This window comes from Centruroides vittatus, unplaced genomic scaffold (genome assembly GCF_030686945.1).
Source record: "Centruroides vittatus isolate TY-2023 unplaced genomic scaffold, ASM3068694v2 contig_120, whole genome shotgun sequence".
NCBI classification, from domain to species: Eukaryota; Metazoa; Arthropoda; class Arachnida; order Scorpiones; family Buthidae; genus Centruroides; species Centruroides vittatus.
The window spans coordinates 2,602,591-2,673,482 of record NW_027120768.1 but is presented as its reverse complement, the minus strand read 5'-3'; the positions used below and the strand labels follow the sequence as shown (position 1 = coordinate 2,673,482).

Here is a 70,892-nt window from a genome sequence, read left to right as displayed (position 1 = left end):
AATGTCAATCGAACCGACGGAATCTTCTATGACCAATCCGCAACGTCCAATTAAGTAACTGATTTGATAACCTCGTGCCTGCACTCCTGGCTCTAAGACTACGCAGATACAGGAGGTCCAATAAAATTAAGCTCTTGTGGGGCCTTTTAGGCATTTATGAATGGTCTTGAATAGAGCATTTATTACGTACGTACTGTACATAAACATAAATATACTTAATTTATGTACTGTTACATAAGTTACACATAAATCAGTTTTCCGGCCGTACCCGTTACCCTATGTAGTCTACTGTCGATGTCGTAACAATGCGTAACGTTCGTTTTTAATCGCCAACATTAACGCTTTCGGGAGACCACCATTCGATTTACCGGGGCACGATCGAATTGGAAGATGTTCCGGGCGAGTAACTTTATAGTAAAGTAAGAAATTTTCATAAATGCACTCAAACCTGTAAAGAACGGCCAATGACGCAAACACAAAAAACAGCCTTGTTTAGAGGTTAAATCGCCGCTGTTGGGAGGTGGCTGTTTTTGCAGGTTAGATTTTACAGATTTTACGTCGAGTCTTATTCGACAGAAAAAAACGTCCAAGAAAACTTCCCCTCTTTATAACAATCGATAATGCGTAATCTGTAGGAGAGGGGAGACGAATGAAAATAGGAAATTATAGGATTTATTCCATTTTTATTAACGAAAAAACGTTTTAAGATCGAAATTAATACAATTTTCGCGTTCTAAACAAATAAGAGTCGACTGTCCGTTAGAGACAGGTTAATTCTGTTTATTTAAAACGGTGCACTTCTATGGATGTTAGTGACGACTGTTCTCCTCTTTTCTTCTCTAAATAGAAAATATAAGTGTTTTACTTCAAAAAATAGACAATTTTGAAAATATCAGCACCTTTTGTTAGTTGACATCGGGGTCGATGGCCGACGACATGTCCATTCGATCGAGAAGATGGCGCCATCTAAAGCTGGAGTCGGGACACCGGCTGAAAAAGGTATCCGGCGTCGGATCCTGTGTTGAGTCCGCGGTCCCGCGCGTGGCGCCCCACTACCCCCCGAAATTCAGGATGGGAGCGACGGGGGAAGAAGAGCAACGGGAGGGAGTGGGGGTCCGATCGATACCTTCCGTACTCTCCGTTGACCGTTTCCGGAATCTTTTCGGGGGCTTCTTCCTCCTTCCATCAAAACTGCGCGGTATCGTATCAGCTTCGCCCACTTTCGGAGACGAAAAAGGCATATTTTTCTTCCCTTTGGATCTTCTTTTCCAATTACGTTGGTGCTTTCGTCATACGCGACCCCTTTCGATCCGAATCCCGCTTCGACACTATCTACCGGTGCGATTTCGAAGCTTTTTTTTGAGAAAATGGAATCGTCAAGTGTTGCCACTCTTTAGATCCGTGACGTAATTATCGAGTACTTTACGATTATGCCATATAGATGTACAGTTGGAATTTTACGGTACTTGTACAATTACAACTGTACTAGAACTATTGGAATTGTACAGTACTTGGAACACTTATGCTTAAGTACTGTACAGTACTTCCAGAGTCGATAGATATACTGGTCCTTGCACTGTACTCTTAAGTATAGTTGTAGGATGCGGATAGCTGGCGTGAGGGTCGCTGTTAGGCAAGAAGAAGTTTGTTTATCTATTTGGTTAGTACAGTAGACCCCCCTATAACACGGTAGATACATTCCGTGTTGTACGAGTCACTTAAATACATGAGCCAATCACAGCCCGTCACGTGTGTAGTTTAGGGGCTACAGCTGTTTGAGCTGTTTTCTTCCATAAAATTAATCGATTCTAGACTAATTTGACTCAATATTTCCAAAACACTTATAATTTTTTGGGAATAATCCATATAAACTATGCTATAAACAAAAACTTGTAAGATTACTTACCGAGTGTGCACCGTTCGATGACGCCATTGCTTAAGCTTGTTTTCGTCGCGGACCGGCTCGTCGAATGGCGGGCACGTGTTTCCTGATAAGTTATTTTTCTCCGAAAAATTCGCTGAACTTTAGAGACATCATTAATATAAATATAATTTTTATGGCCGTTAAATAATAAATGGTTTTTAGTAGGTCCAGTGCTCGTTTAAATTCAACGGTTTGTACAATGTCCGCTATTAGTCCAGATTCGACCAATCCTGTCGTGACAGAGTCGGCGATGACGTTTTACCGTGTTATACGAGTCTCTTTTAGCGTGTTATACGAACACGATCGCAATTTTTTCGCCGTGTTATACGAATCCGTGTTATATGAACCCGTGTTATAGGGGTCTACTGTAAATAGTTTATTTTGTTTTCAAGCATTTTTGTGACTTTTTCCTAGTGTTCTATCAAAAAACTGTTATTCGTAATTACATTTTTAAATTTTATATCATCCATAAAAAAGAAAAGTATATTTGATTTATAAAAAAAATTAACAACATGATTATTTTAAATTACAGATGAGAATGTGGATAATTCGAAAATACTTATACTTTCGATTCAATTTATCCAGGTTTTAAATAGTTTTAACAGTTTTAAAATCAGACTACTATAGTATTTGAGATTTTAGATGAGATAACAGAGACTTTTCACCCTGCTACTGGTAACATAAAAATGACGCTTCTAAAATTTCTTCCAAAAGCTTTAAATTTCCGGTACGAAACGAATATAGTCACTGAACTAACGTTTTCGATCTTTAACCAAGATCTTCATCAGGTTCGTTGCCGTTCCAAAAATGGAATGTTCAGAATGTAGAACGTTTTTGAATACAAAATTAATTTTCTCCAGTATGTAATAAAGGGCCAAGATTTTGAATTAATTTACTAGACAGAAGTCTTCCATAATAATGATGTGGTCTATCTTCTAAGGAATAATATATAATTACCAATGCGGATGCTCATCACAAGTATAGCGCCACGCATAAGATATTACATTACTATCTTTGAAATTTATACAATTCCCGGACTTGGTTGCTTTGTAAACCTCAAGGGTTTCCCAGGCCCTGATGTAGTCTGTTTTGAATGACTTTTTGTGAGACTGGTGTTATTTGGCTCTGTGGCGTATGTTGACAGGGCGGTGGTGTGTCTTTTTTTTGTCAATGTCATATTTATGTTCAGCAATCCTTTTTTGAACAGACCTTTTGGTGAATCCAATGTAGACAAGATCTCTTTGAAACCTGTGATCCCTTAACCGATGTGTCTTTCGCGTTTCTCAGAAGCGAGTAAATAGTTTGCGTTCTCGAGTAAGCCAATTTGGTGCCCTTCTTTTGTGTATTTCCTTGTATAGGGAATGCAGGTTTTTGTTGTATTGTATAACTGTGTGTTTCATATTTGGGTCCTGGTCGGAACTGAAATTGGACCCCCACTGTTCCGTGGAGGTGTGAAGTCCTGCGTTTATAGTATGGAAGTTACGAGCTAAACCATGGATTAAGTTCACTACGTTCTACAATGTCCCAAGACACATTGAGTAGTTTAAATTTATTATCTGTAGAAAATGATATTTTTAAAGAAACTGATTTTGAGGACGTTATAGATGAATTTGCAAATCTGAAGGCGAGAAAAGTTCATCTTGTTTAAGTGTATATTGTGATTGTTATTCAAAAGATATTACAGTAGAGAACCGAAAATCGGAATCAATTGGGGACTGGGGTTGTTCAGATTAGGGATTTGTTCCGATTACGGTCTATGTACGAAAAAATATATTAACCTGTCCGATGTTCAAATTTTTCTCCGTTGCGTGTCGCTTTGTGTTGAATTTTTCTCCGTCGCGTGTCGCTTCGTGTTAAATTTTCGTCGATTTTAAGCCTAACGAAAATTTTTATAATAATAATCGAGGCTATCGTATCGTTAAAAATTATTTCTGCATTTTGTACAAACAAAATAAATATATTGAAGAATATAAAAACATGAAAATTATACTTTAGAAGTAAATTTAGTATCAAAAACGTTCGATTCAGCACGACACAGTCCGACTGAAAATCGTGCCGATTACCGGCCATTCCGATTACCAGGGTGCCGATTTACGACTCTTTACTGTAGTTAATATTGTGAACGTTCATCAATCTGATATGTTAATTTTAAACTTTTATTTTTTTATGTTTATTACTAAGTAATTATTATTTTTGTTTTGTTACCAGTAACATACCAATAAAGGGTTAAATATTTATTTAATTTTGACATTTAAAAGTGATATTATTAACTCCATAACAATGTTGATAAGCAGCAGTATGTACTGTACAGTACGTTGGAGTCATTTGCCTGTGTAACAAAGTGAAATCGATGATAGTCAAAAAAAGGTTATTTATAAAGATATGTTTTAAACTAGCGGATGAGCCCGGTGTTGCTCGGGCAAAAAGTAACCATAGCCAAGATTAAGATTATTACATTATAGCCGATTTTACCCGTTTTTACCGAGTGCAAGAATTAGGTTACCCCTCTTCCCAAACGTTTTAGAGAATTTTTAGATGGGTCTAAAAATATGTTTCATTTCCCGCAAAAATCCACGTCTAAAATAGTACAGTAGAAGCCGAGTTCTTTAGGGTAATCCTTAAGCCTCTCCCTCTCCTCCGCCGGGGGATTTCCAAAAATCTCTTCTTAGTGTACACATTCTCGTGATGTACCGTAACTGCGTACCAAATTTTAACTTTCAACTCCTAACCGTTTGGGCTTTGCGCTTATTAATATTATTATTATCAACCCATCTCGATTATAAGATTATATCCCGGGCCGTCCAAGCCCAGATATATCGCATCTGGTCGAATACGCTACGTTCTTACGGGAAGACGTACCTGTACGCCAGTCGTAGCGGTTACACTGGCTAATTTCCACATGCGCAGACTCTGGCATCCAATCGGTTACGGCGTAAATAATAATACTCCGTATAAACGAATCTCTCGCTTTCGTAAAGAACGAGTTTCCGTACCTTTCCAGCCATTAGCTTGGACGTAGAGTCAACGTTTGAAAATTCGATGTTTGTTTCTAAATAAAAACGTTTCCCGTGGGTTTTCGTAAGCGATAATAAAGTTTATCTTTGTAACGATACATAAAATCGAAACATTCTTTTTGGATTCTCGAAGAAGAGACGAACAAAATGGAAATATAATACATAAAACTAATCACCTATAAAGAAAAAATCTTACGACGGCTGAAATATTAACCCAGATGTAGAGACCGGCTTCACACCGATTTAACTCATGGCATTTATACTAGATTATATTCAGTCACTGTATCACTTTGACTATTCACACTTCACTGTTTGTTTTTATTCACTCACTGCACTACTTTGGAATTTTCACTTCTTTTTCGGTTCTTCCCGTCGTCACTGACAAGAAACTGACGTTCGAACCCACGACGGATCTTGCTTTATATACCCCCACCAATGGGTAGTCCCACCCATACAAAAAAGGCTTCGAATGGTTCACGATATTCCAGAACATTCGAGAGTGTTCTGGAATGTTCCACAATGATCTGGGATGTTCCCGAACGTTCCGGAACATCCTGGAACATTCTGGAATGTTATGGAATGCTCTCGAATGTTCTGGACTGTTCTAGAAATTTCTAGAGGGCGAAACTTCCAGCCCTTATATCTTCAACAGCACGCCCTTCAGGTAAAAACGGGAACCTTCCTCATGGATGGGAGATAGAGGGCTACCACACCATATAACTCCCTTAATCGTACCGGGACTCGTTTTAGAGTTTTAGCGGCACGCACATTGTACACTTACTTTTATAATATATATTGATTATTTACCGTATATATAGTTGAAAAATATATTGAATGTCATTAGATAATTTTTTTAGAATAGCATTTAAGATTTGTTTTAGTTTTTCACATTATTTAGTTTTGTTTTATTTATTGTTTTATATTTTTTGTGCGCTCTATTTCTTGTGGGAGAGGAAGTGGGCCCGGTAAGAAGAAAATGTCTGGGGCCCCAAAGTGGGTTAATCCGGCCCTGGATGCCATTAGGGATTGCAATTGCTGGATCCCTCATCCAGAAATCCAGCTGGATCCAGCACTGCAGATTCCCAAATACTCAATTAACTTTCTAAATAATGGCGAAAAAGTCTACGTTGTCGGCGTTGCCGCTTTATGTGCGCTATTGCTCGGCGGCGAGAGTGACGTTGTCGTTCAGTGGGGCACATGCTACACCCTCTCTCTATACTGCACCGTCCGCCCTTTTACCTCTGCTGATCTAATTGCCAGTTGACTTTCCGCTCTCGTTAAATAAAATAAGTAACTCCTCTCCTAGTCCTGGTGCATAATTCTAATTTACGGTCGGTTGTGACGTCAATGAATCACGTGACGGAACGATTTATGATTATTTGATGACCCTGAAACCAACTAGCGTAGAGGCAGAAAGAGCCTTCTCCGCACCGGGATGTATGTGCAATTCATTAAGAAGTAGGATGGGAGACAACACCATCAATACCATTTGTTTCTTGAGATCCTACTTCCAGAAAAGTCAAAAAATAACAGAAGTGATTGATTTAATTTTATTTAATTCTTTAAAATACTTTATTCAAGACAAGACTAATACAGGGTGTCCCAAAAAGACGTACTCACTCTTTGATTGTCAAATATATAAATCTTTTTTGTAAATAGACGTGTCTTGACAAACACACAGTCCTAAGAATCAATGAACAAATAAACAAATACATTAATTTAAAACCTATTACTAAATTTAAAAAACATATTATTAAGCGTCTATCAAAGAGTGAGTACATCTTTTTGGGACACTCTGTATTTTATAACTTCTACTCTAATTCTATTAAGTAAGAGTTTTTAACTTTTATTCTATAAGTAGTTAGTGGGCTAGGCTAGGCAATTTTATTGTGAAAATTAGTGAGAAACTGAAACTACCTAGTTAGTTAAATAGTTAATTAAATTAATGATTATCAGTATCTTAGATATATGATGATATGAATGTATGTGATTCATGATTGTGATAACAACAACTAACTACTAGACTACTACTAATTACTATTCACTACTTTACTAACACTAATAATTAAATTACTTATAAATAAGTACAGACTGATATGTAGAGCCTATATAAGAAAACTGGTAAGACTGAAGATTACATTATACAGTAATTATAATCTAACTAAACATTTAAAGTTAATTATCTCTATTTCAAGTGTTAAACCGAATCAAAGTTAAGTTTACTACCTAAATGTGTAAGAAGTTTTACTGATTTATAGTGACCAGTCTAAATAATAAAAGTTTCTTAAGTATTTAAAAAATAGGTTTTATTTCTTTAAACATAAATTGCTGGATTGATAGATAGATGACACTTTATTGCACCAAAAATACATCTGTGCTGGATCCATGCTGGAATGATGTTGGTCCAGCAAAAATCCAGTTGGATTGAAAACACTACTGGAATGCAATCCCTAGATGCCACACGCAACAATCCAGCAAAACATCTTGCTGAGGTAGAATTGTACACATTTTTGTTTATCAGTATCCTTCATCAGTTTGTTTTTACGTATTACCAGTGAAAAGCAAATCAACTGATGAAGGGTATCGATGAACGCAAAGTGTACAATACACTGTACGTATTGGTTTAATGAAGAAATCTCAGTTTTCAAGTTAAATAATTGTAGATTCACAAGTCCTTTGGAATAGTAGCAAAGATGATTCTAATATAGCTTGAGAAACGAGTACAGATATTTGATGGGATGAAGGGACAGACTTTGAAATTTAATCCAGTTAATTAATCCTCGATTGTACAGACCCCGAGACCACGAAATTTTAGAATATTCAGAAGGAAAATGTTTCGTTTTTCGTATATAAATTAAGAGTAAGTCTCGACATATGTGTGAGGTTAACCGAGGGTAGGAGATGGAGGATGATTCCTATCTTCTCTACCTCTTAACGGCACAAGACCTTGAGGTCCGACCTCGGTTGTCGAAAGGATGATTAAGGCTCGAGCGGTCAATGATTAGTTACGGATTTGGGATCGTAAGATCCCGTTTACGTCAGGAACTGACACCAATCTATCAAACTTCTCGCGGATAGATACGCGTTATTTTCCGAATCGTGGGATGCCAGATGGTGGCAATGGAGGAAGAAACGCACACTCTTCTAATATTAAACAAAAATACCCGTTTATTTTGAGATTGATAGGGAATACATCAATTAACATATTTGGAAGTATTTATATCATCGAATCGAATTATTAAACCGCGTCTCGAGTGATTGGAGAGAGAGAGTTTAAAAAACATCGCGAGTAGGATAAATACCTTAGTGATCCTGAGATTTGCACAAAGTCCGAGGAACGAGAGTTCGCTTGAAAATAAAGTCAATGGACTGTAGATAGATGGGATGGACGGCTTCAACGGCGGGAGATGATAATCCACGGCACACACACACTTGACAGTTGTCGAAACTCTTTCTCCCTCTGCGTCATCGTTCGTTTTTCTTTTATTTCGGAATCTCGGGTTCGAGATTTTTGTGAAGTACGTCAAGGGTGGAAGTCCTTTTTGACCAATGGTGAATTACATGATATAATTATTTTTCAACAGTTAACTCATCTTCTACAAGGAAGTATTACCGTGGGAACGATGGTTTATGATTAATTTTTACGAGAAAATTTGTCGGGTGTTTTTCCGTTTTTTGTTTCTGTGTTTGATTTAACCCTAACTGTCGAAACTCGGTTGGTGAATAAAATAAAAAATTTAAATCGAATCTCGTTATTCTTATATTCGGGCCTTCACATATGTGTGCATTTTTAGTTTTGCGATCCTTATTTTTGGAACAATTACAGGCCCATAAATGGGCCAAAAATGCCTGTTCTGTGATTAAAATTATAACTGGAAAGGTACCAAGATGTGTTTTGTGATTTTATCATCAAATTTCATGTTACTTATAAAAAAAGAAGTGAATCTGTTTACTGAGTTGGCTACTTTTTAGAAAACGTTTAGCTACAAAAGCTAAAAACATCTGGCAACGTGTGTTTAAATCCTCGAGAGTTCGTACAAGACCCGGATAGAGTGGATGTAAAATCATTAATTTATAGAGGAACCACTGCAGGCTCTAAATTTTCTCCGGGCCCAAGGAAAAACACCCAGCTCTCCCTCTCCAGGGAGATCAAGTTTATTGTCCACTCGCATCAGCCACATATCTATTACGAGGTGTAACCTGTTTTTGCTAGACTGCGGCAGTGATGACAGGAACTTCCTGAGGACAGGACAAATGAGCTTGTTATAAAGTGAAAAAGTTTGTTTTGTTAAATTATGGCAATGCAACACTTGGGTGATCTGCCTAGGGGATGCCTTCCGGGAGGTCTTATTAAGAGTAACTGGCCCCTATTCAGGCATTACAGATGTGGAGAAAACCCAGAAAACTCTACATGGCCAACCCGTCCTGGTGAGGTGCGAACTTATGACCGAACTCCCAGTGTTCAGGGAACGGAATCGCAAGTTGTGTGCCTGCATTATTGACTATGTAAAGTTACTTTTTTATAGTCCCATGTACTGTACATCAACTAAACCAGTGGTACCAAATTCAGCAGTGAGTAAACATGGGGGGCAAAAAGAAGCGTGTGGGGGGCAGGGTATCAAACAGTAACCATAGGTGAGGGTTGGAGTCACCGACAAACTTTTTGTTTCCTCCATTAAAATGGGTAAGAAGAAACATTGTTTAATCGTTTCCAGATGTGGAGAACAATGTATGGTAAGGACACAAAGTGTTAGGTTAGTAGAAAAGTTTTTCTAAAGATATTTCCAAGCCTTTCTGACACCAGGGAAAATGGGTTGCGGGGTGTTGGTATAAGTTTATGGAACCGAAGGGGTGGTGGCTTAAAAAAGAGTGAGCGATCACTGAACTAAACCAAATCAATTCTAATATTTCACCATTCCTTCCACCCTTTGCTATTCTGTTGTCAGACATTATACATAAAAAATAATTTAGAGTCAATTCAGACATTATAATTTATAATGTTCTCCTATTGTATAAATATCCTATAAATACTCAAAAATGCTGCTTCTGTTTTTAGCTGTCCTTTAATTAATATCTTGGTTAACCAAATTCTGGATCACCCCATGTATTTGTTAGTTTATTAATTCTATGTCACCAAGCCCCTTCTATGTGCAGACGAACCGTATGAGCTCTCGTCTATTCTAGTTTTGTTCCCAAATCAAAATAACCAATAAATATTCAAAGAAGATTTATTTATTTACAATTAAATACAAAAAGTAGTAGAAATATGTTCTCTTTCACTCATCCCATATTCTTTCTGTTTCCACATCCGCGACGATGATCTGAAATACAGAAAATCTCAGTCAGTGAAAACTTATAACTTAGGAAGAAGCAAGGAATTTAATTGGAAATTCCTATCTGAAAGATTTCTTGCCAAATCTTGTATTCATGTAGGCATTGGCAGCAAAGTTAACAAGAAATGCCCAATAGAAAATTCATTAGGAAAATATTCGGAGGTGTACTTCACCCATAACAAATCAATTTTGTGACAGGCAATAAGAAAAACAAATACATAGTGGCCCTATGTATTTAATCATTACAGATACATTACACTAAAGACTCTTTATTATAATGAACATTTACAGGACCAAAAAGAATGTTATAAAGATGTTTTGTGAAAATAGCTTTTAAACAAAGCCTATGTTATTTTTATTTATGAATGTATAATACAAAATGCAAAAAGCAGTATTATTTTGTTATTTTGTTTTTTACAGTTGATTGTAGTAATTGTCTCCATGCATAATCAAATCTTGTGCTAGCTTTGTACCATTTGGGTCTCCTACTGGTGTAAAACTGCTCGAATTTGTACATGTAGACACAGGCCCACCAGCCAGTACCACTCAATTGATGACTCTGTGGCAGATGTCATTTTAGCCATTACGTCACTATTGTCGCTGTTCTCCCTTTCTTGAATCTCGGAAAGTGACTGATGGATTGTTTTTGTATCTTGCCATGTATACTTGATGGGAATATCAGAATCTATGTGACCTAATGGTTTGCAATGATGGTAAATCCTGCTGCATTCGCAAGGCTTTGTGTCATCTCCGTATTGTCCGCAATGACTACTGCAAAATTGCAAGCATTCTTGTTGCTGGAAGAAAATCTGGCTTTGGAAAACAACTGGCAATTGTTGACGACAAAACCCATTTCTGAGCACTCCAACTCCACGAAATTGCCTGGTAGACGTTGACTTGTTCCGTCAGCATTTTGTGCAATGCATCGCAGGACATACATTTGTGACTGTGTGCTTTGTAATCATTTGTCTGTACCCAACTTTGAAATTTTGGACTGTGCGTCAAACCAAGGATCAAAAGAGTGAAGTAACATTTGAGTGAGTTGAAGAATGGTGGTAGAAATATAACTGACATTTTAAAGCTGGATGACTGGATGTGGCACAGTATTGTCAGGAAACATAAGCACTTTGCTGTTTGGCTATTCCAACCACTCAGTCATAAATTTTCTTGTCATCCAGGCCAGTGTTTGATTTGTATTCCATTTCAAATTTTGTAATATCTATATTTGTGACACATCTTGGTTCGGAAGCTTTTCTAATTACTGGGGGTTTTTCATATTTGCCACTTGTACTTCCATATGACAGAACTGTTAATTGTCTGCCTCCCAAATATTGTCTGGAGAATAAACAATTGATAACAGAAGGTAGCTTAGCCTCACACTGTGCCACTGTATTATGATCAACTCCAGATGATTCTCCATAAACAGCTTCAAAGTTTTTCAAGCCATCCATCTGGGGCTTTGAAGTCTGTCGCCGCATTCGAACACAAACTGTAAAGATTTGGCTTATACAAGGATATAAAAATATTTGACTTCCAACTCTGCACAACCATTCTATGATCGCTTTGTCAACAAATTTGCTATTCTCCTCACAACTGCTTCTTGTTTGCTTCTTGTTATTATGATACCAATGGCCAAATAGATCTGGTTTCTCGATGACTTCTGCGGCTTGCATTTTCCCAATCTTTCCACACTTCTCTTAGTTGTGATAATCAATAATTTTCGCCTTGTCTTTTACACGAAGCCCACACACAGATTCTCTTTTCGACATGGAAAAATCATGTATTCTGTCTTCACCATAGATAAAGAATAGACTTGGACAATTGTCAACTTCTTTATGCAGTACTTTCTGTCAAAACAAAATTTTCCTAAATAGACCATACGTTTTTATACTGAATCACAAAAATGTCAGTTACAGGGGTGTTGGTTATGTTTTTTCACTGTATTTACAACTGTACAAAAATTGTTCTATAATCAGTTTATGATTCAAGTGTACTGGTTAAAAAAAAAGACAACTAAGTTTTGGACCACTCTCTACAATTATACACTTGCAATGTGAAAAATTTACCATTAATTAATAAATGCATTATTAATAAAACTGGATAGTGATGCCATTACTAAATGCTGATATCTAAATTACAGATAACTGCATTTATTCTAGTCTGATACCTCACAGACCATATAAATATTTAATTAGATGACAGACTAGAAACAATATCAGATTTAGTATATGATTAATAACATGAAAATTAGAAAGTTACCATCTTTCCAATCGTCCCATTCTCTAGCTTTCTTCAAAGCATTCGAATCATCATGATCAAGTTTTCTTTCCTCCTCCTCTTCCTCCTTTTCTTTTTCTGTTTGTGCTAATTCAGGATTCTCTGCCATTTGCTGAAGACTATTCCTGTTAATTATTAAGATTAAATATTGAAAAACAAGCACAAACAAAAAACATATGTGATAGTAAGTAATAAAATTTGTTTCTTTCTTTGCTTTTTTTTTAAATATTCATCTTAAAAATGTAAGTCTCAGGACTGTGGAGCTTAAGGCTGGGGACACAGATAAATAGAAACTTTAAAATTATATTAAAAAAAAAATATAAATTTTTTATGTATTCAAAAGCTATTGACTACATTCTTTCATATAGCTGATGGGCAAATTTTCATTTTAATTGTCGAATCAAGAAGAAATGTGTTTATATCAAGTTTAGAGAATTTGATTAGACATTTCCTTTCTTGTTTTGCTATCAATTAAATATATACTGGAAATAATTTAATACCTAGAACTAATGATATAAAATTCACAATCTAAATATTGTTTACACTCTAACCAGCAATGCCAACTTAGGGGTTTTCTTCCCTAAATTTAGGAGAAAAATGTAAAATCTGCCCATATTGGTTAGCAGAGTTTCGGTGACAAGTAGGAACTCCCGAAAGACACAACTTTCAACTGTTCTCGCATGAGAAATGCGCAGCAAGTTATGGAGCAGGTCACTTCATCACACAATGCTTTTAACTCAACTGTGCTCACATCCTAAAGTGAAAATTTGTGTTCTTCTGCATTGTCAAAAGACTAATATTTTTTTTTATAAGCATTGCACCCAGAGCAAAGCTATTTAGGGAAATATGTTTAAGTTTTTAGGGAGAACTCTTGTTAGTTTTAGAGGTTTTCATAACAGGCTCTAACCCAGTATAATTGTATTAGTATATTACTTAACTCTTTACCGAGATTTACTGATATTATTTCTAAATAAAAATATTATATTGACTTGAAAACTCTAAAAAACACCTTTACAATTTCATTGCGAAAGCTAAATTGTAGTATAGTATAGAGGTCTGGGGAAGGATTCCTGTGAACATTTTGACAAAATTACAAACAATGCAAAATATATTTACTAGATTATTACTTAATTACAATAAATTATCTTTGGCTAACGGAATTTACAAGGAACATGTTATAGAAGGTCTACGTTATTAATCAAGTAACTCATCAAGTAACAATTATGTTTACGATCGATATGAAAATAGTCTCTGTAACTTATAGTCATCTTAATCCTAATAAATGTACACTTTCACTTGTAATAGATTTAAAAATAACATTTTTTTTGCCAAAATGTAAATTATTCATCAAACAAAAATCAAATATACATTACAAATGACCCCTATTTAATAACATTAAAATCTGGAATCTTCTGAGGGAGGAAAAAGATATTCTAGTCAAACACAAATTGATTTACTACTAAACTGTAGAAAATAAAAATAAATACTATACCATATTTAGCAGATAACACTTATGTAAAGACAAGTTATTGTTAACTTCCCTTTACACAAATGATAATGTTATTTAATTCAAAAGCTTACATCTGTGTCATAGAAGCTAACGGATTTGTGGAATCAGTTCAGATTGCTTTGTGTTTACAATTTGTCATATTATTCTGTATGGCAGTGCTCAAAATATCAATATTATTTTTGTGTATTTCCAATTAATATGAGTGACTAACAAAGTGTATACTAGCAACTGTAATATCACAAATTAGTCAAATGTTAAAATTATTTAATGAACAAGTAGTCTTTGATTAATGTAGTAAATACATTCCTTAAAAACAGTGCATTTAAGCAAACTTCTACACAATGCATAGTAGTGACTTCTTTCAGATCAGTGTTATGTCAAAACATTAGGAAACAGCATAAAATATTTCAATAATTAACTGTTAAAACAAAAACATTAACCGAAAGCATGTTAACTAGTGATGGGATGATTAATCGGACATTTTCTGGGTATCTAAAAGTCTTGTCACGATTTCCGATTCTTAAAAATGATTCTTCCACAATTTATAAAAAAATTATTTATTTATTTCAGTCAAAGATTAGAATTTTTTAAAATTACATTATCAACAATTAAATATTAGTTTACTGGAAATTTTCATGTTGACAAAGCAGAGTTGCAATGCTCCATATGCAAGGTGATGTCTGACATGGCAGATTTTTCTTTTGTGTAGTTAGAGCAATGAGAGATTGCATTTGGTTGATACTAACTGTCCTCATTTTAGAGGAGATTTTAGGGTTGCCATCTGGCCGGCATTAGGCTGGCAATGTTTTGAAAATTTCAAAACAATTTTTAAATGGTTTTTAAAAACATTGTTTTAATTTTCAGTTGCTTTGATTTTAATTTAAAATTAATTTGAATTTATTTTTAGTTTTGATTTTGATGTGAAGGCCAGAGTTTTAATTATTATTTTTAATAATTTTTATTTATTTAATTTTGCCTGCATTTTTTGAGCCCTTAATAACAATTTTTTTATTTAATTGCAACTCTGTTTTCTTTTGCAATGTAACTATAGAAATTGTTTTAGTGTTTCTATAGAAATTGTTTTAATGTTTGATTATCTTTTGTTTCTCACAAAAGATAATCAAATTTAAATTTATTTTAATTTTTTAGTAATTTCATTTTGTTTCATAAATTTGTCTGCTTTTTAAAAGTTTTAATTATAAATGAGTTAACAACGATTGAAGAACTATTGGGCTATCTACTTTTGAATTGAGGTCAATGGTTGGCAAAACAATTTAAAATGTAGACAAAATTATTGTGAAATTTTAAGCTCTTTCGTAAAGGTTGGGAGAAATTATTATTTCCCTTCTCTCCCCGATTTCCTTTTTTTTTCTCCCTAGTCAAGAAGGCAACCTGTCTCGCTCCAAGTTGTGCACCGCTTCCCAAGCGATAATACCAAACATGACCTCTTTACCCTTTCCAATACGTTTTAAATGCCAGAGACAATTCTCCCCTCTTGACTGGGTGTCATTTGTTCATTCCTACCTCGTTGTACCAATTAGCATGAGACTAAATCTGGTACCTGACCGAGGGTAAGGAGATGGTCACCTTAACGGTGGAGTCTGAACCAAATACACCCACATACTTCCTATTTTCGCCGATTTCATTGCTGATAAAACCGATCTGACGGAACAATTATTACTAAGGTTGCAAGACAAATCTTGACCTTAAGTTGCCTCCACTCATTTACTTCAAATGTTTTGATAGTTTTATCAATTTTATGAGGAAAAATGAGTACAATACCGGATAGGCAAAGTAATAAATTTGAAGAACAGTTCGATTTCTGACAATTAACATAAACAACCCTCAGACTAAATGAACTTAACACATGTTGCACCATAAATTGCGTCAGACTAAACTCTCCGAAAAACGCATATAAAAAGGGGTTGTACCCGAGCCTCCGGGTGATCTTCAGAGGAAACCCTCGGGCAAAAGACTCCATTAGATCCACCAGCCAACTATTCGATTGTCTGGACCCTGATTGTCGAAAGTTACGGGGTAAATTACTTGGAAAATTCTCTCTCTCTCTCTCTCTATTGGTTAATTTATAAGATAAGCTACCTGCTACGAGAAGCCTGAAAGTCTCTAAGCCATGGCAAAAGATGCAAATCCTCGCCGGAGGCCTCATTAACATCCTCCCGAGACGTTGAGGTATCTTAATTGTCGTGCCAATAGGAATTACTTAGATTATGTATAACTTCTTTTTATATTTTGTTTTTATATTTCTTGTAATCGTGTAATGTTCATTAAAAATCTTATCCTATACAAGTTGTCATCCTTGAGTATGGCTGACACCTTATTACGACCTCACCAACCCTCCCCACTACTCTAATGCCCTCCCATGACCAACCTGACACGAGCTGCCGATAAGAAGGGTCAAGCTTGCCGCTTTACCCCCTCGGTTCTCACATTATATTTTAATTGAAAAATATAAAAAAATTATTTTTAATATTCAGTATATTTAATTATAATGATAAAATGACTTTTCTCATTTTAATTATGAAAGTTTGTTATGATTCACAGATGATGCTGTAATGTGTAAAATTTTCAAATGCAATTCGTGCAATTACGAGTAAATATACTGGTTCGCAGTAAGTTTAATGCCATTTTGAGTTTTAAAACTTAGTTTATCAAGACGAGTCGGTCTAGACATTTGCAGCTAGAGGGAATAAATTCAAAAATTGGTTAATTCATTAAACATGAGGGAATAGTTTGTTGAATAAAAGGAAATCAGCTGTAATTTCTTTGAGGGTAGCATCACAATATTAACTTTATCCAAAATAAGATTACAAATTTATTTTGTAGTACACAATAAAAGTGTGTATATACATATAAATGGAGATTTTCATGTTTCTTTCAAAACATTGATTCTGGATTTCCCAATCGTTTTTCCATTCTTAAGCTTGATGTTTATTAATTAATGAATGTAATGTGCTTGTAATGTAAATTGTTAATTTTTCTAAACTAAAATAAACTTTAGAAAGTATTGAAAAGATCAGAATCAGAAAAATTTTTGGTATTGTCCTAATTTCATTAATGAAAATAAAGACCTATTTTTATGCTTTTTATCCTTTTTATTCCAGTCCAGGAACCACAAAAACAGCCAGCGACTTGAAGTAAAACTTTTAAAAATAACAGACGAATACAATCAAAACCTTCCACACAATTTAAAATGATCTTGACATACAATTAGGTAAATAATTCTAGGCTGCCAAAAAATCCACCAGAGGACTCTCAGCTTAAATGTGATTATGTAGCATGAATGCTGTTGTGAAGAATTTTAACAGTTTTTAATATTTGTAGCTGTCATAGCCTATAAAAAAGGGTCGACGTCCAGATCATTTTTAATTGTGTGTAAGTTTTTTGATTGTATTCGTCTGTTATTTTTAGAAGTTTTACTTCAAGCCAGCTGTTTTTGTGGTTCCTGGACTGGAATAAAAAGGATAAAAATAAGCAAAAAGGACTCAAACTTTGTTTGTATAGTTTTAATTTTCATTAATGAAATTAGTCAATATAATCCTGGGCTTCTATGTACAATTTGGTATTGTCCCATTACTAATGTTAATCAAGGACTACCTACATATTACACTAAATATTTTAAAATATGAAGATTGTTACTCAATAAAACTTACTTGGACGAGGGCATATTTTGACCTCCTTCACCATATTTCTGATCATAGAATTCATCAACGGTCATTATAGGAATGCTCGGATAGCCGAGTCCAAACACCTTCTTCTGTAATTCATTTCTTGTGATGATGACAGGTTTCAAAGGCTGTAGATAAAAATATATTTTAGAAAGCTTTGGTAGTATGCAGAATTTATTCAGATTTTATTAATATTTGTATAAGTTAGAATGCAACCGACAAAAAATTAAACAAATAAATCATTCTCTTATCTCTCAGCAACAAATGTTAATCATGACAAAAGTTTTTACAAAAAAGAATTTAGATCATTTTTATAAATAAATAAATGCAATTGCATCCACATACAAAAGTAAAATGATTCCTGTTTGTTATTCAAATAATTTAAAATGTTTTTAACTATTAAAATTGTTTTTCAATTGTTGAATTTCTGGGAAGTATTCAGCGACAAACAATTAGATTTCCATCATTTACCTCAATAGTAAGATTCTTAATGATTGCCATTATATAAAAATAATCAAACTTAGATCCAAAAGAAGAGGTTTGAAATATTGATAAGATTTTTAAGTATCAAACCTGCCCTACATGACATGGATAGTCAAATATCCGAGCAATCTGGTTTTCGTTGTTGCAAATAAGTGGCTACTTTTGGTAAGTGTTTGGCAGTTTTCCTGATGGACATTAATTACTAAGAGGAGAAAAGTGCCAAAGGAAAACATTTGATTCTATTTTCTAACTATTTAAAAATGGCTTGGTTAAAAAGTGCAGAGGAGTAAAGAGCTTTTACTCTGTATTACGGGTTACAAAAATTCACTTGATGTTCTTTATGAAAATGTAAATAATTTAGGTTTTTTAAAGACCATATTTTATAAACAAATAAAAATATGTGTAATTCTTTAAATTTCAGAATTTATATTTTAATTTACATAGCAAAGAATTTCTGTTTTTCTTGTATTTTATTACGAATTTATTATTTTTACTTGTACTTTTATATTTCAGTCCTGACTATATAAAAATTATAAAATATTTCAAATAATATATCTTATAGTTAAAAATCCTTTCAAATTTCAATCATGTATTTGGTTTGACTGAAAAAGTTTCCCAATACTGAAAAATACTGGCACTATTGATTTTGCAGGAATTCTAGTAACAAAATACCAAAAGTTGTCTTGTATTGGGCTTTAGAAGATGAAAAGTAACAGTTGTCAAAAGTATTAAATAAATTAAAACACTACATCTTTCTTCTAGAAGCCTTAAATATGTTATTTATAGGAAATGTTCACAAACATGTTGAGACTATCATGTGGTACCAACTCACTTGGGGAGACCATTCACTGAATGAGCTGGTGACTTGTAACACTCCCAACACATTCGTTACTGCTTGCGTAACTCAAGGCTACAACTCTCCATGGCCAGACAAGAGATCCCTACCCCTAAAAGCATGCCCGGATGGCCAAGCAGTTAAGGCAACCATCATGTCATCATAAAAACACAAGTGAAACAAATAAGAAATATTTACCTTCTTAGAAACTTCTTCTGTAACTTTAGATTTTTGATCTTTTAATAATGGCATTTGTTTCAAGATAAGTTTTTCATCTAGTTAAAAATCAAAAAAAAAAAAAAAAAAAAAAAAACAGTGTGTGTACATTTTATTTTTTAAATTATTTAGAAATAAATTTTGCATATTAAATTTAATTAAATTGAAATCAATCACTGATGCTTTTTCTCAATTTCATTATTATGAGTGAAAACAGAAAAATAAATAAATAAATTTTATACATTTTAGTAGTAAATTCATTTGCGAAATTCAAACTAAGTAGAATTCTAAAGAAAGTCTTGCTCATGAGAAAAGCAATCAAATCATCATTTCAAATGATATTATATTTGATAAATGTAATTAAGGAGTAATAACAGAAATCGTGCTGCTAAATAATCATTTAATGCAGTGATTCCCAAACTTTTTTGATTCTCGGCACCGTTGCTAAATCCAGATTTTTCCAAATTCTAACAAGTACAATCTGCAAAATAGTGAAATGGCCAATAGTTTTTTTTAAATTAAAGAGTAAGGACATTAAGTAAAAAATAAATAAATAATGTATTTAAGATAACAGAAAATGTAATTGAACAAATTCAATTAATTATAATTAGTGGAATAAATGAGCCTATTAATCACTGCACATTTTCTCAAATCTTGGAATCAAACTGAACACAGCCACCCTCATTTCCTTTTCCACATTGATTTTCGTGAAATGCTTATTTTTTTATCACAGATACTCAGCTTTGCACAAATAAGAAATCACAAATGGAATTAAGATTCTCTGAGCTTTACCATGCAAAAGAGATATTCATCTTTTACTGATATCAAAAATTCAGTTAATTCCATGCTGCAAAATTTTGTTTTCGACGTATTGTCGCAAGACAACTTAATAAGACACTCCTCTTCTGCAGCAGTAAATTCAGATAGAGCACTGGCATTAAATGAATCTTGAATCCATGAAAATTTATCAATATTATCATTTTGAAAATATTTCTCAAACTAGGTGATAAGCTGTGATAAGTGTTCTTCAAAAATAGATTTCATATCTCAAGAGAAATAAATTCCATTGGAGGTCAAAAACTGTTGCAACAAGAAGAATTTTTTTTTTCCTCTGTCTTCATTTATTTTTCTTTTCCATAGTTTTAATTTTTTTATAAAAGGTGAAATTTTCTCAATTGACTTTAAAAGATGCATGTTGCTTCCCTGCAGGGAGAGATTCAGAGTATTCAGCTTTTCAAAAATATCATAAAAGTATGTTAGTTTTACTAAAAACTCTTCATTCACAAAATTTTTGGCATATTTGTGGTCTTTCTCTTTAAGAGAAATATAAATTTCCTGTTGGAGTTTAAACGTACAAGACAAAACATTACCTTGAGAGAGCCATCGCTCTTTTGCGGTAATGTTTTATACTTTCTCAATGTGATGTAGTACAACAAAGATGTGTGATCGGATCCCATATCCTCATATAGTTTTCTGAAAAATCTTGCCTTTAATGGCTGAGTTTTTATAAAGTTTACTACATTTACTACATATTCTAAGACCTGGTTCAATGCAGGACTCAGATATTTTGATGCAGGTGCTAACCTGTGAATAATGCAATGGGTCCACAGTGCATTGGGGTTTTTGCTTCGATAAAGTTCTTACAATCCTCCATAACACCCAGACATAGAACAAGCACCATCAGTACAGATACCAATGCATTTGGTCCATTCCAAATTATTTTCGGAAATAAAAATACGAGTATCAAGGATCTCGAACAAGTCATGAGCCTTAGTACCAGCAGTGATACTTTTACAAAAGAGAAGATCTTCTACAATATTATTCTACCTATAAACTGTACATAGCAAATCAAGAGAGCATCATTATTATTATCTGTGGCTTCATTAAACTGCAACCCAAATTCCTTCCATTCTATTTTTTCAATTAACTGAACATTGGAGGTCCTTTGCTGTGTGCTGTATTCTGCAACTGATGGTGCTATTGGACAAAGGCACTTTTCAAAGCTACTTCCCAGAAGACTCACTGATCATAATCTTCACCATATCTACAGCAGCTTATAGAATGAGTTTTTCTGCAATGGTATGAAGCTTTTTACATTTTGTGATTGTATGTGCCACCTTTATTACCAAGTTAATGATTTGCACCAGGTCTGCTAGATGTCCCATCATATCACATTAAAATGAAAGTGGAAATAAAATTATAAACATTTTATAATATTTCATGGAGCCCCTATGAGGAAGCTGCAGCTCCCTAAGGCTCCACAACACACACTTTGAGAACCGCTGATTTAATGTTTAAGCAAATCTGATGTAATAAAGCAATAAAATTATTCTATTTATTAACTAATAATTGTTTAAAAATTATTTTTCTAATATTTTGTTTACTAAAAATACACATATCTCTCATACAACACAGTTTTGCTCTAATACGATTTAAAAATTGGGAATATCCCACGTACAGCACGACCTTCGGTTTTGCTCCAACATGATTTTGGAAATCCTCTATACAAAATTTCACAACTTTTAAGTGTTATTAAATTTACTTTTTTAATCCATAGGTAAATAATCATTTGTAAAAATTATGAATGAAATACACAGTATTTTGGTACTGCAACAATTCAGTATTCAAGTACAAATTCTGAGAAAAAAAAGTTAAGAAGAAAATTGGTCGCTACCTGACTGAACAAATGCAACCTGCTATAACAAATTATTGATTAATAACATATTTTTATTTTGCCATTCATAGAAAATTATGATAAAAATAAAAAAAATGACGATGTGGCTGATATTTCTGATCAAGATTAACAAAAAAGCTCAGATAACCAATAATACTTTGAAAAAAGAAAATGCCCTTGTTTAACTAAAATTAATATTAACAGTACTTTTAATTGTGCATGTTAGTTAATTATTGAAAATATAAACATCTTACGAAACCCAATACATTACAATAAAGCTACAACTGTAGTATAACATCAGGCTATGTATCAGCTATAATAATTATAAGTTACCGATAAATTTGACCCTAGAGAGAGGCATTAGGCTCCATCTCGTATTAAATTTAATAATTATAATTTAATTAATAATTTTAGATAGATTAAACTGGAAGAAAAGAATCGGCCTGGAGCAAAATTCAAACCCACAACTCCCGCTTGCCGTGCAGACGCATTGCCAATTACACTACCCAGTCCTCCTCTTTAAGTATATTTAACATTATGATATAACCATGAGATCAGACTGGAGGACCATGTAGAAAATTTGAGTAACGAATTTAAGGAAATACCAAGTTACAGAGTTTTCAAAATAATATTAAGAATTTATCTTGTCATGGCATTGTTAATCAACTTTCGGTTTAATTTTTGTTGTTTTTTTCCCCTCCTTGTTTTTGGTTTGTTTGTAGACACTTGAAAAAGGGCAAATGGCCATATTGTCTTTTCTTTTAAAAATTAAGAAAACAACAACAAAAACAATAATTATTATAATAATAATAAAACTGAACAGTTGGGCAATTTTTGTACTTCACAATAATTCATGTACCAATACTTAAATTAGCTGGACCTTAAATCACAATATCAAAATTATCCTAAAAAAATAATCTCTCTGTAAAATTAAAAGTATTTAAGTTTGCATAAATCTAAAAGTACTTACTATAAATACTTGTCAATTCTTCTAAAGATGTGTCTATCCATTTTTTAATCAAGAGTAAATAGTATTCCCTCTAAAAATATGAAATTATTTGTTAATTTTAAACATTTGAAACAACAAACAATTTAAACAAATAATTTAAAGAAATTCTATTTATATAAAGATATATTTTACTTAGTATTTCTGAAAATGCTTACCTTAATTTCTTCATCTACATTTAATTGCTCCATAGACACTCTCAAATTATCGATTTTCTTTTCCATTTCTTTCTGAAGCTTGTAGCGAGCAATTTTTTCCTGTCGTTTTAACAGAGCATATTCGATGTCGTTATTTGATAAGTCATTGGAGAATTCTGATGAATCGGGAATTATTACATCTGTTATGCCATATTCTTTGCATCGTTTCAAGAAATCTTTGAAATATATCTGTTTAATGAAGTATTGAGTATTATAAGTTTTTAAAAAACATATTATAGTTACAAATTCATTACAAGCATTATAAAATAATTGTTTCATAGATTAAATTAATCTAATTTTTCACACAAAATGTAATATAACAAATACTGTATATTCTGGCATATAAGATGACCCCCGACTTTTACAGTTAGAATATAGAGTTTGGGATATACTCTCCCTATAAGACAACACCCAGCGTATAAGATGACCCCCAACTTTTGGGAAGATTTTCCTGGGTTAAAAAGTCATCTTATATGCTGGAATATACGGTATATATAGATGTACTAGTACATATATTTTCTTTGCATTGTTCATTATTATATAAATCAAAATCATCGTTTATATATCATCTACACATTAGAAAACTAACTCAAACAAAACAACAAGTATATTAAAATGTGTGGCTACAAAATTATAGATACTTCTGCTAAATTAGAACTGTTTCTGTGCAATCAAAAACTTTCTACTCATACATAAAAAAAACTATCTTAACGTTTTTCAAGCTGCACATCTAATGGACTTCTCTGCCTTTCTTTAAATATTTAGCTGTAAGAAATTACATTAAAAAAGAAAGATTTGTGATGTCTTCATTATATATCAAAATCTAGATTACAAAACAAAGGATAATCTACAATGTTTAATGTGATTCTTGACTGGTTCATTTTCCTGAGATCCTATTTAATTTTAAAGAAAAATGTTATCTATGCCAAAACTTAGAAAAACATCTGCAAACCACTCTAAACCTTCTGAGTAATTTCTACAACCTAGCAATTTATTTTCCCTTACAATGTTTGCTAACAGAACAAAAATACAACTGTAATATTGGAAACAGAAACAAAGAAAAGAGGTCTCTGAGGTTGCAAGACAGTGTTTTGATTTATAGTTACACTAGCAGATAGGCCCAGCATTGCTTGGGCAAAAGTAACAATAGTGAAGATTAAGATTATTACATTATAGTCAACCTTACCCGTTTTCACAGAATGCAAGAATTGGATCCCCCTGTTTCCAGACTAATTAGAGAATTTTTAGATGGATCTAAAAATATGTTCATTTTCCCATAAAAACAAAAAAACTGCATCTGCATCTTGCACGTCGCTTTCTCTTAATTCCATTGTTGACACTTCCATTGTTGAAGGAAGTGTTAAGTCCTAATCCTGTCCCTCTCCCCCATCGGGAGGAATTTCAAAAAATCTCTTCTTAGTGTGCGTTCTCGTGACGTACCCTGTGTACCAAATTTCAACTTTCAATTCCTAACCGTTTGAGCTCTGCACTGATTATTATTATTACTATTATTATCAACTCATCTCGATTATATATATAGATTTAATTACTTACGTTATTTGTTTTCCATTTTTGTTTCAGTTTTTTTGTATTTTGGAGGTCATGTTAGAACTCGACTGCTATGTCAACACTTCCCATACCTGTTTGAGCCTTATTTGCATAATTTCATATGAACATTAGAAGACTAAAAGAAAATCTCACTGATTTAATATTTTAGTTGTATTTATAAATACAGGAATAAATCCTAAGTAATTTTTGAAGTGGACGTTGGTTGAGGCAATTAATCAAACTTATTTCTTGTAAGTTTATGTGGTATGCAAATCATCAATGTAGAGAAGAACATTGGGTACATCCCAGTATAAATCAGTCTCAGCCAAAATTGATGCACCAATGAACTGTTTAATAAGCTTTCACCAGAACATCTGGCAAAACTAACAAGACAGCAAAAGCAAACAACACTATATTGGCATTTGTTATTTTGTCAAAATAACTTTGGGTCAATACAGACGAGTAGTAAAAATGATGTTAATATAACTGTGGAAATGGCCATATCCATGATCTGACATGTGTGATGCCCAAGTAGTTACTGCATCGATGACTTCATCAGTGAATATTAGAACACATTTTGTGGTTCACCAATACACTGTTTGATGTCATACCAGAATGTGCCATTTTCAAACTAACACAGAAAACTACCCTTTGATTCTGCTTGTCAGTATATCTGTTGAAGGGTAAGCTGTTGAGCTAATTAAGGGTTTTTCTTTTGTAAACCTGATTAAAAAAAATAACTTAAGTGTTTAAGATTTTGAATAATTGTAATTTGTATTTTTACTAATGACTGATTTTATTGCTGTAATTAATGAGTTGAAATTGTAACATTTGAGTTTTTGTAATAGTTTTTACAATTGTAATTTAATAAAGTTCAATTTTTCAATGAGCAATTATTATGACATTGTCACAATGCTGGGCTGCAATTTTTAATCATGCTCTCTACCACAAATTAGCACTGTAGTATCTTTCCCCCATACATAATACTTTTCCTTTAACAATAGAGTCATGCCAGTCATCTATTAACTGCTCTCAGGGGAAAAGTTTTGAATTGAAATAATGTGACTTCCGATTTGCTTCAGAAGTTCATATATAGTTAGTTGAGGCCTCTCACCTGTAAGGTTTTCATATCTGGTCTCAGATTTCATCTGTTTAATTCCATTCTTGAGATTAAGGAAAGACAGTGGGAATTTATAGGTCTATAATTTTTGAAATTGCAGCCCAACAAACTCTGGTGCAATGTTTCTGTTTATCTCAAATTTGGACTTTGCTTGTCTAATTAAAAAATATTACTACTAGCTTAATGCTGCTGACTAATTGAATGGGTCTTTCATTATAAGTAAAAGCATTTCTGATGATGAATCATAACTAAATTCATCCCTCCGTGTATAAACAAACTCTATAGTAATGCCACAGTTTGTTTCTTAATCAGATTAAAACTGTTATAGACTATACTAGTTCCTGGTCACACCTTGTGACTACCCATAATATCAAATACATAACAAAAGAATGAAATGTTTCAAATTTAATTTTTAACTTACCTCAGAAATATCCAATATTTCATTACGATTAGCACATGTATATTTTGTGACCACGCTTCCCAAAAGAGCTGGTAATAATAAATATCTAGAAGAAAATTAATCATTAATTGATATAATTTTACACATTTATATTAAGATTTCAAAACATAAAAGGTGAATATCCATGTACATTGTGAATTCTTACCTTTCTGGCCATCACTAAAACTAAAATGGTTCAAATATCAGAAAGGAAATTTTTAATAAACAAGCGTTTTTATGCAGAAAGTTTTATCTTGAATCCAGATAAGTTTAAAGTTGATTAAAAAAAGTATGAATAAATAATTTAGGATTATAGAAGCTAATACAAATACCCTTGCTCAAAATCAGTAAACTGTCCTTGAAAATCAGACATTCTGCAGGAAAACATTAACCAGAAGCATATTTTCCATTATTTTAAATAGAGAAAAAGTTATACTGTATTACGTTAATCTAAAATACCCAATTAATTTCCAAAAATGTCACTAAAGCAAAATACATTGCATATATATAAGTTACAAGCTATCATATTAAGATATAAAATGCTTAATACAACATTTTCTGATTACCAAACTTAATATAATTGTTAACTAGTTTAAATAATGATGCACAACTGGCTAATTGAGACTGCTTTCTTACAACTTGCACCACTTGACGTGCATTAGACGTCCAAACCCGAGATAACTCGGGCAAAATTTTATAGCGTTACAAAAAAACGGTACTTTGGGACCCGAAAAAAATTTTTTGATCTTTGGAATGTTTTCTAAGTCTCCAAATTTTTTGAAAAATTTTTACCCGCGCGAAAAAATTTTATTGCGATTTTAATTAACCTTTAATGACGCGCAATTAACGCTTAATTGTTTTTTTATGGGATTTTTTTATGGAACTTCATTCATCCTTCTAAACTTCTAGTGCGTCGATTTTACTTCGGTAAAGTTATTTAAAGCTATTTTCTGATGTCAAAAACAACATCCAATAGTTTTTTAATTTTTTTAATTAATAGATTTTTTTATAATTACGTTTAATTAAGTCGGGGGGGTCGGAAATATCAATTAAAATCGTAATTAAAAAAAAATATTTAGAAATATACCACCATCTAGTATTCACCCTACTTTTTACCCTTCTCCTCCCGAGAGTTTCATGAGAATGTCCCGCGAAAGACGACACCAGCTGTTCTCAAGGTCATCCAGCTGTGTAAACAATGACTCATCAGTGTCAGATTTCGCGGATAGGCGAGAAAAAGGAAATTGTACTTTGAAGCTTTTTCTTCAAAATTAACACATTTCTTTCGTTTTTTTTTCGTTTTTATTATTTTTTAATTATTTTTAATTATTCTTAATCATTAATTTCAATTTGATACGGGGAAAATTCGGGAAACAAGGAGTTTTAAACAAACACCTTAATGTTCGCTGAGAAATTTATTAATTTAACTAACGTTTTCGGCTTATTCAATAAGCCATCTTCAGGTTTTAACTTTCGAACAAGAAACAATATCGTTCTATTAAAAGAATACAATAGTTTGAAAAAATTCAAATCATTAGTAACGGACAAAAAATAAAACAAAGAGGATGAACATGGTAATAAAAATAAATAAATAAACATAAATAAATAAAAATGGTAATATAAATAAATAAATATACAAAAATATATAAAAACAAAAAAAGAAAAAAAGGAAGAACGTGGTAATATAAATAAATATACAATAAAATCGTAAAAGATACAACAAATGTAAGGTAAAAACGTTTTACTCGTGCCCATATATACTACTATCTATCCTAACCAGAAATACTTCCCCATAGAGCTCACGTGTCTCTTATAAATTTTTAACTGCATATTTCCAAGCAGAAGGAAGACCTTCTGCGTCCCTTGCGTTAATACATTTATCTCTTAGTTTGCTTCTGTAAATTTCTATCTTTTCAGCCGCTCTTGCCAAAGTTGGGGAGTGTACCTGCTTTATGATTTTCGCCTCATTCCAATGTACTAAGGATCCCTCCGCCTGCCCCATCTGGGCTAATACCGTTGTGTTGGAACCTTTTCTAATATCATATTTATGTTCCTTGATCCTTATTCCTAGGTTTCTAGTAGTAACCCCTACATAATCTTTATTAATACCTAATAGCTGGTTCTCGTAGGGAATCTTATACACACCCGCCTTATCTTCTTTTTTAACTAACCCTTTATCGTTTCTAAGTATTTTATACAAATTCGGAGCTCTTTTCAAGATCACCCTTGTATCCTTAGTTCTTGCTATTTCTTTCATAATCCCTCCCAGATACTTATTGTATGTAAATTTCGTGTATCTGTAAGGCCCGTGCCTGGTGTCCTTATCATTACTGGCCTCAAATTTTCTAATAATTCCCTCAATGACTTTCCTCCTATAACCTAATGTTCCTGCTATCTGTATAATTCTTTCTATCTCTGTATCCCGGTCTATCACATTTTCACAGTATATAAAGGCCCTTCTAACCAATGCTCTAAATGCTGCTAACTTATATTTATAAGGGTCATTAGAGCTTGCAGGGATATAAGGGATATAAGCTTTCGGGGCTCCTCTGCGAGCTTGTGATTAGTAAAGTAGAAGAAAAGGTTTTGCGGGGCTTCGAAAGGGATATAGTATTCTACAAGAGATATGTAGACGACGTTTTTATAATATGGAGGAACAATCGAGTAATTGCTAACTTTGTAGATAGAATTAACGAGAACGAAGAGGGCCTTAACCTGAAGCTAGAGCAGAAAAGCTCCAGGATAGTACATTTCTTAGACATTAATGTTATATTTAACAAAGGGCATATATCCACCGGCGTTTTCATTAAACCTACACATAGCCCACTATATATCCCTGCAAGCTCTAATGACCCTTATAAATATAAGTTAGCAGCATTTAGAGCATTGGTTAGAAGGGCCTTTATATACTGTGAAAATGTGATAGACCGGGATACAGAGATAGAAAGAATTATACAGATAGCAGGAACATTAGGTTATAGGAGGAAAGTCATTGAGGGAATTATTAGAAAATTTGAGGCCAGTAATGATAAGGACACCAGGCACGGGCCTTACAGATACACGAAATTTACATACAATAAGTATCTGGGAGGGATTATGAAAGAAATAGCAAGAACTAAGGATACAAGGGTGATCTTGAAAAGAGCTCCGAATTTGTATAAAATACTTAGAAACGATAAAGGGTTAGTTAAAAAAGAAGATAAGGCGGGTGTGTATAAGATTCCCTACGAGAACCAGCTATTAGGTATTAATAAAGATTATGTAGGGGTTACTACTAGAAACCTAGGAATAAGGATCAAGGAACATAAATATGATATTAGAAAAGGTTCCAACACAACGGTATTAGCCCAGATGGGGCAGGCGGAGGGATCCTTAGTACATTGGAATGAGGCGAAAATCATAAAGCAGGTACACTCCCCAACTTTGGCAAGAGCGGCTGAAAAGATAGAAATTTACAGAAGCAAACTAAGAGATAAATGTATTAACGCAAGGGACGCAGAAGGTCTTCCTTCTGCTTGGAAATATGCAGTTAAAAATTTATAAGAGACACGTGAGCTCTATGGGGAAGTATTTCTGGTTAGGATAGATAGTAGTATATATGGGCACGAGTAAAACGTTTTTACCTTACATTTGTTGTATCTTTTACGATTTTATTGTATATTTATTTATATTACCACGTTCTTCCTTTTTTTCTTTTTTTGTTTTTATATATTTTTGTATATTTATTTATTTATATTACCATTTTTATTTATTTATGTTTATTTATTTATTTTTATTACCATGTTCATCCTCTTTGTTTTATTTTTTGTCCGTTACTAATGATTTGAATTTTTTCAAACTATTGTATTCTTTTAATAGAACGATATTGTTTCTTGTTCGAAAGTTAAAACCTGAAGATGGCTTATTGAATAAGCCGAAAACGTTAGTTAAATTAATAAATTTCTCAGCGAACATTAAGGTGTTTGTTTAAGTTTTTTGTAGACTGCTTTCTTACAAATTGCTCCACTTCATCATTTAAGAAAATTTTTTAACGTTCGTGAATATTTCTGTAAAATACAATAGAACAAGTCTCTGCAGAAATACACAAATAAACTTGTTTTCTTTAAGAGGGAATTTTAAAAAAGTGATAAAATTTGTTGATGCTATCAGGGAAATAAATATTTAATGTTTATAGTCACCAAGTAATAAAAGCAAGTGTAGTTTTCTAATCTGTTCAACATTTTTATAAGTTAACCCAAGCATCATTGGATACGTTAGCTATCAAATACCATAGTTGCCAGTGCAAAGACACTCTTTTCCCAAAAATTACTGTCGAAAAGTGGGGTGCATCTTACATGCTGGCAAAAATATATAATTTTTGTTTTTCTTAAAATCACTTTGGAAAATGGGTGTATCTTATATACAGGCAAATATGGTATGTAATTTGAAACTCAAGCTTCTCATCTTTTAAAATATTTGCTCATTTTTATTGTTATTAGAAGTAGATACTTTTAGCTTTTGGCCTTGTATGTTTTTGTAAATAAAGTAAAATATTTATTTTAATAAAGAACTTACTTAATATCAGCTGTAGGAATTTCTTCAATGTCTTCATTTTTACTAAATATTCCTATTTGATTCACCATGTGTGTAGCTTCTTCTAATAAATTTTTAATTTCGTTTAAGCTATTCTAGAAAAATAAAATCAATATATATATATAATTTTTTTTTTATATTGATTTATAAAATAAAGTATGATTGATTGATTATGAAACTTTTTTAGTGGAATTAATTTGCTAAAAAACTCAAATTACCATGCATCTATTCATCTAAATAATGGATCATTTATCAAAAAACAATTTTCTACTGATGAATAAATTAAGTTATTTAACATCCTTTAGCATTTAAAATAGTAAAAATAAAATTAAAACTTGTGGAAGTTTGCATGAGATTTAATGCTCTTCTGAAAGTTCACGAGATAAGTCTTAAATCTTGTGCAAACTTCTGAAAGAGGAGATAAACTTTAACTCCATTTTTTAACAATAAAATGAAAGTTACTTCGAGATAAATGCCAATTCTTGAGCAAATTTCAAACTCTTCTTTAAAGAAAACTATTACAACAAAGTCGGTCCACATTCTATTAAGCATTTTAATTCTTACAAACAACAGATAAATATTTGCTATTTGTAGGCCTATCAATTATACAGGGTCTTCCAAAATGAATGACACCATTCTAGATTACTATAATTATACAGTAACCACTTGCACTTAGATAGAGTAACCACTTGCACTTCATTTGCCATCCACATTTCAAGTGTCTTATTGTCTATTATCTCTAGCAGGTGCTGTCAACGAAAATGGCAACTCTGCAACAGAGAAGGCATTTTGTATTCTGCAGTTTGCAAAGTTGGAATCATTCATCATTGTGCAACATGAAATTCGCAGACATTTTCAAATTGATCCACCATGCAAGACAATATTCTTTAGTGATATCAGCATTACACAAGTATGTTGGGCTTTTGATTTTATTCTCACTTTCCTCTGACATTCTGGGTCTTCCCAGATTTTCCCCTTGCAAGTGCATCATTTCTCCTGAAACTGTCAATACACCAAAGAATGTGTCTTACATAATGGACCACTTTAAAATTGTGTGAAATTCATATTGCACAATGACAAGCAATTCCAACTTTGCAAACTGCATGTCACGTGATAAAACACACGTTTGCTCCGCCCATTCGCCATTTTTGTGGTAGTTTTCGCTCGCTTAGCTTGCACGTAGTCTGTTATTCGACGTCTTTTTTTAGTTTAAACGTACAAAAATACTGCAGTTCTATTATCATGGATTAAGTTAAAAAAAGATTCTTTTCTTGCAAGCTATTCTAGCAGTCTAACAGGACGAGATGCAGCTCTGTACGAAGAGAAAATTTCGTTATGTCAAGGCGATCCATACGAAGCCAGTTTATCAGACTTCGTCGTATATCAAGAGTTGTGGCCGAAAGTAGAATTTGGTGACATTATAAACTATTTGGTTTTTACAAACAAATTTCTACACCCTGTCACAAATGAAAGCTTATAAATCTTTAGAGGCCCATAACTATTTAACAAGTGGCTGGGTTTCTCCTGATATAAAAGTAAAAGTAATTAATAACAGCGAAGTAATATTGCTTGGAAAGATATGTTTTCTTTTGTTTGTTTAAACTCGTGTTTTTACGTATTTCTTAAGTAAGAATTTTTGTCTGAAAGTAAAAGTCTAATTAAAAACAGCCGTGGAAATTTTTTAATTCAAATTGTTCAGTACCTTTATTTTCTAGTTGAAACTAGCATATAATAAGTCTACTTGCTTTTCGTTTTAACGTGTAATGTTTATAAGTTTGCACTAGCTAAAGCCTGAAATTACGTTAGTTATTCGTTTATAAATGCATTATACCTAACTAAATTAATATAAGCAAATCAGTAAACTCTTTTAGGTTTTAAAATATAACTTAGTGTTTATTAACGTAAATATTGAAATGAAATGTTTCTGACAAACTCTTGTATTGATATTCACTTTATTCGTAACGAAATTTTTCCGGTTAATTCTCGAGAGCCATGCAGTTTGCCTTCGTCGTGAAAGCTCCTCAGTTTGAGATCCTTGATGACAAATAATGCCGGGAATTTTAAAAAAATGACGTTCCTTTGTTCTTGAGTGAACTAGCATTACACCCAATTACACAACAAATCACCAATAGTGATATTCGCGACGAAAAAAAACAAACACAAGAACTCCAGTTAAAACGCACGTGAACACACACACAAAACGTAAACAAGTCACAAACAGTCACAAAGATGGCGCTGGACAATTGCGCATGCTCATGACGTCACTCGTGATGTCGACATGAAACCTCTTCTATTGCACAATGACAAGCAATTCCAACTTTACAAACTGCAGAACACAAAATGCCCTCTCTGTTGCAGAGTTTCATGTTTGTTTTTGGTATTGTAGTGGAGATAGACAAGACGTTTGAATACAGATGGGATAAGAAACTGGGACGATCACTCTATCAATTCTAGTAACAAAAAATTAGTAAGGAAAAAATGTTGATATTAAAACTTTTAAAACTTTGAAGTTTTGAAAATCATGTTTCAAAATTTCACAGATTTATAAAGGCAAAGATTTAATATCCCTAAGAATTCTGAGAACTATGCAACATACGCCATGCGGTGACTTAATTAATATGTACCCGGTAATATTTTCATTCTTTTTCTTGCTTTCCCTCATCTTTAATGGAATCAGACATCATCACGACAAAGATAAACACAACAAATTTACAAGATGTTGAAAATTTGTCATTGGAGGCAAATATCTTGGCAAGGATCACAATTAAAGGTATGGTTCCTTTGACTTTTTGGTTATCTAGGAGACCTAAAAGTTTAAAGCCCAAACTCTTCATTTGGAACCAAAATTTTACAGTGTCTCACTAGGGCCACACAATTTTTGACATTTGGGGCAACGTAGAAGGTCAAATATTATACTCTCTCCCGTCTCTTATAAAACCTAAACCTAACCGACCACTCAAGCTCGTTGGTTTCGTCCAGAAAGTAGACCAAGGTAAACTTTGCCAGACCAGTTCAACGGATCCCACATTGACAATGAAACACACAGTGCTGCTCACCACAACTGGCGTAGATACCAAAATGGCGAGAAGCGACACGATTGACGCCAAGCCAGCCCACCACTGCACACCCGAGAACCCCCAACTAATACAATGCTTACGTAGTTTTTCGTGGCGGACAACCCCTCTGGGGCCCCGGCCGCCCGAAGGGAGTCAATTAGGTACAATTGTAAGTAAATGGTGGTACAATTACACTTCTGAACGAGACGGTTCGTGGTAAAAACTGATCTCTGGAGGCGAATATCTGGCGAAGGGTCACGTGTACGGGGGGTCAATAACCTGGGGATGAAAAATCCCTCATTCGGACTTCACATCTTAATTTTATAATTAACCGATCGAATAATCAATATTTTTCAATTATTAAGCGATACTTACTTGATATTGCTTCGAACCGGTGGGATCACGACTCGATTCTAGATGAGAAATGAAGGAGAAAGCCTTGTCGAACGCTTCGGACAGTCGAATCGATTCTTCTCCGACATCCATTTTCTCGTTCGAAAGACCTCTGCCGGATAGATTTGTTTTAATTGTTTAAAATCTAGAAATAAAAGCTTCGTAACGAGTTATCGTTATGAAAATATGAAAAATATTCGGTAAAATAATACCTGTGATATTAATATATTAATATTAATATTCTTAACCGACAAATGGCCGAGGCGTTGAATCGGACTACCGCTCTAGGGGATTCGGGTTCGCATCCGAACGGATCAATAACCCCCAGAAATATTTCGGGGGTGATTCGTTCGGATACATCGTACCCGGTTGCTTCAACGTGGGCCTGGCCGAGCCCAGAGCCAGGAAATTTTAAATTCGATAAATTTGTAAAATTTTTAAAAATATTTAAATTTGACGGTTACTCTTCGGGTTTAAACAACTTTGAAAAATCATCACTTTCAATAATTTTAATAAGTGAATTAAATTTTTCCTTTAAACTGCAAATTTTTCTCTATGACGTTTCCAAGTAATTTCAAATTGATCAATTTCGTTCTACAAATTGTTCAGATATAATTCAGATTCATATTCTAATGTTAACTCTGAATCTTCTTCCATATTTTCAATATGTTTTAATTCCTGGTCCTCGCAAGTTTCCTCTTTTAATTCATTTATATGACAATCTCCAATTTGAAATTTTTCCTTTAATTCTTCCATTCTGTGCACGTTTTTTCGAACTCTTGGTCAATTTATTCTTTTATTCGAACGTTTTTTTTTTTTTTTTTTTTTGTAACTCTTTCCGCCCTGTGGGCACTAAGAGGGCCTCTTATAGCAAGCCCATTATGGGTTCGGCCAGGTCCACAATGGGGCGGCCGGGTGGTGAGGGACGGGGACCGACCACCCCCCGAAAAATTCCTGGGATTTTTCGACCCGTCCGGATTCGATCCCGGGTCCCCCAGGGCGGCAGGCTGCTAACCTTGACCGCTCGGCCATCCGGCCGCTTTATTCGAACGTTGCAATATCTTTATTTGAATTTATTTTATAATTATTTAAATCGATTTATTTGAATTTACAAATTTAATCAAATTTGAGTAAACAATTTTATTATTATTAATTAAATAATTAAGTCGAATTTATTGTTGGGCTACACTTTGGCTACTTGGGTTAACCTGCAGAAGTCGCGTTAAAAAAACGAATGAGGATACTGGCGAATTGCCCCCCCCCCAAAAAAAAATGGATACTTATTATTCTATCAGAGACAGTATACGTAGCATACATAATAATAATAATAATTATTATTTAATAGTACGGTAATTATTATTATTAATATTTAATAGCGGTCAAGGTGGCATCCTACCGCTCTGGGGATCCGGGATCGAATTCGGATGATGAATCCGAGGTGGTCCCCCCGGATAATTCGGGCCTCGTCCTTCACCAGCCGGCCGCCCCATAGTGGGCCTAGCCGAATCCATAATGGGCTTGTTAAAAAGAGGTTCTCTTAGTGCCCATAGGAAACTCTAGGGGAATCGAATCCGGGAGATCAGTTTCCATGAACTTTTCGTGGGTATAAGTCCCGGATACATAGGGTCCACCTCTTACTACCCTGCCGACTCCATTCCGACTTGGCCGAACTCCCGATGAGTATGGAGGAAAAAATGGTCCCGTAATACCCAAATAGCAGAAAAATCCCGGCACACCCCTTTACGGCGGTCCCAAGAAACTTGTTATAAAAGCCCGTTTAATGATGGCCGAGTGGAATATTAATATAAGCCTACCTTCCAGATATGTCGGGCCACGTCTTTTGCCACCCGATCGTCCCATCGTGGGGCTGGCCGAACCCATAATGGGCTCGATATAAAGACTTCTTAAGTACTAGTAATACCTGCAGAGTACGAAGACGCCTGAAAAAGTTCCTAAATTGTATAAACTATAGCATTGTACTGTATTATATTTACTGGCAAGTTCACTGTCGTACAGTATTATTTCCGTATAGTCTTTGGTAATATTTGCTGGGCACAGAACAGCACGATCCATACGAGACCACTGTTTTTGATGTTTATGCATTTTTACGTGGGAAGCGAGTTTATCAAATAAAAAGATTCGTTGTGATAAAAGTTGAAAATTTTGAAACGTAAAGTGCGTTATTATAAACGAAGCACCAGGCAACATTGCCATTCTTCGTTTATACTTTGTCTCGCAACACACGCCATTAAAAAGTTATTATCGGCCTTTCTCTTCGAAAAGATTATGGCGACACAGATCGCCGCAATTCTAGAAATTAATTGGAAAGATCTTATTTTGTTCTTTTTGCCTCGTCGATACTCACAGGGTCTTTTTAGCTAGCTCATTACAGGTCCGACCAGGCCCACAATGGAAGCCGCCGGATGACGAGAGACGAAACTCGACGTATCCGTGACAAATTGCCCACGTTTAAACTCCTGGGGTTACTGGCCACGATCACCTAGAGCAGGGATGGGCAACCGTTCTTTTATGTAACTGTAAAGGCTGTATTTCAAAACTTTTGATTGTTTGTTTGTTTAGTTATGGCAACACAACACTTTGGCGATCTACCTAGGGGATGCTTTTTTTTTTTTTTTTTTTTTTTTTTATGATGTTGGTTCATATGGAGATTATAGCCCTATATATTTAGCTTTTTTCTCCGATGAGTGTCGTGATGATCGCTATGCGACCGAAGAGCCGGCCGTTTATCTCACGGCCTTAACGTATCGCGCGGGAAACCGTGCCTTCCGGGAGGACTTTTATGGGGAACTGGCCTCCTATTCAGTCGTTATTGGCTAGGAGAAAACCCGGAAAACTCCTAGCAGCCAGCCTGTCCGAGTCGCGGCGCGAACCCACGACCGAACTTCCCAGTGTTTAGGGTCCGGTCACCATCACTATGAGCGGCAACGGAGACCACTCTAGGGGATGCTTTCCGGGAGGATTTTTTTTAAGGGAAACTGACCTCTATTTAGGCTTTACAGACGTGGAGAAGATCCGAAAGACTCCACCTGGACAGCCCGTCCGAGCGAGGCGCGAACCCACGATCGAACTCCCAGTGTTCAGGGAATGAAGACCACTTGGCCACTGGTGGGTAAAAAGTTTGAACTGACGCGGACCGCATACAAGAGAAAAGAGGGAGAAAATGTCGGTAAATCACAATTATTTATTCATATATAATTATAAATTAGCATAGGTATACTTAATTTAGCTTCTGGAACTGATGTAAACGTAATATATCCGGAAATATTTGGTTAAATATTAGTCACTGCTAGCTTTAAATTAGTTTTTTCGATATGTCATTTAGCCGATTTTTAGTTTAATTTTTAGTAACTTTATTGTGGAAAAACTATTCATATACCTAAGTTGTAGAAAATAACATTTGAATTTTTGCTGCATACTTCCTTAAGCTGGGAAATTGATATATTTATTCATATTTTACGCGGGCCGCAAAAAATATTACTGCGGGCCGCGGGTTGCCCATTCCTGATCTAGAGTAGTAAGTTAAGGCCTCGACCACCTTGGCCAACCCTTCGTCTCCTGGAAAGTTCTAAATCTTGCTTCTTGGATAGTGTTGTCCAATCTTATCAAACAATGGGAAAATTTTTACAGACCACGTCTTCAACTAAGCATAATGCAGAGCCGCCATTGAACGTTCTACAAAATTTTCAGTGGCGAAATGTTATTCTGTTCCTAGGCTATTTTTGTTTTTAACGTAGTAGGAGTAATGCTTAAGAAAATGCTTTCGAATCCCGTAATAAGCTGCCCACCAGTGGCTTCGTTTACAAGCTTGCTTTTAAAAAGCTTCGGAGGCCCTGTAAATCCCAGCTGATGGGGACTGTCTGACCACACTGGCAGTGCTATTACTCACACTGACCGGAAGATGCTGGATCACTTTTGCCCTAGGGATAACATCTTGGAGGATAATGATGAACATAGGGTCATTAGGAAAGATATAGAGGAGGATGCCCTTTCCGGGAGAGGCTTGTCTGAGAAGCTTAGGAGAGGGAGGACACAGGAGCTATTATCCATTTTTTCCCTACCATCAGGCATAGTAGCCAACTGAAGATGATAACTCATGAGGAGGTGCAGTTCCTCACGGGTTATGGCTGTTTCGTCAGCTATCTTGCCCGTTTTGACATCCAGGAGGATAGCTGCTGTGAGCTGTGTGGGGTGCCTGACGGCCCCTTCACTACATCTTTGACTGTCCGGGTCTAGAGAGGGAACGTCTGAAATTACAAATAATCGCAGGATCCCATGGTATCTGCTGGCCGTGTGCACCTCAGGAGCTAACAGATACAACAACCTGACGGACCTAATTAAAAGGTACATACTTCCGCATAATGAGAAATGGACGACGTATTCGTTAGCTGCTCTCTCCGGCAGTGTTGGCTCTGCTTCATCTATGTAATCGTACTCTTGTATATATTTTATTTATTTTACTATTCAGCTAACTGTTCATACCCATGTTATCGCGATACCTTAACTATTCTTGTGTTTATATTCTATTGTTACTGTTCCATTTTGTCAACCATCGGTAATTTGTCATTTAAATATGTTTACCTTTGCAGCATCTAGTATCTGTAGCTACCTTATCCCCTGTAATATATGAACCGGTATAGGTTATTCAAATTATTGTTTACCAGTATTTGGTAACATATCAGTTATAAATAGAATGTACTGTACATACGCAGTATTAGTTTGTCACTTATATACTGTATGTAACCACGTATCCCCACATTTTTGTTTCTCTATTTTATGTCTGTTACCATGTGTATTGTCTGTGCAAATCTACGTAATCTGTGGTGCACTGCGGGACAGAAGTCTTAAATAAAGATTTTAAAAAAGTGAATACAACAGGTAGATTGATTTGTGTCTGAAATTAGGAAACTGGCTTTTCAACATGCGGAATGATAACGTTACACTAAGTTTGGAGCACGTTAGACAAAGTTGCAGAAACATACATTGCATGCAACTATTTCAGGGAATATGCAGTAAATAGCCATTTTTACTGCAGTCTTGTTTGAGAGAGGTTTTCTTCTAGATTTTATTGCATGGGTTATTTGACTGGTAGCATATAGCCACGATTAACCAACCAATAATAGTATAGAATTGATGTCATATTTGAAGACGAAGTGAGAATAAACATGGTTGTGCTCTAAAAATGCAATGGTTAATAAAAACAACATGAAAAAGATAAACATTTCAGAAGACCATTTTGACAGATTAGAGGTTGTAACTCAAACCAATCTTCAAAAGGTCTCTAAAGATTCGAATGCCAATGTCAAATGAACGGATTAAGAGTAAAGTCTACCATGTTTATTCTTTAGAGACTTTTGAATTAAAGCATATAAAACAAAAATAATATCCAATGTTGAGAAACCAGACCGAAAGCCAATCTGAAAATCCGAAAGTGCCTCGTATTTATTCAGCCAAGTTACCAATCGCTTACATAAAACTTTAGAAATTGTCGGCAGTAACGAAATTGTCCTATAATAATCGGGCAGCTCTCTAAGCCCCTTCTTAAATATAGGGATAATCTTACGTATACGCCAATTCAATGGAATCTTCCGCAATTGATATATGGTAGATTTGTCTAATAATATATATCTAATCAGCCTGGAAAGTACTTATATAGTCCCACCGGTATACCATCGATATCCGGAGCAGTACCATTTTACACAGTAACCAAAACCTTTTCCACTTCCTCTTCTGTTATCCATCGCATCATCCTGCCAATTCACACATCAGTTATACACAGAAATATCTGCTTTGTAGTTATAAATTTTAATAGGTAGGTGTAAATTTTCGAACATTTTTGCCTTATCCAACTGCTTAAGCTACCACAAAGCTGTTAAGATTGTAAATGCCAGAATACCAAATATCTTCCGACACTTTAAAGTGGCGACAAATCTTCGTAACACGATCTTTGAAGTTCCACCATATAAACGTCGTTGTCGTAACCGTTTTAAAATATTTCCTACGAATTAATTCTTTCGGAATATTCAAGGCGGGACTTTACGTTTTCCTAAGGTTGGTTATGGACGACAGAGTCCGTTATTCACAGTGTTCTCTATTTAGAGGTAAATACGTCGGATACGTCGGGTCCCGTCCCTCACCACCCGGCCGTCTCCTTGTGGGCTCAATAAAAGGCCTTGCAGGTGCCAACAGGGTAAAAAACGTCCGATTAATGTTTTAATATTAGTTTTAATTTAAATTGTTTTACTTTTTTTTTGTTACAAATATATTGGATTTGTAAATCCGAGACTCCATATCAAATAAATGATACTTTTGGAATTTTTTAAAGTATTTTCACTCGCTATTTCTTATTTCGGAAGGTGAAACAAGATCCTAAAGACCATAAATAACTTTAATTAAAAAATTTGAAAATTTTTAAAAATATTTTTAAAAATTCTTACCGAATAATAAATGTTTGCGATTTTTTTGTAGTGTTTCATTTCCAAATATGACGTCTCGTTATTAATTTTTAGGACTTGATTTTCGAAAGATATTTTATCGATCTAAATATTTAAACAGTTAAAATTTAAATGCTTTAACAATTCTTATTTTTTTAAACACAGTCAAACTTCGATTCAGAGCCGCCATGGTCTCTGAAACACACTAAATGGAGTGTGGTACCGAACCGAAAAAGAAACAGTAAACGGTATTCGCAGTAACGAGACCTGTGCGTAAAATTGAGTCATTTAGTAACGGTAAAGTAGTTTGCTATAAAAAAAAACTACATTTGATAATTCACACATGCTGAAGGTTTCGAATTTTCTAAACACTTTTTGCCCTACGGACATTAACCAGGGTTGGCATGATTAAAAAAAAAAATGTTTTAAAACATTGGCATCGGATTTAAAACATTTTTTAAAACGAATGTTTTAAAACATTTAAAACATGGTTTTTTTGGAAATAAAACACTTGATATAGTAAAACAGAAAAAACACGGAAAAACTTTAGCATGAGACTCAAGAATGTACAGAATGTTTTATTTAATATAAAATATAGCATTTTTAAATGTTTCTTTATGGAATGGCATTTTTTAAATTCACATGTACCAAAACAGGATTGACAGCAGTTGCTTCTTCAGCTTGAAGAATTTCTTATTTTCAGAAATGTACAACGCTCAGTAGTGTTTGTTTAGGAGCTTGAAAACCTTAACAAGCTTCGCTGCCTTTTCCTGTCCAAGTCGATTTCTAAGTTTTAAATGAACAAGTCCATAGATAGAGAAAATTCTCTCAATTCCTGCTGAAGAAGCCACTGCTGTGTGCAGCTGTGTAACTAATTTTAAGAGGTTCATCAATTCTGTCATATAGTGACTGCCACCATGTAAGAGGATTGATATTAGTACAGACTCTGTAAACTTAAAGAAATAGGCTAGCTTTTGCTAAGTATTTTAAAACTGAAGGCTTAGCGTCTAGGTAGTAAGCATGACACACAGTTAGTGCAGCATCCTTCATACTGTCCGTGAGCTTTGCACTCTGGTATCTTGGGTCCAGAGGATTTGCTAAAAGGTGATAGTCTGTGATAGCCATATCAAATCTATCCTTGCCTGTTTGTGTGACTCCGGTGATTCCAAGTTGTTGCAAGTCATTTTGAACACTATAAAAGTAGTAATATCATCAGATGTATAAAATTAATGAATTTAATGAACACAATTTTGAAATTAGATTGGTTACAATTGATTTGGACGCTTTATGAATTAATGACTTTGCCCACAGTACAAAATAAGAAAATAAAAAATAGTACCTTCATTAGGATAGGGCAGTTCTAAATATATGACTCTAAGCAATCAGCTAGGCTGTTCCAACGTACAGTACATCCTGTGGTAATATTAATCTTCTTCCACCTGCCTTTTTTTATTTGGTTTTCGGGAAACGATGATTTTGGAAGTACTGTATACAATGATGTGCTTAACTTGCTCATTAACATCTTTAATATTGATATCTTGAGCCAGTAAGTTTAAAATATGAGCAGAGCATTCCTAAGTGACAATATCTAAATTTTCTGTCATTGCTAATGTTTCTCTCATTTTTTTCATGCTATATCAAAAAAAAGAGAGAAATATTAGCAATGACAGAAAATTTAGATATTATCACAAATGCTCTGCCCATATTTTAAACTTACTGACTGAAGATATTGCATTGTCACTTGCCAGGCTTCTTACTTTACAGCCATACTTTTGATTGCATTTTTTTTATTGCTGCAGTTGCAATAATTTTTAAGTAGTTTGATGTGTGCCGTTCTACGCCTGTATCAACTGAGTCAATCAAATGACTTGTTTCATTAGGATCAGTCACACACACACACACAAATCACTGGTTCATAATGGATATTACTCCACCCATCAATAGCCATACAGACTATAATATCCTTTAACTCATCAGCTGATTCATTCTCCAGCAAGGATCCCCCTACTTCCTTTCTGTGTGGAGGGTCATATCCAGGTCTCAACATCTGAAAAAATTTTATAAATTTGGGGTGTTCTATATGAGTAAATTCTGAATTGGTGGCATATATAAATTTTGCTCATGGACATCCAATTGCATTTTTTGATTAGTTAATGTTTTCACAATAAATGAATCAATGCGTTGCAATTTTACTTTGCTTTGGGATGCAGTGCCAGTGCCACTAGTGGGCCAGAACTGGTGATGGAACGCTTCCTACTGATCTCAGACTCAGGCTCCTGACTTGCTGACTCCTGCCAATATAAATAATAAATATAGAAACAATAAATTAATTACTAATTAGAAGTAAGTTTTTAAAATTACTACTATATACAGACGTGTGAAAATTATTAGACTCAAGTCAAACCAGTACAATATAAAATGATACACTTTAGGATAAGAACCAAAAATAATACACTTTATGCTTGAGTTTAATAATTTACACACTTCTGTATGTTCACAGCTCACAATAATTGCAATATGTAATTGTATACTATAAAAATTGAGCCATGACCCATGTAAAACTTTATAGCAAGCTATAGAAAATTTTGAAACTTATAATGGTTTAAAATACTCACCCAGCTGTTGCAATTCCTGTATATCATCCTGTAGATGGTTATCTTCAATATGTTTTTTCATACGAGTGACTAATCCAGCCATTTCTTTCGTAATATTTTGCATTACAACTTGCATGCAGGTTTTCCTGGATTTCCAGAAATTAGTTTGTACTGGTTCCAGATATTATCAAGCCTTCTTCCTGCACTCATTTCTCACTTAACAAGTAACAACAATAATAATAACGTTTTCTTCCATCTAAGTAATATTACAATACATTAGCAAGGTTGAGGCCGAAGTTTTCAACGCAAAAAACGTGTACGTCGGACATTCGGCGCCGCTTTCCTGTAAGCCTAGAAGTTTGACAATGGCGTTTGGAATGTCGAATGATTCCACTGACTTTCCAAACGCCATTGTCAAACTTCTAGGCTTACAGGAAAGTGGTGCCGAATGTCCGATGTACACGTTTTTGCGTTGAAAAGTTCGGCCTCAATCTCACTATTAGCTGTATTGCTAACAGCATGAACTGGCATGTGCTGTCAAGAAATCTCCTCTTAGTGATAAAAGTCGCGTGTGACATGTTTTCATGGCCCATGAGAGTGAGAAAAATCCCCCATAACCACACCTACGTTTAGCTCACAAATCAGAAAAAGTTTATTTAATAAATTTATGTAATAAAACATTGTTTTAAAACAGTATTTTACAATGTAATATAAAACTGTTTTAAAACAAAAAAAACAAAGGTTTCTAAATAAAACGTGTATTATTGTTTTGTTTTTTAAAAAAACATAAATTTGCCAACCCTGACATTAACAGATCCTTTTAATCAAGCCAATTACAGGCCAAGCTTACAATGGGTAGCCAGGGAAAGAAGCCTGGCATATCCAGACTGACCATCCCGAAAAATTCCTGAGGTTTTTCAAACTGTCCGAATTTGATCCCGGATCCTCCAGAGTGGTACGCTACCAGCTTGGTGGATTGCCAAGCATACCACTCTGGTATGCTTAGCAAGCTGCCCAAGATTTTCTAATATTCGAAAATGCTATTTGCATTATATGAGAATGGCGCTATATCGAAATTTGACTAATTAGCTTTTACTTACTTCTTTCTTCAAAGCGTCTAAGCGACTGATTACGTTGACTTTCTGCTTAAAAATTTCTACTATTTTTTTAAATAATTCTTTTTCATTTCCTGTTTTTAGATAAATATTTTAATTCAAAATAAAATAAGATTTTTTAATTTTAAAAATAAAAAAATCTCACCGCAATTCGTTTCAACATTTATAAAATTCTCAAATTTTGATTTATAATAGTTTAATTGTTCATTAACTGTTTTGGCAGCATCATCGTCGCCATTTTGTGAATATTCTAAAACTCTTTTCTTAAAATATTTAACAAAATTAACAATTAAAATCTTAACAAATTCTTAACAAAAAATTCTTTAGCAAAATTCTTTAACAAAAGATTCTTAAAAAAGTTTGTTGAATTTAGTTTCTGAAAAGACATCTAAAAATACAATGGCAGTTACCACACAAGCTGTATCAGTATTATGCAGTAACATAGACTAGGGCATATTAATATAATACATTAATATCATATTTTATATATATAATATGAACTATACTGTCCTACCACACTACTGTATAGATAATAAATGAGGTCCTACGCAAGGCACGCCACAGATCCTATTGTAAACAGGTTCATAAGGAAACTGATGAGATCATATTATGATTGGAAATGGAAGATGCTTTCAGTCCATTAGTGGCCGAGTGGATACCACTGGGTTGGGTTTGGTTTTATTCGTTTAAGGTATATACTGGTCCATATACTGTTGTTTACAAAATAACGACCTATAGGTATAGCGACAATGTGTGGGCAATGTTTAGCTTGTACCCATAGACCAATGTAGAACAGCACTTAGTATAAATGACTCGTACACACAGAACAACTCGTAGTATAAATGAGCTACATAACATAAAACAGTTAATTGTTCATTAACTGTTTTGGCCGCATCATCGTCGCCATTTTGTGAATATTCTAAAACTCTTTTTCTTAAAATAGTTAACAAAATTAACAATTAAAATCGATTCATAACAAAAAAAATTTGTTGAATTTAGTTTCTGAAAAGTCATCTAAGACGTCTTGGTGGTGTTGCAATTCTGGCATGTTGCAATGATTATAATGCCAACTTTTTTAAACTCTCTCGCCCTGCGGGCACTAAAAGGGCCTTTTTAGCAAACCCATTATGAGTTCGGCCAGACTCTCACTACCAGGTGGTGAGGAACGGCGCCCAGCGTATCCAGACGGACCACTCCCAAAAAATTCTTGAGATTTTTCGATTCGTCCGGATACACTCTCGGGTCCTCAGAGTGGTAGGCCCACACTTTAACCACTCGGCCATCCGGCAATATTAGGCTATCATTTATACTGTGAAATTTACTTTGCAAATTATTTTATTGTATTAATAATTAAACAATGTAAAATATAAAATTAAGTTTTTGAAAATCTGAAAACTAAAAAGGACACCTTTATCTCATCACGAGCTTCTTTCGTTTCTAAGTAACTGGTCCATAAAGCCAAAACAATGTCGCTTCTTAACCGGTGTTTTCGAGCTAAAAACTCTTAAAAAATTAAATTAAACTATTTAAAGGAAAATAATTTTAATAATTAAAAATTTAGAAATTAATTTGCTTACCAATTTCTTCCTTTAATTCATCGAAGCTCTGTTTAGATTTTTGGTTATCAAGTTGAAATTTACGTTGTAATTCATAAATTTCTTTATCTTTCCCATTAATTTCTGCCCTTAAAGATGCTTTAAGAATTTTAAGTTCATTTAAAATTATTATCAGCGGTAAATATTGGAAAAATAGCAATAAACTTGTTCATGTTTAATGGGCAATTGATATAACTGAAAAAAAAATTTTAACTGTATATTACTTTTCTGCTGGTAAACGGTAAGTAATTCCGATTGGATCTGCGTTTTATTATTTAATAGATGCTTCATTTCTTTCTCTAATTTATTTTTATCCTAATAAATTAAAATGTTGTCAAATACAGTGTTTGTAATTATAGTTTACACTTAAAAAAGATAAAACTCAGCAAATAATTGGCAAAATGACGTTATATTTCACACAGACGTTTGTGGTCATGGAATTTTAATTGAAAACAAAAAATTAGTCACAAAAATGTCCGCTAGGCAATGAATGGCGCTGCGATACCGTAGCGACTAGCGCAAAATGCCTAAACTTACGATACACACAACACGCTGTACGGTTACTCATTAGTCTGCTTGTAATATTGGATTCCAGAAGTTCGAATGCTGTCGTTAAACGTGGAATATGGCGATTTCGGCCTGCTGCCATCAATGGTTCCAGCATATCGATCACGCTGCTGCGTAACAACACAGCATAGAGTGCGTGCCGTTAGTTTTGAGAGATTTTGAGTTATTCACTACGCTATTGTAGCGCCATTTACCGCCCTAGCGGATATTTTTGTAAGTAGCGTTTTTCGTTTTTGAAATAAAATTCCATGATAACAGATGTCTCCGTGTGAAATATGAGGTCGTTCTGCTAATCGGTTCCCGAGTTATATCTTTTTGAATCATAAAAACCTTTAACAATTCAAAATTGTATTTAAAAATACCATATTTTGAATTTCCAATTTATAGTTTTCGATTGCCTCTTTGGAATATTTAACTTGAATTTTTTCCATTATTTCTATTGGATCTAAATCATTTTCTGTTGTATTTAACGTTTCATTTTTATCCACGGAATTCAAAAATGGACAAAGTTTTTTAATTGCTTTTAGTATCCAATTGTTTGTATTCTCATCCGAAACTGATTTTTTGGAACTTCTTTCTTCTTTAAGTACATACTTTTCTGGTTTCCCATGTAATTTTTTATTAATGGCACCCATTTCCATTTCTTTGTTACCGGAGGGCATTTCACATTTTACATTTCTTATGACATTAAAATCATCTTCGTCACTCGCATTTTTTCTACAATTAGATATGTTAAATGTTAAATATGTTAAAACTCTATTATTTTAATCGCAAAATTATACGGGTGATAATAAAATTCCACCATTCAAAGCTGTCCAGAAATGTATTTAGTGGTGCAAACGCAAACAAATCCAGTATGGTGACATCTCAGCGCAAGCTGTAGCAATTTATTTTCTTGTAAATTTGGCAATCTTGAAAGACAGCATTACACTGCATGTTAGAAGCATTACAGGGATCACATAATGTGAGAAGCCTTCATGTTTTATACATTCAGAATGGGGACCGCATTCAGCAATGTCCCCTGCACCGCTAAAGTCTATACAAGGTCATGTACAAGTAAAATGTTTATTGTTTGCAGCACCGAATATGCCGTATTGGCGAGTTTGATACGGATTTGGTTACGGAAATGTCTTCCACGTGTACTGCAAAGTCACCGTACGAATTTGGTCGCATTTGGACTGCTGTAAACAGCGTTGAAAGGGGTACTTCAATTACGAGAAGACGGTATATCGCTTTAATAATCAAGACAATCTAATTGATATTTATATATTTCATTTCCATTATTATTGAGTGTGTAAAAAGTACTTAAATTGCTTAGCAATGGTGCTACGCAATGTTTTGTGTATTGCCATTGCTAAATAATCTGCTGCTCGTAAGCAAGTTCTTTCAAAACATTTGTTAATTACAGAAAAGATTAGGATGATTCCTATATATCTATACACCTAATCGAAGGGGATGTCAAGTATGTCATCAGAAAGGTATAAATATCAAAAACGTCAAATGTTTTACATACTAGGAGGCGTCAAACATCGACCATCCACATTTGATAGAACTACAGTGTTTAAACCTTAGAATAAATATCACATAGAGACGGCAAAACAGCCGTTACCATAGACCAAAATCAAAATTCGAGATGTCCGTTAATTGAGGTTAGCACTCATATGTTGTAGTGCAATTATATGCAAATTACCGAATAATTTATTTATTCCTGGAGTTTCAGAGGTCTTTTTTTCATTGTACGTCTTCATTACGTACCGCGTGAACAAAACTCGGAAACCTCCACACAACCTGCCCGTTGGTCAAGTGCAAACCCACAACTAAAATACCAGTTTTAAACACTCAGTTACTGGTGAGAGATCTTGGAACAGATTGGAAATGACTAGATGATGATCGCAAAGGAAAACTGTACGAAGATTGGAAGACTGAAACACACAAGCCAACAGTTAAGATGGCAGCCTACCGCTTTAAGACCCGTAATCGAATCCAGACGGGTCAAACACACTAAAAATTTTTTGGGGATGGCCAGTCCGGATATGTCAGGCTTCGTCCCTCAACACTCGACTGCCTCATTGTGGGCCCTGGGCGCGCTAAAAAGACCCTCTTAGTACTTTTAACAAACTGAGGGTTAAAAATTCTTGTTGCTTTACTTTCCCGGCAACATTTGGTGGCGCCTTCTGCTGCGATATTTTATTTAAAAGAACTTTTTATATTTTACATTATTATAAAATGGCAAAAAACTTAATTTTCAGTGTAGGAATGGGTTTTATAGAAAATTGTAAATGCTAATAACCAGTAAAATAGTCATTAAGTCAGACCCTACTCAAGATATGGACGATTTCCTTTATCTCCCCCACCCCATCGACCTTTAATTACTAAAATTTAATAGCATCAATCCCCCTACTACGCAAACATAACTGCCAAATTTTAGAAAATTTCGACGAAAAGCGTAGGAGTTATTAAGCTTCAAACAGGGTGAACGAATGCGCCTCCACACACTAACATCCATACATACAGAAAAAACTCCCGTTTTTTGCATTTCTCGATGTTTCAAGGTTCCGAGTCCAAAAATGTAAACATCTTGGGGTCACAACCCAACAAAACATCAGAAGAGAAAGATGATAACGATTCAATCACAATTGCAGATATGAGTGACACTCGTTGGGACCTTAATAAAGCTGTAGAGAATGCCCAAGGGAGCGAAAAAGTCAAAGGAACCATACCTCTACATGTGACCTTTTGCGAGATATAGTCCCCGAAATCGGTCTATTTCCACTTTGCGATAGGGAGTCACGCGCCCGCTCCGCTAAGATTATCGCGTTTAACTATTCAGCCCAGTGACCATGCCGGCTTCGAGTAGCCCAGTTGATTGTTCGGGAAGTACTTAATGTTATATAGTTTTAAGGGTGTGGGGCTCGCTCCACGCGACTGCTGATGTGCGAGCGCCACTACACGGGGAGCGTCGGTCAAGACAAAGCAATAACGAACCTCCATGCTAGTTCTTGTAATTCTGACATGTAAATTACTGAGTCATCCATTTTTTCTTCGATTTTTCTACTGTTTTCGTTTTCTGTGCAGAGTTTTCGACGTTTCCCGAACTTCCGATCGATTCACTCTTTTATTCGAACAATGGAATATTGTTATTTAAATTTACAAATTCGAGAATTATTGCGATTTATCGATAACAATATCAAATTTGAATAAACAATTTTAATATTATGAATTATAATACGACTACTTATAAATATTGATACTACTTCTTATATTAGTTCAGTTTTGAACATTATTTATTCGTAAAATGTCGTTAATTTTTATATTTCTTTTAACTGTCACATTCACTATTTTAGACTAAATTGATTAGAATGTTTGTTTTTTGCTTACAATTTGTGTTCATTAATAATTAAGCCGAATTTATTGTTACGTATTGTTATTGTTTATTGTACGCAAGTAATCGCTGCGATGTGTTAGCATGGGGAGATGCTTCGTAACGAACTTCTTTGTACCTGTACAGTACGTACCCACGTAATTAATAATATAATGTAGCTTTCGGAACTCCCTTCTGTGTATTATTCTAAGGGAACGTCCATAAATTACGTAAGGGCGATTTCGGCCATTCTAGACCCCCACCCACCCGCGTAAGAAACCGTAATATTTTCTTTGATTCCTCTCTCCCCTTCTCTATCTTACGTAATATTTAGGCATGATTTTATAGAAAGATTTTAACAAAAAAAAATTTTTATGAAACCCAAAAACCATAGGTCCAAAATATATAATTATTAATTAGTTAATTAATATGTACTATTATTTATAAAAGACTTTATGTGAACAAATTTAAAAATATAAAAATTTAATGAATTCGAATGAACGATTTATTTTAAGAACTTTATTTTTTAATTATTAACAATTTTTATTATTATTATTATTATCATTAATCAACGTCATAATATTCATTTTTATATTAATTTTAATTTTCACAAAAGGACGCAAAAAACTTTGACATATCAACTAGCTAGTGCACGTGTAAACAGAAACGTCGTCCAAGGCCAGTTGATCGCTTCGCTAGTAGTGTCATCTGCTTCCTCCATGGATAACCATGCAGACATTAATATCTACACAAATGGGTCCAAAAGCCCCTTTCATGTCCGCTCAAGTAGCTATATCTTCCTCCAAACTGCCATATTTTGCCCAAAATATGTTAGAAGGTACAGATACCTCCCACATACCTCCATCTATCAAGCTGAAGATGCTGTCTACTAAGCTGTTCAGTGGGCCACTTCACTACCAAACAAAACACTGTCTATCAACATTTACAGTGATTCTCAGTCTGTCCTAAACGCTCTATTAAATCCCAATTACAATAGCAATAAAATCACATATATCCAGCACCATATTAAAAATTTTGTAAATAAGATAACTTTTATGTTTGTTCGTGGCCATACTGACATACTAGGAAATGAAAAAGCCGACTTTGAGGCTAAGTCAGCTGCAAAGGACACGGACTACACTCACATCCCTCTCTCACGCAGCAGCCTTAAAAATTATATTTATGACAACGCTATTCAAAAGTGGATTGAACAATGGTTGAGCAGTAAAACTGGTAGAATAACAAGACTTTATTTTCCTAGTGTTGAATGCAGGTTCTCATCACCACTTAGAGATTTAACGTTTGCTACTGCTCAACTACTTACTGAGCATGATAATTTTAGGAGCTACCTGACGATATATAACCGGGCAGAAACTATCTCTTGCTTTTGCTCTACAGAAAGCCTAGACACCGTCGACCATATGATCTATCATTGTCCAATTTACCATCAAGATAGACTTATTCTGAAATTAGAAATCTTTACGCTTGGTTTCAGGTAGCCATGTTCACTCGATAAACTTGTTCAGAAGCCACTGTTTGATGCTTTTTATAATTATGTTCAAAAAACATGGAAGAAAAGACTATTTATAATTGCTAATTTCTAGTTTTACATTTTAGTTTTCACTAAAAGCCGAATACTAATTTTATGTTTACTTTGTATCATGTATTTTGGTTTATGTATTCTTAGTGTTATACACACATAAGAGTGGTGCACTTATTCTAATAAAAAATAAAAAATAAAAAACAGACAGAGAGAAACCACTTTCTACCATGAGAAAAAATTGTAGTCTAAAATAGCGACTCTCACGCCGGCTATCGGCAAACTGAGGTATTAACTATACTTGAGTGTATAGTGCATGGTCCAAGGACTATATACTACAAGGATAGCCAGATCCCGTATATGTTAGCGTGACCTTGGATCTATGTGACGTCACAGCAAGCCCTCTACTTCAACATGACAGATGATCTCAAATAACAAAATACGATAAAATACTAAATCATTTCTTAATTAATTACTAAATTACTACTAACTGTAAACTACTATACAATTTTCGGATTTAACAAGTGTACGTAAATAAATTTACAAGTCTTTTGGCTAATATGTATTTAATAAATTAATGAGCTATATTTTTTATTGTGGTTATCTTACTTAACTTTTTAAATTTTTTCGACAATCACCATTTTCAGAAGGCATTCTTTTCAACATTTTACATTTTTTTTCGTTATAGTTCTTAATTTACAAAAATCTTTTATTAAAGAAAACGGTAAAACGCTTTCTTGTTTTGCAATTTCCACTGACAAATTCTGTATAACTCCGGGGCCTTTTTTATACGATTCACCATGCTATATTTCGAAATATTTATTCCATTCTATAATTTTTGCTAGCCATTCATCAGTAGGTTTAATAAGCTCTCCATAAGATAAATGCTGCACCCGTAATGAAATGTAATAGTTGTGATAATTTTTAATTTTGCTAGTGGAAGTACCCAAGTTTGGGAATTTATATTTATAGGCAGTGGTGATATTCGAAATATTTAACAAGGGGTTCGCTAGCAGAAAATTTTTCCCTGACAATCACCGACAAACGAAATGGAAGTTTTGGCTAGAAATAAATACAATACCTTTTCTTGCAACCATATATCTAACAATCGGTGGCGTATTTAGAACGTAACGAGCCATGGGAGAAGGCCAGGTAACAATAGTATTTTAGAGCTGTCGACTTTTTTTTTTTTTTCAGGGCAGAGTATATTGTTATTATGAGTATATTGTATATTGTATATTGTATTCAGGGCAGAGTTTACGGTAAACATATCGCCATATGTTTACCGCAATATGGCGCTTCTAGAAATAAACACGTGTCATCATCTCTCGAGATACTTTATACTTTTTCTTTCGCTGTCCATAGCCGGACACGTGTTCCACAGCCATCTTGTATTGTCTCGCGTGCGTGGCATTCTGGGATCTCTCTTATGACTGGATCTACTTTCAAGAACACTCTTGAATCGATCGCGATTAAACCTCGATTGAAACGGTCGAGAGAGATCGCACCAAGACATACTCCCTGACCTTGCTCACAATCTAGATTGAAATGCTCGGTGCAAACGGGGTATAAGGCTCTAGTTTAGTAGTATTACAGAGTATAATACGCATATTTTAATATATTTTAAAAAAAAAAACAAACCCACTGAGAAATGTTCCATGTGTTTAACAAGGTTCGGGAAACTGAAAATGTTAACAACGGGTTCGGCCGAACCTGTGCGAACCCGCCGAATATCACCACTGTTTATAGGCAAGATATCCTGCTATATACTCGAAAGCATCGTGAGAAGTTTCTTCAGAGATTGTGTTAAAGTCTGGATTGCATGTAGAGTTTCCTGAAGATATATTTGAAGAAAAAGTAGTTTTACATTCAGTATATTGGTCTGTATTTTCACTTGATACTTCTACACGTGCTCTCTCTAAAACTTTGGGTATAATATATTCCTCTTGTGTTTGATCTGTAGTATTTACTTTTGACTCTAAAATACCAATTATCTGGTTAGATTTTTGTAGATTTGGACGATAGATATTTCTTCTTTTGTAATATCGTAATAAATCGCTTGATACTTTTATTCTTTTCTTATAATCTTTCAATTTTTCATATTCTGATTTTAAAACATTATATTCTTCTAACAGCTTCTTATATTTAATTTCGTAATGATATTCATCTTGAAGATTGTTAATATTATTACCATTATTGGTTAAAAGATCATTAACTTCTTTTTGAACTACTTTCTCGTTCCGTAACTGTTGGGTTCATTCTATCGGGAAGATTTAATGTAGGGATAGCTGTTTTCTTCAGAATCTTTCTAACTGGTAAACCTGAAATAGAAAATATTCTGCAGTTTTATACTAAAACAAGCAAATTAAACATTCACGCACAAAAACAAGTAATTTATATGAATGAACTTTTGGTGTATTAGTCACCGATGAGAATCGTTCCATGCGGATGAAGAAAATCCAGCCGGAATATCAATACCCTTTCTTTTATTTACGGATATATACAGTAATGTGTAATACAGTATAATTACAACTTGACGTCGACCGAGGTTGGAGGTTGTTCGTGTTGATCGCCTGTTCAAAACGTCCGCTTTCGGTAGTCGCTGGTCAGGAAGTGAGTGACCAGTTCAAAGTTCACTTTTTCCTCTTTTCTGCACCATCTATCGGTCCGAATCGGCACATTGCCGACGGGCGCCACAAATTGTACTTATGACTTACTCAACAATTCATTTTGTAAATCTCTTTCATAATCACTTTGAACAAAATGAACAGAACATATACTACTTATATCTGGATTAAATTTATCGCCCCTTTTGCAACGATTAATCCTTTCAGACCTAATGCTTTTAGAAATTAAGTCTTTTTGTCTAGGAAATACATGAAACGTTACACTTTCTCCTTTAGCTTTTACTGCAAGAAGGTTATTATTGCAACCATACACAGAACACCTAGTACCCGGCATTTTGTCCTTCACCTAAACATAAAAATATAGCTTTAAATATTTAATGACTTATATTTAAATCATCTTACCTTATAAACAACTTAGTCAAATAAACAATTACAGAAATATTAAAATAAATCACTTCGTTAATAACAAAATTGGACGAATATTAAAGCGAAAACTAAACACGGGCTCACGCTGCTATACGTAAACAGAGGTCAGGTCTCGTGCTGACGTCACTAACTTCGCATTCCTGGCTAACATTGTAGAATAGAGATCTGGCTATCCTTGTAGTATATAGTCCTTGTGCATGGTCTAGTATATCTATCGACTCTGGAAGTACTGTACAGTACTTAAGCATAAGTGTTCCAAGTACTGTACAATTCCAATAGTTCTAGTACAGTTGTAATTGTACAAGTACCGTAAAATTCCAACTGTACATCTATATGGCATAATCGTAAAGTACTCGATAATTACGTCACGGATCTAAAGAGTGGCAACACTTGACGATTCCATTTTCTCAAAAAAAAAAGTTTCGAAATCGCACCGGTAGATGGTGTCGAAGCGGGATTCGGATCGAAAGCAGTCACGTACGAAAGCACCAACGTGATTGGAAAAGAAGATCCAAAGGGAAGAAAAATATGCCTTTTTCGTCTCCGAAAGTGGGCGAAGCTGATACGATACCGCGCAGTTTTGATGGAAGGAGGAAGGAGGAAGAAGCCCCCGAAAAGATTCCGGAAACGGTTAACGGAGAGTACGGAAGGTATCGATCGGACCCCCACTCCCTCCCGTTGCTCTTCTTCCCCCGTCGCTCCCATCCTGAATTTCGGGGGGTAGTGGGGCGCCACGCGCGGGACCGCGGACTCAACACAGGATCCGACGCCGGATACCTTTTTCAGCCGGTGTCCCGACTCCAGCTTTAGATGGCGCCATCTTCTCGATCGAATGGACATGTCGTCGGCCATCGACCTCGATGTGAACTAACAAAAGGCGCTCACGTTTTCAAACGTATCCATTTTTTTAAGTAAAACGGAACTTTTAAACCGAAAACACATATTTTCTATTTAGAGAAGATGAAAGGACGAATTAAAGAGGAGAACAGTCGTCACCAACATCCATAGAAGTGCACCGTTTTAAATAAATAGAATTAACCTGTCTCTAACGGACAGTCGACTCTTATTTTTTTAGAACTCGAAAATTGTATTTATTTCGACCTTAAAACGTTTTTTCGTTAATAAAAAAATGGAATAAATCCTATAGTTTCCTATTTTCATTCGTCTCCCCTCTCCTACAGATTACGCGTTATCGATTGTTATAAAGAGGAGAAGTTTTCTTGGACTTTCTTTTCTGTCGAATAAGACTCGACGTAACAAAGTAGAATCAAACCTGCAAAAACGGCCACCTCCCGATAGTGGCCATTTTTCGGAACAAAGTAACCTCTAAACAAGGCCGTTTTTTGTGTTTGTGTCACTGGCTGTTGTTTACAGGTTTGACTGCATTTATGAAAATTAATTATTCTACTATAAAGTTACTCGCCCGGAACATCTTCCAATTCGATCGTGCCCCGGTAAATCGAATGGTGGTCTCCCCAATGGAGCGTCGAAGCGTTAATGTTGGCGATTAAAAACAAACGTTACGCATTGTTACGCCATCGAGAGTAGACTACATAGGGTAACGGGTACGGCCGGAAAACTGATTTATGTGTAACTTATGTAACAGTACATAAATCAAGTATGTTTATGTTTATGTACTGTACGTAATAAATGCATTCGGGACCGTTCATAAATGCCTAAGACGTTAAGCTCTTGTGGGGCCTTTTAACTTTATTGGGCCTCCTGTATCTGCGTAGTCTTAGGGCCAGGAGTGCAGGCACGAGGTTATCAAATCAGTTACTTAATTGGACGTTGCGGATTGGTCATAGAAGATCCCGTCGGTTCGATTGACATTCAATTCGCAGAACTGCCAAATAATAGAACGAGCAATTTATTAAAAATTGTTTCTTGCAAATTGCAAATTTTATAGCAACGCCGCGTAACAAAAAGACAAGGAACAACAGGAAACGGTGACGAGAAAACAATTGATTTGTTTTTTTATTGTAGCGAAAATGCCGCCCACTTTGGTTATTAAATTAACACATTCCTTGCCTCGAGTTACCACCAGTTACATTTATTATATGGCACAACACGGCAATTTTCTCATAAAAAGTTCTCTCGGGAGAAAGCTAACATCTAACTAGAAGCTAGTTTCTCATAAAAAGTCTTCCCCGAGGCACTCATGTATAAGGCAATGCAATACGTGGGCAATATATCAAGGATCCCCAATTCCTCCCAGGAAGCACTCGTGTATGAAGCTATGCAACACATGGATCGGACAAGGGTTCTTGACAGATCGCTATTTTTTTGTGTTGCCTTATATCATCAATGCAATCACACTCTCGCCGTATAACGTGCAAACAGCTGCTGTGTTCGGTTGTATTATTGATTAATTAATTAATAAGTAATCAATAAAACCGAAACGTGAAGTTAAATTAATTAATAAAAAAATGAATTTAATTCCAAACGAAGATTTCAGAAATTCCCTTGGCGGTATGATTTTTGGTGGCTTTGAATCTTGCTATCTCCCCGAGTGAATCTCTGTGTTAAGAAATTTGTAAGAAACATGATCTAGTATAATTTGCATTCCTGTTGGCATTTATGCAACTTAACTTGATGTTTACATCCTTTTTGATAAGCAATACTTAGTTTAAATGGCTCTTTGCATACTTCACGTAACTTTAGAATTTCCTCAATTTAAGAAATCTGTTTACTTAAATGACGATAATTTCCGTTTCCAAATCGTTTATTCATCTGAAAATCGAAGTTTCGTTGCATAAAAAACAAAATACGTAGAACTTTTATTTCCAATAATGTTTCCCATTTACATTTGTGGCTAAGGCATAAAACCGGTGACTAAACACTAGTAATTTCCAGCAAGTATGCACATAAATGGCCTCAACAAACAGCGGATTGTCGACGATATAAAAGGGAAACAAAGAAAGTGAAATCGCTGGGACACTAGTCGAACGGAATACAGGAAATAAAACACGTAATTAGGTCACAAAATGTCACCACAAATATTATCTTCACAGAAATAAGTGATTTCGTCACATACTAACCATTTTTGAAAAGAATTGAAGCCCAACTTTTCCCACATTTTCTCCAATCTAACATCCGAACTTCTAGGTAATTTATTTAGGAGGCTTATTAACATGGGACCTGCTGCCTAAAGGATGGGCAGACACTTCCGGTAGACCCTCGAAACAGAGTCTCATAACACGTGACTGGAACATACCACTGGATTCCTGGTTCCTGGAAGATTGCTTCCTTATATCCTTCTATTACTAATAGGCCTAATAATAAGTTACGGGATAACATTACGGCTTTCTGGCAAAACTTATTTTGATGACGCTAAGAGGGCCTTCTTTTCGTGCCCGTCGTGGGTCCGGAAGGTCCGCAACGAAAGAGAGATGACGAGGAACGGGGCCGACATATCACGTGAGTTGTCGTAGAATATGCATTCACATCTTGGGGAATCGCTTCTACAGATTGGCGCGAGGCCTCGCACTTGAAGGGGCCCGTGCTTAGTTAATGTTCGGCCCTCGGCGTCTGGAAAATGTCCCATATTTATATTTGACACACCTCGAAATACGAATAATAAAAGTATGTTACAGGCATTATAGCTTCGTGGGCCCAGACGAATTTAAACTAGGGGCTCCGTGTACGGTAAATAAGGGTTACTTCAGACATTTTTCTTCGAAGAAATTTTTGGGGGAATATATTTTATGAAAGATTAATTTGGGCCCCTGTTGATGGAGACCCCAGGCAATTGCCCTTTTTTCTATAGGATAACGCGCGTCACCGGTTACAGGGCATTTGTTTATTGTTCGATACCTCTACTCGCTGTAAAACGGAACATTAAACCCTCCATTTTGGTAGGTCACGAGCCCATTTTCCTGACAATTTCGTGCTCTTAGGCAAGCTGTCCTCATCCACTACCTAAAACGATTAGGTTAATGGGTTTTAGCCCATTAAACGGGAATTTCGAGTGAAATCTTTTCTACGAAAAGTTGAAAAATATTATAAGTTGTCTCGTAGGAGGGAAAGAATCGAAAGCAAACGGTACGAAGTGGGTACACGCCGGTTTTCGATGCCGAATATTCATTTCCCCTTTTGGGAGCAAAGAAATTTCTCACTCGACCTCGCCTTTAACCCTGGCACGCGAGTGAAATTCCAATTTAAAAGTGCGCAACAGAAGTGTGAACGTAACACGCAACCTCTAAGGGGGAAGGACACCGAACGATGAGTAATAACGGGATTCCAATTGATTTTCTAGAAAAAAACGAACTATGCCTCCGCTGCGTGATGTAACACCGGTGACGATTTACTCGGAACACGTTTTTATGTTACGAAATACGCGATAGTTCGTTTTTTTCTAGAAAATCAATTGGAATCCCGTTATTACTCATCGTTCGGTGTCCTTCCCCCTTAGAGGTTGCGTGTTACGTTCACACTTCTGTTACGCACTTTTAAATTGAAATTTTACTCGCGTGAATGAAACTCGTCCAAAGTGCGGTGACCGCGCTTTCATCGAATTTCTTTATCTGTTTCTGTGGGACTGATCGAGAGAAATGATTGATTCGAATTCGGAAATTCACAGAAATTTTATAAAATTGAAAATGTTCCCATTCTTCCCCCATAGTCACATGGGGGGATGAAAGTGGGTACAGCATATCAATGTGATATGAACATTCTACCGTGGCCTCGCCCTAACAAGTAAGATCTGAAGAAAACATAGGGTAACAAAGGAATTAAAGGAGATGCGTTGTGAGCATGCAACACGAATGACCAATGAAACCCTTCTAAAATTGCCACGAAGGCAAAATTTCAGCGGAAAAGATGAAGAGAAGGATCAAGAACACGGCATTTTAGTATTAAAACAGATAAAAGGAGGGGGAAGAATGGAAAGAACTTTAGGGGATCGAAAGGAATCTTCACACACACACACAACAGACTTTATCTGAATACCAATAGCGAATACAGAAATCCGAAAGGGGTGCAAAAATGAAAATAATATGCCTTAAAAATATGCTTTACTCGGAAAAATTCCTAGAAGGGGATACAGCTGCGTTCCGCACACCGTCTAAATCCGCTCCTGTACTCTATGGTATCAACAGGAATCAAACTGGCTCCTTCCGGTGGAATGTGAATGATTAGTACAGTAGTGCCTCGATTATCCGGAAAATCGACGTTCTAGAATTCCAATTAATATCTTTGCTTTATTTAACAATAGATTGGACATGGTGTCTACCTAAAGGGCTGGAGGACACAGTGGCGAGGCTAGGCCTAAATTTGATGGGAGCAAGGTATTGTACATTTCGCGAGGCCCTCTGGTGGCGCAAGAAGACGGATTTTATAAAATAAAAAGCAGTTAAAACTGCGAAATTTTTATTCATAAAAATGAAAACTATATTCTTTTACTAACATTTAAAAAAAATTAAAAAAAAAGAATTAAAGAAACAGAAATTTCCTGCTTTTAGCCTTACCGAATGCCTTAATAATTGTATCGTAATTCAGCGTAGATGCTATATATGTTTCAATAGATAAAACTGCCAAAGCTGAAAGTCTTTCCTGACCCATTGTATTTCTTAAATAATTTTTTATTAGTTTTAATTTTGAAAAGCTCCTTTCAGCGTAGGCAGTACTTACCGGTATTGTTAACAAAATTCGAACGACAATATAAATATTTGGGTAAATTTCTTTCAAGTTATTTTCTGTTATGTATTGGAGAAGCCGTTTCACATCTTTAATGAAGTTGGGTAAATTTGGGATCATTGTAATTCTTCATATGATTCGTAAGGTTGGAAGTCACTGCTCTCACCCATTCGCAGGACTGAGTGTAAATCTTGACAATTTTTTAATATGTGCTCTTTTGGAATATTTTTTAACTTGTTTAGATCATAGAGAAAACCAAAATTTTCAAAATGTTGATTTAAAGTAGGGTTTCTCAAACGGGGTTCCGGGATCCCGGGATCCCGGTTGTTTTTTTAAACCCGGGAACTATCCCGGGAAATCCCGCAAATTTCTTAAAAATTCACGTTTTTCTTATTTTGTGTTAAAGTTGAGGAAATTTTGCAAATAGAAAGTATAGTTAACTCATAAACTGTCAGAATACATTTGTATTTATTAATTTTAAACCTACTTATTAGTATTTTTAATTTTTCCTCGTTATGGCACGTCACAAATGATCAATAATTAATACGTAGCTTATTTGTGGCAGGACTCTCAAAATTCTTTACCAGTAATATTTGGAATAATTGTGCTTATGCTGTCTTAATATAACCATGCCCAGTAGCTTCAATGACTGCGTAACGCCAAGTTGTGCAAATTGGGCAAGGATACAAACGAGTACGAAGTCTGCGAGTATGAAGTTTTTCTTCATAACCTGATTATTAAAGACAAACGAACTGTCCGAATTATTGGGCTATGATGTTTCTATTAAAGTAGTCGAGGTAGACAAATCAAGAATACTAGAAGAACAAAAGAAGTACTACAATCTCAAAAACGAGCTAGAAATCTTTCAGGATACAGGTGAAAAACACATATTTGTCTTCTCTTAAATGCATTACGCACGATTCCAATCACATCAATTGAATCGAAAAAGGCATTCTCGGTAGCAAGACTTTTCATTACTAAAATAAGAATTAGATTGAATGATCGGAGTATTGACCATCTTTGCTTTTTAAAATCTTATAAAAATTTACAATATTTTGTATTATATTTCATTTAAAAAATCAAAAATTACCTTCTAAGTTAGAAGTTTGATCTAAATTCATTTTTCTTTAAATTTTCAACTCAATTCAAAGTCATTTTTTGTTGTTGTATGCAGTTTCCAGCAAACTTTAATAAATTTTTTTTATTTGTGAAAATTTCTACGTAATTCAAAGGTAATTTTTAATATATATCTTACACAACATTATAAATATTATTTTGGAGGTTGCAGAACGTATTAAATTACTTTAAAAAACGAAAAAAAATGATATTATTTGATTTCATGATATTTTGTATATCTTAAAAATAATTAATTTTGTCCCGGGATTTCCGAGAAACAGTTCACTTTTATCCTGGAACCCCGGGACAAGCAAAACACCGGGAAATGAGAAACCCTAATTTAAAGACATAAATCTCGAATCCATATTGCTTATTATAGAATCAATCATGATGTTAAAAATTTTGTTTTATACCGGCTTTTGGGAGACTGTATAGGTTGATCGTTGCCTTCATAGTCGAACATCCTTTTCTTTTTGGCTACCCTTCATTTTTAGTCTTTTGGCAGTTCATAACTGTTATTCTCAATAAATTGACAAGCGTCAGACAAGCATTTTTTGAATCCAGCGTGAAAGTAACGTAAACAAACGGAATGGAAAATCCCCAGCTCCGGCTGGCGGGGATTGTTCTTTTCGTCTTTCTAATGTAGCAAAATTGAAAAAAAAAATGATGGGAGCCGTTGCGCGTATGTTTTCAAATGGCGGGTCGTCGTGTATGGACGTGTATCTGTTGTCGTCGCCATTTTTGTTGACAATACAAATTATATTTTGTTTAATCATTTGTTTTTTCTATATCAAGCGACGTTCAGCGTTAGTAGAACTACTCTGTAACGAAGGTTCCGACAGCAGGCCCGTAGTTATTGCTACCAGGCCGCGGGGCCTACTGGTGGGACCTTCGTTACAGAGGTATTTGTTGGTGGGACGTTCCATATTCGACAATTATTTTGCTCTGAAAAGTGCGACACACACACACAAAAAAAAATTTCACAATTTTTACTACTTTGTGGAAGACAATCGAAAGACACTATTCGCGCTTCTACGCCTCTCCGCTAGATGGCGGCTATGCGCGAATTAAATGGAATGTCGCCAGACAAATAGAAAAATGTCATAATTGGAATGATTGACAAACATAAAGGAAGGAAACATTAATGCAATAAACTAATAACAATAAACTAATACAAAGCGACGTAAGATAATTTAATACAAAATACTAAAATTTCGCAATTTTAATAACTTTAGAAATTATTATCAAAAACATCAGAGCCGGCCTTATGGCCGAGGCGGTTAAGACATCTTCCTACTATTCTGAGGTTCCGGAAACGAATCCGAGTGGGTCGAAAACCCGCAGGAATTTTTTGGGGGTGGTCCGTTAGGTAAGTCGGGCCCAGTATCCACTCGATTGCCCTATGTTTGGGTGTAGAAAAGTCCCTCTTAGTGCCCACAGTGTTATATAAAAAGTCGTAAAGCTGGTAACAGCAAAGGATAAATGCAAATTTTTAGAAATTTATGTTCAAAACAAAATCCTGAAGATATACGACTAAAGACAGTCAATAGAGTATGGGCACCAGCCGTACAAGTCTCTGAATGCCTTTCTCTATTTTCCGTACAAATTTAAATTTTTCGCAATGTTTTTCCGGACATTTTTCACCTTGACCGCTGGGAACGTTTAAAGAGCCACTCATTCTTTCTTCAGTTCTTGGAGTGTCTCAGGAGAACTTGCCAAAGATTCAATTTCATAATGTTTTTAAAACTAATTTTCATAAAAGACTTCGAGGAAGACATATCAGATCCACGTGCAATCCATTTTCACAGATATTCTCTCATCGTGTAAGGACTTCGTGGTTACTCCGTACAGTCCCATTTAGTTCTGTTAGTTTCCGTAGAGTCTTCATTCAGTTTTTTTTTTTTTTATTCTTTTCATCCCGTGGGCACTAAAGAGAGCCTTTTAAATTATGCCCTACCGTGGGTTTGGCCAGATCTATAACTGGGGCGGCCTGATGCTGAGTGCTCCGTCCCTCATCACTCGGCCGACCAAGAAAAATCCCCAGATGAAGACTGGCCGAATTCCAGTCCGTCTTCATCTTATAATAAAAGCAGACATTTTGAAATATCGGTTTAAGTCACAGAATAATGTAGGGGAACCAATTAGCCTACGACACCAACAAAGTGGTAATTCAAGTAATTAACGCTCGACAGGAACGGATCGTAATGCATTAGAAACATCCCTAGAAAGGTATTGATTGTAAGTGAAACCTTTAAGAAATGAGAGAATTCGCAGTCTTTATCTACGTGTTTAAAAACATAAATGTCACACGTTTGTTGTAGAATTTGATAAGCGTGTTCCTTAATTCTTATTGGTCAATGCGGACTCTGGAACGAATAATTCACTTATAAAAAGAAATTCTGAAATCACGATCCGTTTAACAAGGTCGAGATTATTCGAGTACACCGACAAAACTTGTCAATTCGATTGACTGCTGTATTCTTTTTTCTCTTAAACGGACGAAGAAGGAGAAGAGGAAGAGGGAAAAGGAGAAGCAAGTAGAGAAAGAGATGCAGAAGAAGAACAAGAAAGGAAGAAGTAGAAAAATAAGCAGAGAGAAAGAAGAATAGGCAGAGGAAAAGAGAATAAGGAAAAGGGAAAGAAGAAGACCGTTGTTCCTCTCAGAACGGCGATTTCGGTCGATTAATTACAGACAAATCAAGGATGAAGTTCCGGAACGTCGTAGGAAAACGACCGCGGTCCGACTGTAAACATTCCGTTCGGTACAGACGATCCCAACTCGCGGAGTCCTAGCTATTCGGATAAGAAGCCGACGACATTTCCGGTCCGTTTGGCGGCGTTTCCGGTTCCAATCCGAAAACGCTTTCTCCGATTCGGGCGAGAGATGGCGCCGCCGCGACCGCCGGAAACCCGTCCGACTTCCGACAAGGTCGAGTTCGAAAGGGAAAAAGCGACTTTCGCCGAAGACCTCTCCCCCTCCGGTCGAGGTCGTCCTCCGAGCGAGGAAAATGCCGCGCGCGGACGAGAATCGGCCGCCGGCGGTCCGGGAAATTCCCGTCACCGCCTGACGTCACACCGAAGAACTGACGCTACAAATACCCGAGAGGAAGGATAGGCGGACACACCGGCTGTCGCTCGCCATGATTCTCTGGATCCTTCTCCCTTCGCTCCTGACGCTGTGCGATGCCTCATCCAGGCAACGCAGACAGAGTAAGCGACGCGACAATATCGCACGCGAGTCTCTCTCCTCCCGGATTAAAACAGTCTTTTACTCTTTTTCAGTCTCCTTCCCCGACGAAGACAACTGTCGAACTCCAGACAGGAGAGCGGGTCGATGCGTGGTGTTGACTGATTGTCCCGAATTGGCCCGTATACGAGACCTCAATTTCCTCCGAAGATCCATCTGTGGTTACGAGGGAAACGTACCTCGCGTGTGTTGTCCGGGCGGGAATCGTATCGCCCCGATCGACACCCGTCCGACTCCCCGACCCACTTTCAGACCCAACCCCTCCAGACCCACTCCCCGGCCGGTTCCAACGCCCGGAATCAGAACCATTCTACCCTCCATTCTACCCGAGGGTGAGTATTCTCCTCTTATTCTCGCGTGTGATTAGCGGCGAGCCGCGACGAAATAGCCAACGTCATTCGGACGTGAAGACGTGACGACGTAGCCTGGAGGCGATCGAGCGTGTCGATCGTCGGCACGTTTATTCTTTACGCGCGATCTAAAGTGCGTTTGCGCATTATAACTCGAATGCGTGTGTGAGAAACTTTACCTATTTTTCGCGATGCCGTCGCTCCTCGACGAAGCGAGTGCGAACATCGCGAACGGCGGATGAAAGCGATTCAGAAAGAGACGGAAGTTCTTACCGATCCACTTTTCTTATTTCAAAAGCCACGTTATTTTGCGGTCTTAATAAAATAATGGAGACGTTTTCTTGGGCGACAAACGGGAGGGGGAAGGAGAAAGCGACTTCCGGGAAAAAGAAGCGATTCGGCGCGCCGGCGGAAAGGGAAACGTCTCTTTCTACTTAAATTCTGTCGATCCAAAAAAAATAAAACAAAAATACTCTCTCTTCACGAATTCGAACACTTTCCAATGGCGTCGAGAGGAAGCGAGCAAAATATGGAAATAGGAGAAATGACAAAGTTATAATTCCGTCGCTTTTCGATGTCGTCAGCGTTTCCGTCGGCGCGACGCGTCATTTCCGCGATAGCGCGCTATCTCTTTAGGAAGAGGAAAAAGCCGTCCGCACTCGATTTCTCGAAAATCTCCATTTCTAGAAACACAGATTTACTTTTTCCCAGCTACTTTTAAACGTCTCGAGTCCCTAGCCACATTAACGTTATTTTGGATCGCGCGATGCGTCCTCACGCGTCGCGAATTCTCGCTTTTCCAAGGCTTCGCGAGCGTGCGACCCGTTCATTCCCAAGGGACCCCGCGCCTTAGAGGAACTTAGAGGGACCTCGCATTTATATTTAATACCAAATTTCACAAAATACGAAACCAGTTTCGCCACCCACTCACGAAGATTTCTAACCCCCACTCGGGATTCTCTAGGTATCAGGCGAACACCCTTTAAGTACAATTAAATCCCCGGAAATACGTCACGGAAAGAGGCGACAAGAGCCGGAAGTGAATTACTTAAACGGCGTAACGTTCGAGGGACAATTTCACGGAAAATCGAGGTCGTTCGATCAGAAAATACGTGCTTACAAGGCCTTTTATGGAGTAAGTCAATAACTCTCTGTACCATTCGGTCATCGACTATTGTAGACTAAAATATCGATGACGTATTGGGAGGGCCCTATAGAAAAGTCTATAGAAAATCTCTATAGAAAGTCCCTTAGTTAATACTCGTGTTTCTCTTCGACGAAAACAAAACAGTTCTTACAATTTCGGTTTTTTACTCGTTTTTTTATCGTTAGAAATTCGTTTTTGGGGAAATCCCGGGGATTTTCCCCCAAAATTAGTACAAAGACGACGGCTTTTTGAATAGGCAGGATGCCTGCAATACTCGAAATGAAACCTCCGACCTTTTCATTAATTTCCTAAGCCCAAAATCCTTCGTCCTTTCATCGTCACCCGGCATTGTAAATACTGAACGAACTCACTCGCTGCTTTTGTTACGTCAGATTTAGTGGGACCCCTAACACAGTTTTCAGGGCCCCCGACTCAATTTCGCAGCCGGGTGACTTCTCAGCAGGAAGATGATGCCCCTAAATATCTACGTTTGTATATAATATTTGGGCTAAAATTTTCAAACTGCAGACCTATACATTCCCAGTGTAGTCCGTCTGTTCGTCCGTCCGTCCGTTCGTCCTTCGTTAATCTCGAGAACGGAGTTAGATGAACGAAAATCCAGACCAGACATAGAAGGAAAGCTTGAGTAACTATGTACGAATTTCCTGTCTGGACCGGAAGACACGCAATGTTTCTAAATTAAAAGAAAATTTAGAATTGCAGACCTGCATTGTGACGATGCCACAATAAATAATTGTTAATTTTCTCCACATTTTCTGTGAAAAACCTTTCACTGCATTCTTCCATTTGTTGAAATCCTCGAGATATTGCGTACATTATAAATCTGCATTCACGTGTAGGCGTGTATTCACCGTATCTCGTGTATGTAACTGTACTTTTCGATAGAAATTTTGAAGGTTTCTTTAAAAATTTCATCGAAATCCTTTAGAAATCCTCCTCGAGTTCTGATTTCATTCCACAATTCTTCAGCAATTCGTGAAATCTGCGTATGAAATCTACGTTTGTGGGCAATCGATAGGCAATTCTTTCTTCAAATTCTTCCATTTTGTTTCCTATTTCAGCATTTCATCCTTCTATAAGACAGTTTTTTCCTCTTTTTAAAGCCGTAAGGCGGCTTTTTTTTTATTGTATAACCCGCACGAAGAATTAATATCTGGTTTGTTGCTCACATCAAGTATTGTGTTTATATAAGAACCTTTCAAAATTCATGTTTTAGAAACCAGTTTTTATTCTTTTTTAACAACTAACAAGTACTAAACATTCGCATTTCAAGGTCTGTAAGGACAAGTTATACTTATTTTAGGTGTATTTCTTTTTATCTGGTTATTCGGCAATCGTTTGACCTCTGACATTGATCGTAGTACGTCGACCTGCACTTTGTCGAATGTATCTAAGAATTAATTTTGTAGAACTACAAATGGATAAGGGGTGAGGCGTGATCTTTCGACCCTTTCTGATCCGAAATCGTTCATTATGGTTGTATTAGTACGTGAAACGATTTGGACTCTGACAAGAAATCACACAAGAAACAGGGCGTACTTACCTACTGCACTCTCGATGGTCGAGGTGAAGAGTTAAAAGAACGACAGTCGTGCTCACTATTGCCAAAAAGTGCAGGGGAGCCGGATTTTCACGTACACCACACAAGCAACAGATTAGGGCCTCGCGCTATAAAGTATATAACATGTAACAAGTCCTTTTCCTTTCTAAATAATGACATCTGGGAGGAAACGGGCTGTTATATGTGCTTAGAGCCTCACATTTTTACGTGATGTATCATCATTATTTAGGGAGGAGAAAAGCCTGTTATATGTTACACAGAGTCACGCTACTCAATTATCGCGAGACTAGGAGTTTTGGAAGGCCCACCTGTTTACTCAGTTGTCTTTCTCTTCCAGGTCATGCTTACATTACTGACACTTTTCAGCCTGGTGTTTAAAAAGCGTAAACAAGTGTCTCGTGTGTTTGTGTTAATTTCTTAACGCATACTTAAAAGTTATATTATAGATGTAATGCGTGTGTTTAGCGCGTTATTTAGCTCAAAAATTAGTTTATAGGCGAGTGGAAGATGGAAGCGGAAGCGAAAATATAATCTGAAGTCCTTTATCTTTTCAGACTGCGGTCGCAGCGACAAAACCGGAAGCAGGATCATCGGCGGCCGGAAATCGGAATTAGGTGCATGGCCTTGGCTGGTGAGTCTCGTGTTTCGTTTATTTATTTAATTTCGAATACTTTGATAGTAAATATAGAAAATTTACATTGTTTACTTCTGATCTCCACACAAATTTGCAGTTCACGCGGCAGAAAAAGTGCTGTCCAACAGGGAACCACCATAACACTAATCGCGGGTTCGCGCCTGAGAAACAGGCTAGCTGCGTGGATTTTTCCAGTTTCATTCACGTGTCTAAAACCTAAATAGGGTCATTTTCCCGTAGAAGATCATCCTGGAAGACACCCCCTTTGACAAATCGCCTACGCGTTGCATTGTCTTCATCAATTTATCCACCCAATCCATCCATCCCTGTAGCAGCAGCCTTCGACGGGTGCTCTGTGACGTATTTCGTATGGATGATTCGAAATTAGAATTGTAACTGGTAGCAAAATGTGGATCCGTCCATGGCCTACGGGTTCGTTACAAATATTTGCTGATACGCGGCCGGATGGCCGAGCGGTCTAGGTTAGCAGCCTGCCGCCCTGGGGACCCGGGATCGAATCCGGACGGGTCGAAAAATCTCCAGGAATTTTTCGGGGGGTGGTCCGTCCGGATATGTCGGTCCCCGTGCCTCACCACCCGGCCGCCCCATTGTGGACCTGGCCGAACCCATAATGGGCTTGCTATAAGAGGCCCTCTTAGTGCCCACAGGGCGGAAAGAGTTACAGAAAAAAAATATATATTTGCTGATACTGATTATTGATAAAGTATTACAAAGTAACTCTCTGCCCTTGTATAAAGTTAACCTTTACGAAAGTATGTAACTTCAGCCATGCCCCATTATACAAATCTAACGAGTTTCTTATATCGGGAGGTGTTGCCCGTTAATTCCTGTATGAAAAATTCTAACCCACGACACTAAAACATCGCAAAAATCTTCTTAGGTATCAATCGACGATTCTCCATTGTTATGTTTTATATCTTTAGTAGATTTTTCATGCCATTCCCTGACCTGTAGAAACCAGTGGCGTGCTGTGACATTTGATGATAGGGAAGTTGTTTTCATAAAAATTTTAAACAGATTCTGGAAATGACAAAAACATACAGTTGATTTATTTTAATTCTAAAATAGATAATTGACACTAAACGAAGTTTCCTCTGACTGAGTGTTCCTTGCGAATGTATGAATTCGCTGCATGGTTGAGAAACTGCGCTGAACAGATGCACTCGCAGATTGTACCGTAAACATTAATGACATTAAATCATATAATTCTTTTAGTACATCATTGTTCGTCATTTAGTACATCATTGTTCGTCATTTAGTACATCATTAATTATAATATATTTTATGACTTGTCAATATAGTCTGGACATGAATATAAATATTGCGATTCACTAGGTAATTTAGATAAATCAAAAAATTCTCCATAAAATTGACTTAATTTAAAGAATTAAAACTCGCTTCGAAAAGTTGTTTCTCACAATATTTAAAATTGTTAACGTGTAAAAGTGATAAAAATTCGAAAGATTTTATGTCTGAAAATCTGAAAAATACAATAGCAATTTTAATATTGTTTTTCATATGTATAGAAATTTGTAATAAAATATATAATGCGGTTATAATAAAATATTAATTTTAAGTAACTCAAAGTACGTTAAAATACAAAAATAATTACCATTTACTAATTATGCTTGTATTTAATTATTAAATACGAGCAATACGTATTTATATTTTAGAAAATACAAAAGAAGCAGCACTTCCACAGCTTTCATGGCACGCTACTGGTAGAAACCTAGTTATGATTGCCTGTTTTCTCACAAGGATCTTTCAGGTGCCATCGGATGCAGAAACGAGAAATTACATGGTGATAAGCCTCGTGAATACAGGATTGCTGCACAATATTTGCAGTGTATAGCACTCATTACGATAGGAACCGATCAACAATTATGGTACTGGTCACAAGACACCAGAAAAGATGCAATTGGTTGACACAATATGATGCAATGGACCATTGGTTGGCTAAGATCAGATGGTCCGAATGGACCATCTGACCCAGGCCGTGTCTTTCACGTGTGAATTTTTGTGAAAATTCATTCGGCTGATTGCCCTTGTGTTTGTATTACCCTAGCCCACTGTTCCAATCATGCGCAGCGCTGTTTTTACTTCTAGCCAAACGAAGCAGTTTTCTTCGTGGTATAAAATCAAGTATAAAAAATTGCACTAAGATTTGCTTCTACTTTTGCTTCCCCCCTTTTAGGCGGCCGTGTATTTGACCAGGGGCGGCCTGACCAGAGGAACCGATTGCGGGGGGCGCTCTAGTATCCAGTCGACACGTCATAACTGCCTCACACTGCGTGATGGACAGTAGAGGAAATGTGTAAGTATGGAATTTTTCTTGTACTTCTTTTATTACTTTGCAAATAACCTATTTCGCGTACGCAGAATGAATCCGTCCAGTCTAACCGTTCGGTTGGGCGAGCACAAGTTGAACGACGACTCAGACGGAGCCAACCCGATCGACTTTCGAGTACGAGATATCAGGAGTCATCCCGATTTTGTTCGAAGAACGTTCAAGAACGACATCGCCATTTTGGTTCTAGAAGGGACGGTCCGATTCGGCGAATTCATTAGACCCATTTGTCTTCCCTACGATCAGCTGAG

General features: G+C 35.6%; 3 protein-coding genes across 4 annotated transcripts in view; 1 reads left to right on the top strand and 2 right to left on the bottom strand.

Moving 5' to 3' along the window:
* Positions 1–10,148: 10,148 nt before the first annotated feature.
* Tap42 (immunoglobulin binding protein Tap42) lies at positions 10,149–35,018 on the bottom strand. Of its 2 annotated transcripts, XM_067282086.1 has the most exons (10): positions 34,748–35,018; positions 34,266–34,395; positions 30,817–30,929; positions 26,245–26,329; positions 23,117–23,344; positions 22,923–22,992; positions 19,261–19,337; positions 17,730–17,872; positions 12,531–12,673; positions 10,149–10,259 (listed from the first exon to the last, which is right to left on the bottom strand). In XM_067282086.1, the coding sequence occupies exons 2-10, from the start codon at positions 34,374–34,376 to the stop codon at positions 10,219–10,221; spliced, it is 1,011 nt and encodes a 336-aa protein (XP_067138187.1). In that variant the 5' UTR covers positions 34,377–34,395; positions 34,748–35,018; the 3' UTR covers positions 10,149–10,218. The 2 variants fall into 2 exon arrangements, with proteins under 2 accessions (XP_067138187.1, XP_067138195.1); XM_067282094.1 differs by lacking the exon at positions 34,748–35,018 and having other exon boundaries at positions 30,817–30,924; positions 34,262–34,383.
* Positions 35,019–40,592: 5,574 nt separating this feature from the next.
* Positions 40,593–46,212, bottom strand: LOC136985098 (keratin, type II cytoskeletal 1-like). The gene is made up of 7 exons (XM_067282305.1): positions 46,205–46,212; positions 46,022–46,128; positions 45,853–45,947; positions 44,590–44,707; positions 44,430–44,518; positions 40,739–40,840; positions 40,593–40,670 (listed from the first exon to the last, which is right to left on the bottom strand). The coding sequence occupies exons 1-7, from the start codon at positions 46,210–46,212 to the stop codon at positions 40,632–40,634; spliced, it is 558 nt and encodes a 185-aa protein (XP_067138406.1). The 3' UTR covers positions 40,593–40,631.
* Positions 46,213–64,260: 18,048 nt separating this feature from the next.
* Positions 64,261–70,892, top strand: part of LOC136984854 (proclotting enzyme) — a 7,929-nt gene continuing 1,297 nt past the window's right edge. Inside the window, 6 exon segments of the mRNA XM_067281993.1 lie at positions 64,261–64,523; positions 64,596–64,892; positions 68,194–68,270; positions 70,489–70,536; positions 70,538–70,608; positions 70,674–70,892. The exon segment at positions 70,674–70,892 is cut by the window's right edge and continues 59 nt beyond it. Coding sequence (XP_067138094.1) covers positions 64,454–64,523; positions 64,596–64,892; positions 68,194–68,270; positions 70,489–70,536; positions 70,538–70,608; positions 70,674–70,892 — 782 coding nt within the window. The 5' untranslated portion in view covers positions 64,261–64,453.

Coding starts and splice junctions, on each gene's coding strand:
- Tap42 (XM_067282086.1), bottom strand. CDS start 34,376: ATGGATGTCGGAGAAGAATCGATTCGACTGTCCGAAGCGTTCGACAAG. Junction 30,930..34,265: donor CCGGTTCGAAGCAATATCAA/GTAAGTATCGCT, acceptor TTATTTTTCTAG/AATAGCTTAAACGAAATTAA. Junction 10,260..12,530: donor ATGGGACGATTGGAAAGATG/GTAACTTTCTAA, acceptor TCTGTATTTCAG/ATCATCGTCGCGGATGTGGA.
- LOC136985098 (XM_067282305.1), bottom strand. Junction 44,708..45,852: donor AAGCTCGTGATGAGATAAAG/GTGTCCTTTTTA, acceptor AAATATTTTAAG/AAAAGAGTTTTAGAATATTC. Junction 40,841..44,429: donor TAGACGCTTTGAAGAAAGAA/GTAAGTAAAAGC, acceptor TTAAATATTTAG/ATCGATAAAATATCTTTCGA.